The sequence below is a fragment of the Mirounga leonina genome, unplaced genomic scaffold (genome assembly GCF_011800145.1).
Source record: "Mirounga leonina isolate KUSES-001 unplaced genomic scaffold, KU_Mleo_1.0 Mir_125, whole genome shotgun sequence".
Classification (NCBI taxonomy): Eukaryota; Metazoa; Chordata; class Mammalia; order Carnivora; family Phocidae; genus Mirounga; species Mirounga leonina.
This window is the reverse complement of record NW_023270305.1, coordinates 40,171,770-40,241,848: the sequence shown is the minus strand read 5'-3', so window position 1 is coordinate 40,241,848 and position 70,079 is coordinate 40,171,770. Positions and strand designations below refer to the sequence as shown.

The following is a 70,079-nucleotide window of genomic DNA, read 5'->3' as shown; positions in this document are numbered from 1 at the left end:
CTTCCTTCCTTCCTTCCTTCCTTCCTTCCTTCCTTCCTTCCTTCCTTCCTTCCCTCCCTCCCTCCCTCTCTCTGTCCTTCTCTCTTGTTTATGTGTGTGTGTGTGTGTGTTCATTCCCTTCTTTCTAAGTCAGGGTCTCTCAATTAGAATATGTTCATTTAAGTTGCCATAAGCACCAGCCTTACTTTCACTGCCTAAGTAAACCTAGAGAAAGAAAGAACTTCTCTTTCCCAATAATTCCATCAAAAATTCTACAACTGAGGGCGCCTGGGTGGCTCAGTCGGTTAAGCGACTGCCTTCGGCTCGGGTCATGATCCCAGGGTCCTGGGATCGAGTCCCACATCGGGCTCCCCGCTCTGCGGGGAGCCTGCTTCTCAACCTCTCCCACTCCCCCTGCTCGTGTTCCCTCTCTCGCTGTGTCTCTCTCTGTCAAATAAATAAATAAAATCTTAAAAAAAAAAATTCTACAACTGAATTTCATTGGGCTAACTTGGGACACTGATCATCCTGTAACCAATCACATGACTGAAATGTAGAGATATGCTTACTATTGATCTAAGTCCTTGGAAGCAACGGATTGGCTTCAATCACATGAACTGTAGTCTTTTATAGAAAAAGTGAGAAAAGGAGAAAGTATGATGGATAGGCAAAAGCAACAGATATCAACTATAATCTATTCCCCCAAAAAACAAATCTTTCCTTGCTTTCTCCTTTCCATTGCCTGAAGACAAATGGCCAGTCTTATTAGCCAGTTCTCAAAGTCCAACCCTCCAGAAACTAGATCTAACCGATCTTTTAGGACTGAATCCCCACCACTTCCCTAAGTATGTCTCATGCCTCTAGTTAACTACAGCTATTCACTGCCCCTCATTCTGCCTCTAAAGCTCTCTCTGGCTGTTGTCTATAACCAGGATGCTGTCCCTCCTCTCCTTTGTCAGTGTCCTCACCACTTTTCAGGCCCAACTCCAGGACCTCTGTGGATGTTCAGAAAGGAATTGTTATGTAGTCATTTTAAATGATTTTGAATAGATAGAAGCTTGGATTAGATGGGCAGTTTCTGCTAAACTTGGATGATTGATTTCTGGCTTATAAGATTCTCACATATATGAGAACACCTTATGTACCCACAAAAGTCTTTGGTAAACAAGAAATAACCCAGTATGCTGGTACATGAAGCACCAAAAAGATGTGGGGGTAAGCATTACTGGTAACAGGAACGTACTGATAAGGCTGCCCTTCCTTCGGAAGAAGGCGAACACTATGTGTATATGCTGTTCACCAAAAGCTAGGAGGCATTCTGCTTTAAGGAAAGATGGCTAATAGATATGTATCGACTTCGAATGTATATTCACTTCTCCTTCTTGTGTCATTGAGTCTTCATTCTCCCTAAGACTGAATGCTTCAGAGAAATAGAGGCAGCTCTATGACTATTTTTCCCAGCTTTTGGAAAGTTCTAGCAGTCTTACTTTCTTTCATAGTCTTTCAAAGACTAACTAAGGTAGAGGACACAATTCTCTTGGTGTCTTGAACATAATAAGTACTTAGTAAACACTTGCTGAAATGATACCCCTGGAAAGTCCAGAATCTATGCCAAGGAATTTCAGTGGTAAAAAAAAAAAAGTGCTTTATAAACATCCTACTCTTTCATAGATTTTCCTCATATTAATAAAATCTTCAGATATAATCAGAGGTTATTTTATTTATTTGTTCATTTTTACAAAAGAACAAATTTTCCCCTATTGGCAGTTCAAAGAACCTGGCAGAAAATAACAATCAGCACAATTAGTATTTTTTTTTTAAGATTTTATTTATTTATCAGAGAGGGAGAGAGAGAGAGACAGAGTCAGGCAGAGGGAGAAGCAGGCTCCTTGCTGAGCAGGGAGCCCAATGTGGGACTCGATTCCAGGACCCTGGGATCATGACCTGAGCCGAAGGCAGAGGCTTAACCGACTGAGCCACCCAGGCGTCCCAGCACAATTAGTATTGCCACCAGGTATAGCAACAGCAATAACACCAAAATTGCCTGTGAATTTCAGAAGAGCTTTTGGATGCTAAAAACTTAACATTCAGTCATTCATTCAATGCGCATTTACTGAGCACATACTAAGGCATGGCATTGTGCTAGGAATACTGAAAAGACAGATTTATTGACCTCATAAAACCCAGAATCTAGGAGGAGAGAGGCAATTAAACAAGAAATTACCTGACAAATACTCTTTAAGCACTGAGTATGTTAGAGCATTTAAACTCAATGAACAAATTGCCTGCCTCTTTATTTGCAATATGTCAAGGTTAATCCTTGGGGCTCTGTTTCAAATCCAATCAGGGAACATCAGCATTCTTATAATTTTCCACACTTTTAGTTTAGGCAAAAGGGCAGAGTTGGGCATGTCAAGGACACCTTTAGCAGCACCTGCTGCCTTCCTGGTCCCTAGAGAAATCTTGCCAATGGTTCCCTTCACCTATAAGGAATTGGTGAGCTACAGGCATCTTGGGACATTTGGGTCACTGCACTCACATGCAAATTGGTTCAGAAAAGTTTAAAAACTACTTAGGTATTTGGGGAAACCCTCCAAAAGTAGCTTTAGATTTTCATGCTTTTATATTCATATGCTTCATAAAAAATTTTGAATAGTAGAGTCGATTTCAGTATGGACCCAAATTTCTGAGAAAGCTTCAGGAATTCTATGTACTGGTGGTTCTTTGAAGGCCTGGAATACAAGCAGGCGCTCACTCCAAATTTCAGTTTTAATCTGTGCTTTGCATTCAGTTTTATTGATTTAAAGGAGTGCTTCCCAAAGTGTGTTCTATGGACCCCCAGGTCCAAGGAGTGGTAATTGGTGAGCTGCAGAACATAATTTGAGAACAGTTATCTTAACAGATATTGGTGTGTTTCGTGAATAGTTTTTTGTTTAGTGAGTAGTTTTTGAAATAAGGACCCAATTTTGAATTCTAAGGGCTATATCTGCAACAACTGACTGGTTGCCAAGGATACCACTGTGTGCAAATTACAGAAAACATAATGAACAGATGGATTCTTGGAGGGAGGAGAATTGATCTGAACATAAGAGGCAGGTGGAGATAAATATTCTGATTGGAAAAGAAGTCAGAGAGTTTATATGGCTGACATAAAAACACACCCTCATCATTTTAAGGGCCTCCGCCATTTATCTTCTTCTGCCAATGGAGACATCATTAGCTTTCAGATAGATACCTGGGTGGAGGCCATTTGAAACCTGAGGCTAGCTAATACAACTATGTCTCATCTCCCAGGTCTGCCAATCATTTACCTCCCGTTGACTTTCAATCACATTCTTCCCAGTTCTTCCCAGTTCTTCCTTCCCTAACTGATAATAATTGAGCTCTTCCTTGGGTGCCTTTGCCAAATGTTCTATAAAACCATCAATCTGTAATCAGCAACATGTTCTACACACTAAACTTCCTCTTCAACTTCACCTCTCCCTCTTACCCAGCTTGTCTATAGGAATTTCCTATATTTCCTGAGACTATGGTGAGGCCTATGATTCTTCTACAACCCAAGGAGCACAGGGTTAATAAACATATCATTTCCTGTTGTTCCTATTGCTGCTGTAACAAACTATCACCAACGTAGTGGCTTAAAACAACACACATTTATTATCTTATAAGTTATGAAGTTCAGAAGTCCAAAATGGGTCTTAGGGCTAAAATCAAGGTGCTGGCAGGGCTGGTTCCATCTGGAGATTCCCGTGGAGAATCTGTTCTTTTTCCAGCATCTAGAGGCGACTTGTGTTTTTTGGTTCATGGTCGCATTACTGAAAACTCTGCTTCTGTCATCACACATCCTCTCTGACTTAAACCCTGCTACCTCATAAGGACCCTGTGACATGGGGCTTACCCAGATAATACAGAATAATCTCCTATCTCAGTTATCTCCTTAATTTAATCACATTTATAAAGTCCCTTTTGTCATGTAAGGTAACATATTCACAGGTTCCAAGGATTTGGATGTGGATATCTTTCGGGAGTCATTAGTCAGCCTGCCACAGTTGAGGAGGGGATAGAATTCTGCATTTATCCTATTTTTTTTAAAGATTTTATTTATTTATTTGATAGAGAGAGAGAGAGAGAGATAGGGAGAGCAGGAACACAAGCAGGGGGAGTGGGAGAGGGAGAAGCAGGCTTCCCTCGGAGCAGGGAGCCGGATGCGGGACTTGATCCCAGGACCCCGGGATCATGACCTGAGCCGAAGGCAGACGCTTAACGACTGAGCCACCCAGGCACACCTGTCCTATTCTTTATCATTATTTCCAGACCATTCCTCTACAACAGTGTCAGCAAACCTTTTCCATAAAAAGCCAAATGGTAAATATTTTAGACTTTGTGGGTCAAGGCAACATTGAAGATATTATGTAGGTACTTACATAACTAAACATTTAAAATGTAACTATTTTAACATGTAAAAACCTTTCTTAACTTGCAAGTGGTACAAAAAACGTGGTAGGCTGGATTTGGCCCATGAGCTGAAGTTTGCAAAATTCTGCTTTACAAGCTCTTATAAAGTACTTCCTTAGAAGCTCATGCCATTTTGCTAAATCACTTCTGCTTTATTTTGCCTCTGTCACTTACAGATATCCTGGTCACTCTTCAATACCCACTGATGAATTGCCCACCTGGAGAAGTATTCAAAAAGGTAGGAACAGCCACTTGAGTCCTAGATATGCAAAAGTCTAATTCTGCAAAATAACAGTAATATCCTAAAAAGAAAATTATATTTCTGTTTATGTATCTCTCCTTCCTATCAAAAGTTCCTGGTTCAGAAATGCATTCTTCCCATTCAAGGAATCCACTAGGGTATATCCACATATTATCCTGAGTGATAACAGTTTTTCCATTCTGAGGACATATATGAGACTTGGTGTCATAACACAGTCTAAAGAATCAAATATTCTCCATGAAAAGACCAGAGACTATGGATAAAAACACAAATTTGGGGGAGTACAAAGGACAGATTTTGGTTCATCACCTGGTCTTTTTGACTATGTGGAGCTGGTTGCACAATTCTGAATCTGAACAGGCTCCCAAATATGGGGCCTGGCCTCAAGCCCAGAGAAATCTTTCTTCTTTGAGTCTCAGAAGTTCCTTGTGTTCTTCAGATGGGAGCTGGAAGGGAAGGTCATTTTTAATTTCATTGATGCCACTCTTAGACCCTGATCTCTGCCTACTGCTGAAAGAAAGAATACAAAAAGGGAGAGAGAGCTAGGGAAAGAGACTTTCATATGACAGTTCCCTCTCTTAGAGACTGAATGATGGTTTTTCCTACAGAAAGGAGATTTTAAAATGCATCTGAGGGTCAAGTGCCTCAGATCAAGTGAGGCCAAGATGATCTTGTAAGTAGGAATAATAAAAGATAGATGATGTAACGATTTTGGAGACACACTCCCAGTGGTTAAGCCTAATATAAAAGTTTCCCTTTATTTGGTTCAAGCCTGAGGGACTAGAATATTGGTCATCAGTAAAGTTAAGAATAGGCATTGCAATTTCTTTTTTTTTTTTTTAAGATTTTATTTATTTATTTGAGAAAGAGAATGAGATAGAGAGAGCATGAGAAGGGGGAGGGTCAGAGGGAGAAGCAGGCTCCCTGCTGAGCAGGGAGCCCGATGCGGGACTCGATCCCGGGACTCCAGGATCATGACCTGAGCCGAAGGCAGTCGCTTAACCGACTGAGCCACCCAGGCGCCCGCCATTGCAATTTCAAGAAGGAATACCCATTCCTTATAAACCTGTAAAAATTTTGTATGACTCTCAGTGCTGGATGAAACGTGGAAAGTGCCCTGAGAGTCCTACCACCTGGTCACATCTAAGTTAATGTAAAAGAAGATGGGAGAGATTCTAAATTGGAAAGAGACAAGAAAATGGTTAACAGTAGAGGAAAGAACAAATGATAAAGCAGATAAAGCAGACCTCCATAAACTTAAGAAAAATCATCTTCATTGCAAACAGTTAAGGCTCTGAAGCTCTGTAGAACAGCGCACTGCAATTAGCCCTATTTCCCATTCTCTGAGGCTTTGTGTTATTTTATTATTCAAAACTATCTAATGAGAAGCTACTATGATCCAGGTCCTGCATGCACACTGAAAATACAGAGGTGAGTAAGGTACTGTACAGCTGCCAAGGGCTTAAAGGCTAGGGCACAAAGGCAGGTACAGAAAAATCACATAGAGTGTGAGTGCGCAAGCAACAGAGGGGACACACGGGAAGATTTGATTCTATCTGGAAAATGTAAGGAAGATATTCTTATCCCAGGGTGAAAGAGCAATTCATATATTTAAAACTTAAAGAAAAATTCATGAATTTTTAAATCTACAATTAGGATAAAATGAGGTCATGATGCAGATTCTCAAGCAAGACCTGGGGAGACTCTTGACTCTTACCCTGAAGCCTAATACTTACCAGTACTAAATTTGTTAAATATTAAATCCAATATTTAGGGCAAAGAAAGAATATATCCTGATCTATAAAGACTGATTTGGACTGGCAGATAATTAGAAGACTGACACCCCTTTCTGACCACAATTTTTTTTCAACCACAATTTTCAAGAGGAATCCATTTTTCAATATGTGCTATCTCAATATAGGTTGAGAAGATGAGGAAAAACATAATAAATGAGGCTCATTTTGCTCTGCCCAAAGCTGACTAGAAGAGTAAGTATAGCTCTCAGAACAGCCACTCTGATAAGAATGATGCTGAAGCTGTGAAAGCTATGGCAACAGGCAGGAAGTGCTGCCATTTTACTTCAACACGGTGAATACTAGAAATGTATATGTGTAAATAAAATATTAGCATAAAAGGGAAAAAGTACCATGAGAAAAATAAATAAGTATGAAAATATTTAGCATCAAGAGTGGAAAGGCAGGAACAAGTTAACCTTGACTCTAACATGAATTATTGCAAAGGGAGATGGATGGATAGATATCCTCAATGAATATAAAGTAAGCCCAAATAAAGCATAAGAACTTAAATGTATCCTTTCATAATAACAGTTCTCAATAAATACTTAATAAAGGCCACATATGACAAGCCCACAGCTAATAACATACTCAACAGTGAAAGGTCTAAAACTTTTCCTCTAAGGTCAGGAACAAGACAAGGGTGCCAGTTCTCACCGGTCCTATTCAACATAGTACTACAAGTCCTAGCTGGAGAAATTAGGAAAGAAAAAGAAATAAAAGGCATCCAAATAAGAAAGGAAGAAGTATACTTGTTTTGTTTGAAGGTTGCATTATCTTATATATTGAAAACCTAGAAGACTCCACCAAAAAACTCTTAGAACTAATGAACAAATTCAGCAAAGTTACAGGATTCAAGACACAAAAATTTGTTGTATTTCTCTATAATAATAATGAACCATCTGAAAAAGAAATAAAGGAAACAATTCCATTTACAATACCATTAAAAACTTAAGAATAAATTTAACCAAGTAGGTGAAAGATCTGTACCTAGAAAACTGTAAGACTTTAATGAAATATATTGAAGAAGACACAAATAAATGGAAAGATATCCCATGTTCGTGGATTGGAAAAATTAATATTGTTAAAATGTCTATACTACCCAAAGCCATCTGTAGATTTAGTGCAATCCCTATCAAAATTCCAAAGGCACTTTTTACAGAAATAGGAAAAAATAATCCTAAAATTCATATGGAACCACAAAAGACCCCAAATAGCCAAATTAGGCTTGAGCAAGAAGTAGAAAGCTGGAAGTATCACACTTCCTGGTTTCAAATCATAGTACAAATCTATAGTAATCGAGACAGTCTGATATTGGCACAAAAACAGACACATATACCAATGGAACAGAACTGAGAGTCTAGAAATAAGCCCACACATATATAGTTAAGTAATATTTGACAAGGGAGCCAAGAATACTCAATATGAAAAGGATTGTCTCTTCAATAAATAGTGCTGGGAAAGTTGGATATTTACATGCAAAAGAATGAAATTGAGCCCCATCATACACCACTCACAAAAATTAACTCAAAATGGATTAAAGACTTAAATGTAGAGGTGCCTGGGTGGAGCAGTTGGTTGAGCATCCAACTCTTGGTTTCAGCTCTGTTAGTGATCTCGGGGGCATGGGATTGACCCTGCATTAGGCTCTGCGCTTATCAGAGTCAGCTTGGGATTCTCTCTCCCTCTCCCTTTGCTTCTCTCTCTCTCTCTAAAGTAGGTAAATAAACCCTTTAAAAAAAAAAAAAAAAGACCTAAATGTAATATCTGAAATGAAAGAACTCCTAGAAGGAGCACTATACAAGCCAGGCCAAGTAGTCCTTCCCTGTGATTTTAATTTTGAACCTTGAGGCAAGATGTTTCTTTCCTTTCATGTCCTTATATTGGAATGATGTTAAGTCCAAAAGTGCCTAGGGTGCACTCCCCGCCAGTAGTGAAGGTTCAGCTGAGGGGGTTCAGATATGCCATGAGTGGATGGTGACCACCTGTGCCTCACAGTGCAGAAAGAGGCCCTTAAAGGAAGTGGGTGGGGAGCTTCCTAGGGTAAATGTACTCCTAACATCTTCTCAGATGTTTAACTGTCAGCCAGTGCTTCTCTGAGGAACCATGGAAGACCAGGGAAGCTTCATCAGAAGCATCCTTTCCATGCTATCTTCTGAGCTAAGTAAACTGTGAAACTGCCCCCCCACCCCCCACCCCCCCACACACAACCTGTGAGCTATATGGGAGCTTGGTCAGTAGCAATTAATCCAGTACACTGTAGAGGTATACATAGGTCACAGTTTCATCTGAAGTAGAAGAAAATGAGACCAGCAACAGAGAGAAGCAGAGATGAGAGCTGAGAAAGAACAAACTTTTGATAGCATTTCAGCATCTGGACCCCGTCATCCATGAAGCCTGATCCAACACTACTTTTCCCAGTTATATGAACCAATAAATGCTCTTAAGTTGGATATTATTCTGTTGCAAATGAAATGGCCTAATGCAGAAACTGGAACAAGGAATGACAGACCTAAATGTGTAACTGCTTGGGTCAAGATAAGGAATATAACAATTGAGGTCTCCCTATCTTTGGCTGAAAAGCTGAAATCCTTAGTATATGGAAGTGAAGCAGTGGGTTAAACTGTTATCTAGTATTTTGTGCCTTAGGCAAAGTCCCCACCACCCTAAAGATAGGAACTTTATGGACTTGGTAGAAAGGCATCAGGATATTGGGGTGAGAAAGCCTGATGACCCAGAACCTTCCCAAACACCTCCATCACTGCAGCGCCCTTAGCCCCTGGCCTAACAAGGGTCATATCCTTCCCTGTTATCAGCTTTGGGTGAATTCTGGGGATGAAAGCAACACCTTGCTATTTCACTTTTCTAAGAAAGACCAAGGTGATGTTAATCTGAAGTCCAGGCAATTATTGCCTAGGGACTGAAATCACAAGAGTGGGAACCCAGATTCAAAGACACTGATTTACAAGATTTTTGGCAGTTGTTACTAGCCAATGGGGCAACCCAAAATGATATAATCAGATCAGCCACCAAGGTTTCAAGCCAACTGTATCGCCTCCTGGGCAAACAGAGATTTGTGAGTGTTCACTTCTTAAGACAGCCTTCCAAGCCCTTATCACAGACAGTGGGTTGCTAAAGCAATAGAGACCCCAGCAGAGGAAGTCTCCCAACCATCCTTTCAGGCTTGGTGATGACGCCGATGGATGTCAGTAGGAAGGCTTGGGAACGCCCAAACTGGCTGACTAAGGAACCCACTGCATGTCAAGAGAAGGGAGCCGACAGAGATTGAACTCACTATTCCTGTCTATAAGGCTGGAGGATGCTGCTTGCTTCTCTGTAACCCATTTCTAAATGTGTTTCAGCCTTGCTGTCTTTCTTCTCTACTGACTTCCCTTCTCCATATGGCCACCATCTTATTCTTAGCCTTGGACAAGCCTATCCTCTGCTTAACAACAACTCAGCTACATTGTAACTATAATATGCAACACACAGCAATGAAAGGTCCCCAGTTAGTCACACAGGGGCCATTTCTTTATTCTCCAGTTTCTCCATTTCTCCCAATTCTCCAGTTGTTGAAAGGGTCTGGCAAAAGACCATAGCCACCTATGTAAAAGGGCTGCCATTTAAAGTAAGCATTACAGCAGAGATGGACATGAAACAAAAAAAGATTTTATGTAGCATTTATTTTTTTTTTAATCTCATCCTAATTTTGGCTTTATTCCTCATCTCCTATTCCCATTCTTTTCTTGGAAATCCAAACTTTTTTTTTTAAAAAAATGTTTAAAATCATAATTATCTAGAGTCATAACAAAATTTCTTCTCTCCAAAAAGGGGGAAAACACAGCTTTTATTCTTATGCACCATCCTCAAATACGCACATTAATATATATTTTATAAACTATTTAAAATAAAACCCTTCATCCTTTGAGGTTATTAATATTTTCTAGCTCACTGACACATTTCCCATAATACATTAATTCTACCCATTTTCATGAATGAGGTGGGAACTATACTAAAAAATAGGATTTTAATCCCTGAGGTGCCAGTTAAAATGGACAAGGTTGCCATTGCAACACAAGATTTTTAAAAATCAGCCTTAAATAATAATCATAAATCATGCTATCTGGATGAGAGTCACCTCCATAGCATGGGGTCATTTAGAAAATGGAATTTAACTGGGTTGAGTTCACCCTGCTACTCCTAGCCTTCATGCCATGACAATCTTCCTTTTGTAAAGGAGTAACACATAGCAATGAAGTCTGCAGAAACTTCTGAGATCCTCAGAAATCAAGAGAAACCACAGTCCCGTTTCTCTAATCTCCATCCAGATTGCTGGAGAGGGTTTTTCAGCACCATCCTACGACCTGCAAAGATTGATGAACTGACTTGCGTTTTCTACTTCTGCATAAATTTAGTCGAAAAGGAAAGCTCAGTCCTCCTGGCTAGAAAATGGGCGTGCCCTCTTATCTCTGCCCCCAGGACTGCAGCAGAACTACGTTCAGCTCTGTGCCCACCCGCCCTGCAGCCCCCGGCCCTTGCCGACGGCTTCCTGCGGCGCGCGGGCTTGGGCTCCCGCCGCTAGTAGTAGCGGTTCAAGCTCCTGGTCCCGGGAACCTCGGGTTGGCCGTTCATCCAGATCTCCCTGATGATGCGCTCCCGCTCCTCCAGCCGCTGGGCGCGCTCCAGCTCCTCGGCCGAGGTGAACACGTTCTTGTTCAAAGTCCTTTCGAAGCGGCGGTGCCTCCTGACCGAGATGTCAGACGCCGTGTCTGAGCTGCCATCCTCGCTGTCGCTGCTGTCGCTGCTGTTCTCTCGGTCCTGCAGGCACTTCTTCCGGGGACGCTGCCGGCAGTCCGTGTGGCAAGAGATCCTCATCACCAAGGCAGCCAGGGTGAGCACCAGCCCGATGCACACGCCGGAGACAAAGTACAGAGCTGCTCGCTCGGGATTTTCTGCAGGAGGAGGAAGGAGAGGCATTTGAGAGATGACGACTCCATGTGCGGAGAGCACATAGGGCGCCTGCCCGCCTTGCGCACCTCTCACCACACCGCAAAGCTCCGACGGTTACAAATATTGCCTTCCCATGTGACAAACTACATAGTGTATTCAAAACGTAATTATCAACGAATGGTGAATCTGGGTATAGGGCGTATGGGATTCTTTTTTTTTTTTTTTTTTAAGATTTTATTTATTCATTTCACAGAGAGAGAGAGATAGTGAGAGCAGGAACACAAGCAGGGGGAGTGGGAGAGGGAGAAACAGGCTTCCCAATGAGCAGGGAGCCCATTGTGGGGCTCGAACCCAGGACCCTGGGACCATGACCCGAGCGGAAGGCAGACGCTTAACAACTGAGCCGCCCAGGCGCCCGGGTGTACGGGATTCTTTTCCTCTATTCTTGCAACTTTAAGTTTGAAGTAATTTCAGAATGAAAAGATAAAAGAAAGAAAAGTATTATTTAGGATGTATTATAAGCAAGCAACTGTACCTAAATGTCATTTGCTTAGGAGGTGTATATGTGTTTAAAGCCTATTTTCGCCTACAGAGGAAGATTCTTGGCTTTTGAATTTGCTCCTGCAACCCCTGAAGAAACTTTTAATCACAGATGTAAGCAGCTTTTTTTTTTTTTTTGACGACAAATTTATAAATAAAATCAAGGACCAATGCCTCCTTTATTCTAACTATACCATCACAGGCCTAAGTCAATACATGTGGTCAGTTCCTGAGATGCCCCCCACCTCTTAGTATTCTGACTCTTATACAAGCCCCTTCCTTTGAGGGCTGGACCTAGTGGGCCGGACCCAGTGATCTATTTCTAAAAAACAGAATATGGCAAAAGAGATGGATGAGTCTAAGATTAAGTTACAAAAGACTAACTTCCAACTTGCTTATGCGTTTTGTCTGGCTTTTCTCACTCACTTGCTCTGATGAGGCCAGCTACCATGTTGTGAGCTGCTCTACACAGGGGCCCATCAGCAAATTAGTTTTCCATAATCTCTATTCACTGGTTAGTATGAATCAAAACATATATTTTTTTGTGGGTTTTTAAAGAATATAAGTGGGATCATATATAATACATATCTGTTTTTTTTTAATTTAAGAATGTTTCTTAGAGAGATTTCCAGATATGCCAATAGCATTCTTTTTGACTGCTGCCTAGTCTTCTGTAGTATAGACATATCAAAGTTTAACTATTTCCTTATTACTATCACATAAATGGTTTACAATTTTTCACTATTATGAGCAATACTAATGTCAACATGCTTGTATCCTTGTACACATCTCTTTATATACATGTAGAATTATTTCTACAGGTTAGTTATCTAGAAATAGGACAACTGCATCAAAGGGCATAGGCATTTTGAAGTTTTATGCATTCTTAATTGTACCCAAAAAAGGTTCTATCAGTCTAAATACAGCATATTGAATGCATGTGTTTATGATGCCTCCTTCCCTTTGAAACTTCTACCAAAATGACAGTGATGTGAATACAATAGATATAAATTATAGGTACAAAGAGGAGAGGAGAGAAGAAAATAGAAGACACTAGTAGCAGATACAAGGGTAGTCAACAAACAACATAAATGTGCTGAAAGGGGGTGACCAATATCATGGTGGTGTAAGATATCCCAATTTTTGTGTCCCCTTTTTTTTAAACAGCTAATTAAGCATCCATCCACAAACAAAAGTGTCTCTGTGGGGACCCTCTGATCCAACAGCATAGGCCAAGAAAGCCAGGAGGAGTCTCTCCCACCCGCCCATCAGATCATCCAGTAACAGACAGACTGCAGACAGACTTTGGTTTGGACTGTGGAACGAGCAACCCCAACCCTGACCCTTCCCAGCTGTGTTTGGGGAAAATCTTGAAGTGTTGACCTGGGCAAATACCCATGGATGAAACAGAATTCCAGCACATCAATGAAGGAAACAAACAAACAAAACAAGTTTGAAGGAACTTTTCCAGTAGTGCCCCTCCCCGCCCCCCGAGTTGACACAGCACAGAATTGAACTATCCCGTGGCACCACTCTGTGGGGGAAAGGGGAGCAGTGTGTGAGTGCCTGGCTACCCTAGCTTTGCCAGATGCTGCACAGGAAACCCATTTCCCTCCAGCAACATCCAGAGTACTAAAGTGGGACCTCCATGACTGAGAGGAGGGAAGAAATTGGGAAAGAGGCAAGTAAGAATATCAAAGGGCATTATAAAGGGACACAGTTCATGCTGACTGAGCTCAGCATGTCTGGAGAAAGTCCACCCACAAGCCTCTGGGAGAACCTCAGCCAAGGATCTTCCTACCACCTGGCAGACATCCCTAATACCCCAAGTGCTAAACCCATACCTTCCCTCACTCTAAGGTGGTTCTTTACTTGGGCTCCAAGATTGGCAGCAAAAGTTGGGTAAACCGGAATGCTATCAGAAACACAGACCTGGAACTGTGGGCAAGAGAGAAACCACAATCTTGAGCTGTAGCACCACCTTCTGGAAAAACAAAAGAGAGGTTTCCAGGAGCCAACCAGGTGAGCTGTAAGATCCAGAGAAGACATAAAAGCTTAAGAATTCTGCCACAAGAGGGAGCAAGAAGTGTGGAGCAGGTGTATAAATACAAGGTCTGAGAGAACCCCATATACAACAGGACCAACAAACAATATACCCCATCTGAAAGCAACTAGTGAAGAGTTGAGGAGGTGTCTTTTACTTCAGAGGCAAAGCAGCAACACAAAATTACAAGGAACATGAAGAATCAAGAAAACATGTCATCATCAAAAGATAATCCTTCAATAAAGACTTCAAAGACATGAAATCTTGTGATCTAGCAGATAAAGAATTCAAAATAACTGTTTTGAGGAAACAATGAGCTACAAAGAAACACAGAAGATAATTCAGTGAAATCAGGAAAAAATACATGAACAAAATGAGAAATTTAGTAACGAGATAGAAACCATAAGAAAGAACCAGACAGAATTCTGGAGCTGAAGAATTCAATGATTGAAATGAAAAATGCAATAGAGAGAATCTGTGGCAGAGTAGATCAAATGGAAGACAAAATAAGTGACCTAGAAGACAGTGCTTTTCAAACAACCCAGTGCAAGGCAAACAGAGAAAAAAGAATGGCAAAGAAAGCCTATGTGATCTATGGGATTCGGTCAAATGTACAAATACTAGCATAATCCGGGTTCCAGAAGGAGAAGAGAGGAGGAAGGGGCCAGAAAGTTTGTTTTAAAATATAATAGCTGAGAACATCCCAAAACTGAGGTGACACTTTGACATCCAAGTTCACAAAGCTAATAGATCACCCTAATATCTCAATGCAAAAAGACCTCCAAGCCACATTATAATGGAACTGTCAAAAATCAAAGAAAAAGAAACCTAAATGTATCTAGAGGGAAAAAAAAAAAAAGTATAACTTATAAAGGATTAGGCTATCAGTGGATTTCTCAGCAGAAACCCCACTGGCCAGGAGAGAGAGAGTGGACTGACATAGTCAAAATGCTGAAGAAAAAATTACCAGCCAAGAATACTCTATATGACAGTTATTCTTCAGATATGAAGGAGAAATAAAGACTTTCTCAGTGAAACAAAAGCTGAAGGTATCCTGCCTTACAAGAAATGCTGAAAGGAGTCCATCAAGCTGAAGTGAAAAGATGCTAATTAGTGGCACAAAAACATCTGAAAGTGTACAACAAACTGGTAAAGGTAAGTATGCAATCAGATTTAGAAAACTCTAAATCTGTAATAGAATAGTGTGTTAACCACTAAACTATGGTATAATTAAAGGAAAATAGTACTAAAAATAACTGTAACTATTATAATCTGTTAATGAACACAATATATAAAAAGAGGTAAATGGTAACATCAAAACTATAAAGAGGGGAATAAAAGGGTGGAGCTTTTGTATGCAGTTGAGAAGTTTTCAATGTTTTACCAATGAACACGATGTTAGCTGTGGGTTTGTCATATATGGCCTTTATTATAATGAGGTATGCTCCTTTTATACCTAATTTGTTGAGGATTTTATCATGAAAGGATGTTGTATTTTGTCAAATGCTTTTCCTGCATCTATTAAGATGATCAAGGAAACATAGGGAGATGAAATCACTGTCTTTAAGAGATATCTGCACTCCCATATTCGCAGCAGCATTATTCACAATAACCAAGACATGGAAACAACCTAAGTGTCCATCAAGAGATGAATGGATAAAGAAAATGTGTTGTGACCTTAAGTACATTATTCTAATTGAGATTAAGTCAAAAAAAGTAAGACAAATACTGTATGATATCACTAATATATGGAATCTAAAAAAGACCTCATAAAAACAGGGTATAGTAATGGTTAATAAACGCTGGAGAGTAAGAGAATTGGGTATGTGTTGTTTAAGGCTACAAATTTGCAACCAGTAGATAAATTTAAGTCCTGGAGATTTAAAGCACAGCCTAGTGAATATAGAAAACAATATTGTATTATAGACTTCAAAGTTGCTAAGACACTAGATCTTAATTGTTTTCACCATGGAAAGAAAGATAATTAGGTGATGTGAAAGACATGGTAGTTAATATTATGATGGTAATCATACTGCAATATATAAATGTATCAAGTCAACACCTTGTAACCTTAAATCTACATAATGTCATATGTCAGTTATATCTCAATAAAAATTAATTGATTGCTTGATTTAAATAAATAAATAAATATTCAGTGAGGGAGGATGAAACTGAACCCTGTCTAGTTGATATCCAGGAAACACTGAGAGGATTGAGGGAGCTCTTGGCCTTGAGGAGCTTAACAGCCCAGCAGGGAAGCAGACCCACCCATTCCCATACTAAAGGGAAGAGTTTCTATAGAAGCATGAAGAGGGATCTCCAGAAACACAAAGGTGAGTGGAAAAGCTAACGTTCAGATATGGGGATCTGAGAAGGCTTTCTAGGAAAGATACCCAAATCCATGCTTTTACCAGGATGGAAAACCACTGGACAGACCAGCATCAGTTTGAAACCTCATCTCAGTCATCTTTTAAACACTACTTACCTACCCTGCTGAGTTGTGGTAAAGGTTAAAGGTATTACAGATGACCAGCATAAAGGGATTATCCAAGATCTTGGCAAGGAGAGGCATTCAATAAATGATAACTCTATTCATTTATTTTCTTCCTTCCTCCCTCTCTCCCTTTCTTCCTTCTTTCCACGTTCTCTACCTCCCTTCCATCCATCCCTCCATCCATCTAATCTTTTTTCCTCCTCCTCCCTTCCTTCCCTTCTCATCCCACCCTTTCTTCCCTGGAGTGTGTCTCCATGTTTTTCAAACCCTGCCCTCACCATGCCCCCATTTCAGAGGTTAACTTTGAAGATGGTTACTGAACTTTATCTTGGGAACCCCTCTTCTCCCTCTAGCTTAACTAGTGCATCCTATCCTGCTACTCCAACCAGAAAACATACTCTTTTGCCTACAGCTTTCTTAGACATGGATTCCCAGAAAAGCCCAGTAAAAGCAATGAGAGAGGGCAAAGAGTTGACTGGGCCTCACTGGTTCCTGAGGAGGTGACTCAGGGCTGATTTTCACAGCTGATATAATTTGTTTTGTTTTTCTTCATCATGCTTCTGCAAAAATCAAAACTGTAGCTCTATTGTGGTTGTTTTCTCTAGTCTGTGCTCCAGGTCACTTCCTCCTGGCCAATGATCCACCCTGGTCTTGGCCAGATCCAGACAGCTGTTAATTGCCCAGGAAGTAGAGTGGGGAGGGCTATTGTCGGTTGTTTTCCCTCAGTAAATAAAAATAAATGTATTGCTGTATCTTGCTTCCTGTAGGGTCATTGTTTTCATGGGCAGGAAGAGGCTCTATGTGGAGGTCCTGGGCTAATTTCATTTGTAACCTCGGAGGTCAGATCATGCCCAGCAGACTCTATAGGAGAAGAGCAGCATCAGTCTAGGCCAGATCAGCTGGTCTCCGTGCAAGTGTAACTGGTTCCCCTGCCTAGACTTTTGGCCTCAAAGTTTGCAACCCCCCTTTTTTTAAGATTTTATTTTATTTATTTATTTATTTATTTATTTATTTATTTATTTATTTATTTATTATTTTATTTTATCTTATTTTATTTTGAGAGAGAGAGCATGAACAGGGGACGAGGCAGAGGCAGAAGGAGAGGGAGAAGCAGACTCCCCACCGAGCAGGGAGCCCAGCTGGGGACTCAATCCCAGGACCCTGGGATCATGACCTGAGCTGAAGGCAGACGCTTAACCAGCTGAGCCACCCAGGCACCCCAAGCTTGCAATCCCTTGATTGGAAAGAAAAATGTTTACAAATAGGTTTTAAAGAAAAGTAATGGGGCTTTTGTAGAATCAGGGGGTATTCAGCATAATCTCTTCTCTGAACTCTTAAAGCATTGCAAGGATTCCTCTTTATGAGATTCTGCCCCTCCCCATAGAGAAGCAAGAACTCCCACTAACACTTCTGCCCTCTCTGAAATGCTGGAGAAAGCTGCCCTCTTTCTTCCATCCCTGACTTGTTCTTCCTTGGGAAGAGGAGGTGTGGGAGAATCACTGCCCCACTAGGCTGGCTCTGGAGTATATATACTCCCTCGCTTTCGCCTCTTTCATCTTCCCTTACCACCTATCCAGGCCATAAGCATCCCTAAAAGAGGCCTTCCTTTGACCATACCCATCATCCTAATGCACCCTGCTCACCTTCCTTCATCTACAGCTGGAAAGATCTATGGTCCTATGGCCCTAGGACTAAGGGGAGCTAGGTAGAAGGCCCTGAACATTCTCTGCTCTGGCATAACCAATGCTGCAGTTGATACCCTATTCTGATTATTTGCTGACTCCTTGAGTCTGGAAGGGGGGGAGAATGTGATTAATTAGCCCCTCTGATCTAGGCAGCACTTTATGTAGTTGTATTATAGTTAGTTATGTAATGACTATATTTCCCATACAACAGTAGAAATTTGTGGGCAGAATCCACCTGTTTCACTTTGGATTTACAGAACATGCAGCACATTGCCTTGCTCATTGTGTGTATCTCACAAATATTTACTGAATTAAATCATGAATACATAATTTCTAAAAGTCCAGGTAATAAATTTATTATATACGGATAAATATGTATAATAGATGTACATATGTGTATATATGTGTGTATACATATAAATGTGTGTGTGTGTATAATGGTACAACATTAAAAGAGTAAGGGATGAAAAAAATTTATAAAATCACCATAAGCCCACAACCTGAATATAACTACACACTGTGTAGTGTAGTGAAGTGAATTGTCTTCTGTTCTTTCTTCCTATCATATAAATATGTACATATTTATTTATATTTACTTGGTTGTATTTATATAATTTATATTTTTGTCTGCATACTTTTTTTGTTTGCTTGTAAGACTATGTTTAAAAGCAGTTTTAGGTTCACAGCAAAATTAAGAGGGAAGTACAGAGATTCCCCATAACCCTCACCCCCACATACCCATAGCCTCTCCCATTATTAACATCCCCCACCAGAGTGATACATTTGTTATAACTCAGGAACCTACACTGACACATCATAATCACACAAGGTCCATATTTTACATTAGGGTTCACTCTAGGTGTTGTACATTGTATGGGTTTGGACAAATGGATAGTCAGAGTACTTTTGTGTATAATGCTACTTCCTTTTCTCCTTGTTTCATGTGTTGCCTTATAATGCATTCTCAGAAAAGGAATATTTGTGTTAGAGGATACGTATTTTTATACCTCTTGATACATATTGCCAGTGGCTTTTCAAAAGTAACACATTAAATTTTCTTGCCATCAGCTGTGTATGAAAATACTACTTTTACCAAACTCTCTCCAGGAGAGTATAGTCCAACTGTTAAAATTTGTTCTAATATGATAGGTCAATAAATGGTTTCTTTATTCCACAGAAATTTACTGTTAGTCTGTAGTGTCTTTGGGGCTAAAGACACAAAGGTTCTCAACTCTCACAGGATTTCCAGTATAAAAGGGAATAACATGAAACAGAAACTACAGTACTTTCTTCAAACCCCAAATTTGTGACTATCAATTGAGTTATGCTGGATTAGACTCCCTCACTGCTAAGAGACCACCTCTCTCAAGCCAATCTCATGGGAAAAGTGATTCAAATTCTGGCTGGCTACTACATAGTTCACACCGCTGTACTTACAGTTACACATTCAAAGAATATTAGGTGATGGACATTAAGGAGAGCATGTCATGTGATGAGCACTGGGTGTTAAACGCAACTGATGAATTATTGAACACTACATCTGAAACTCATGGTGTACTCTATGTTGGCTAATTGAATTTAAATTAAAAAAAAACAGGGCGCCTGGGTGGCTCAGTTGGTTAAGCGACTGCCTTCGGCTCAGGTCATGATCCTGGAGTCCCTGGATCGAGTCCCGCATCGGGCTCCCTGCTCGGCAGGGAGTCTGCTTCTCCCTCTGACCCTCCCCCCTCTCATGTGCTTTCTCTCTCTCATTCTCTCTCTCTCTCAAATAAATAAATAAATAATCTTTAAAAAAAATAAATTAATTAAAAAAAAACAAGGAATATTGTTTAAATAAGAAAAAAAATGACCCCCCAGTACATCTGCATTGGAAAAAATTACTGTAAATAAAGCTAAAAGACAAATGCCAAAATTATGAAAAATACTTGAAATATGCCACAGAGACAAGGGGCTAGTATATAAAGAACACCTAGAAAGAGCATTAAGAAAAAAGACCAACAACCAATACAGAAAATGGACAAAAGATTATGGACAGTTCTCAGGAAAAGAAAGACAAATGGCCATTCAGTGTATGAAAAGCTGCTCACCCAAAGCAGGACTTGGCACACTATGGCTCCTAAGCCAAACCTGACCACCGTGTGTTTTGTTGTCAGCACAACATTCATCTATGCTCTATGTCTGCTTTAGGCCAACAGCACAGGAGTTCGGTAGTTAGAACAGAGACTGTATGGCCCACAAAACCAAAAATATTTATTATCTGACCCTTTACAAAAAACGTTTGCTGACCTGTGACCTACAGAAACAGAAATTAAATGACATTTAGATATTTTTCATTTATCAGATTCTCAAATCTCAACAGTTTAAAAATAGCATTGCAGGACCTTCTTATGCATCTTAAAAAGAGTAAATGGGTAAAACTCCTTAAGTGGCACTTTGGTGATATTGACCTTAACTAATAATTTATACACCTTTTGATCCAACAGTTCCACTTTTGGGAACTTATTCTACAAATGCACTTGAACATGTATGTGTGCCCACAGTTCTTTTTATTGCAACCCTGTTGCCCTGTTTGAAAAGATTTGAACTACTCCCACTGACCAAGAGAGGACTGGTGAAATTATGGTTCATCTGTACAACGGAACAGTATATAGTCATCTAAAAGGAGGAAGCTCTCTATACGCTGATATAACATATCTTCATGATAACGTTTTTGGTGAAGAAAGCAAAATACACAAGAGTATGTATGATATGCTACCTGTGTTTAAAAGGGGCGAGGATGAGACTGGATGTTCATCTTTTCTTACCTGTGCACAAAGAACTCTGGAAGGATGCAGAAAGGACTGATGATGGCTCAAACGTAGGGACTGGATGGAGGGGGCAGCTCTGAGCTAAGACTTCTCACTATATATCTTTTTACATCATTTGATCATTTAGCCATGTTTATTCACTGATTAGTTGACCACCTAGGGCCAGACACTATTCTAGAGGCTGAGGAAAGAAACAAAAATCTCAGTGTTCCTGGGAGCTTATATCCTACTGGGAGAGATAGTAAATAAACAAGATAAACAAATAAAACAGGTTGTATGTTAGATGGCAATAAGGTGATAAGGAGAGGAAAACAGTAAAAATAGGAAGGAGGATATGAAGTGTCAGATGTGTGCTGGAGGGGAGCAGGCAGGTGGAGTGACCAGAGGGAATCTAACCGAGAAGGTGACTTTTAAGGAAGAAATGAAAGGAAATGGAAGAGTGATCAGAAGAATGTATTATCAAATCAAAACATTCAATTAAAGAGCAATCATTCCATTTAATCTTTCTAACAACCCTATTAGAAGTTACTTATGAGGTTATTACTATTAATGAGATGATTACCCTCATCATAAATTATTATATTATGATCCCAAGGGGTTGCTTGCACAGAGTTGAAACAAGAAATATTAACTGCTCCAATCCCAGTACTGAGATATAGGGAAACAAAACGTGTGTGGAGGAGTACATGGATGGGCAGGCACCTAAGCCAGGGTGGGAGAGTGACGAGAGAGGATGGTAGAACCTGAGAAAAGGTGCAGGAAGTGGTTTAGAATAATTGGAATGAGATCTTGATCAGGGAGCTCTACAACTAAACAAGAGCACCGAGAAGTCAAGTTCAGACACTAAAAGCCCTGAGAAACCACATAAGAAACTGCGGATTGGAGAACTCACACTATCCCCAAATCTCTTCTCCCTTGCTTGCCTCTACAGCATGTTTTCCAAACTCAGCACTATTGACCTCTTGGACCAGTTAATTCTTTGTTGTAGGGGGTTGTCTTGTGCATTGTAGGATGTTTCTCCACTGTTAGATGCCAATAGCAGCACCCCCAACCCCAGTTGTGACAACCAAAAGTGTTTCTAGATATCTCCTGCAGTCCCCCATAGGGCAAAATCATCCCTGGTTATGAACCACTAGTCTAAAGGTTGAAAAAGCTGTGTCATTTTTTTCAGCTAGATGGTCAGGTAACACAGTTCTGGCCAATGAAACATGACATCTACTGGATCGTCCTTCCTTTTTCAACCATCTTGAATGAAGGCAAGAGCAACAGCAACCACTTTGCAGCCATGAGATGACAAGCATAAAAGAAAGGACATGAGAATCACAGAGATGGTGGTCCCTACATCTTTGAGCCAATGCAGCACCTTCCTCCAGACTTCTTGTTATGAAGGTAAGATACCTCCTATGTGTTTAGGCCACCAAGTTGAGGCTTTCTATTATTTGCAGCTGAAAGCAATCCTAACTATAAACCATACAAAAGTGTTTGGATTTCATCCCAGAGATAATGAGGATCCACTAAAGTATTCTAAAAAATAAAAAAGAATTACATCATCAAACCTAGTTTGGAAAGATCATTTTGCTACAAAATACAATCTTTGCTATGAAGCAAGATGGGAGGCAGATAGACCATGGAAAATGCTGTTATGCAAGATAAGCAAAAACAGAATGGGGCTTGGATCAATTAATTCATTGATGGTGGGAATAAAATGGAGGGGACACATCTGAGAAACACTGAGAGGCAAAATGGACTGACCCTAAGCAACTGGATATGTGCAGTGAGTAAGATACATCTTCTGGCGTAGGTGATGCCCTACATGGTACATAAAAGAAAGAACAACTGACAGAGAAGGACAATATTCCATGCAAGCCAGGTTGAATTTGAAATGTTTATGGCACACCAAGTTGTAATGTTCAGGGCACTTAGATACACAGGTCTAGAAGTCAGAAAAGAATAAGGAAGTGGTAATTTTTAAAATATATGGATGATATAATTCTAAATTTTTTTTAAGATTGTATTTATTTATTTGAGAGAGTGAGTGAGCACAAGCAGGGGGGAGGGGCAGAGAGGAGAGGGAGAAGCAGACTCCCTGCTGAGCAGGGATTCCCAATGATCCAGGACCCTGAGATCATGGCGTGAACCGAAGGCAGATGCTTAACCAACTGAGGCATCTAGGTGCCCTAATTCTAAATTTTAAATTCCAATAAAATAACATTACTTATTACAAAAGTGGTATCAATGAAGTATAGAATACTTAAACATACAGCTAAGCAAAAGAAATTTAAAAATACACACACTCATAAAATCCCAGCATCCAGATATAATTTGCAATAAAATGTACTTACATATACATGTGAATATACAAACATAAATGGCCCCATACTGCATAGGCTATATGGTAACAGGCTTTATTCGCTTAAAAACACATCATAAACATTTTTCTATTTCAATTAATATTCACCCATTTTTCTGATTTTTTACTATATAAACAGTTCTGAGATCAATAGTCCTCATAGTAAAATTTTTGCCCATATCCCTAGTTATTTCCTTAGGATACATTCCTAAATGTGGAACTTACGGCTAAATGGTATACATGTTTTTAAGGCTTTTTTTTTTTTTTTAAGATTTTATTTATTTATTTGAGAGAGAGAGTGAGATAGAGAGCATGAGAGGGGGGAGGGTCAGAGAGAGAGGCAGACTCCCCGCTGAGCAGGGAGCCCGACGTGGGACTCGATCCCGGGACTCCAGGATCATGACCTGAGCCGAAGGCAGTCGCTTAACCGACTGAGCCACCCAGGCGCCCTGTTTTTAAGGCTTTTGACAGATATTCCCATATCACTCTCTAGAGAGGTTGTAGCAATTTACAATCCCATAACACTGTGTGTGAGTACTCATTTCTCCACACTTTCTCCAAAACTGAAATTATATACATAATCACTCAAATCTTTGAGAATTTTATAAAATAAAAATGTTAACCTCATTGTTGTTTTTATTTGGCATTTGTTTAATTGCTAGAACTCAGGCCATGTATGTTTTATCAGTGATTTGTAATTTTTCCTTGGCAAACTGCTGATTCTTGTTTTTTGTCTACTATTCTTTGGGAAATCTGATCTTTTATTGATTGGTAAAAGCTCTTTATATGTTATAAATTTTAACCCTTCTTCATTAATGCTGCATTTTTCTCTTAGTTTGCATTTGCCATTTAATTTTAGGGTACATTTAGATAAACAGGCATTTAAAATTATTCAAATTGTCGGGGCACCTGGGTGGCTCAATCGTTAAGCTTCTGCCTTCGGCTTAGGTCATGATCCCAGGGTCCTGGGATTGAGCCCTGCATCGGGCTCCCTGCTCAGTGGGAAGCCTGCTTCTCCCTCTCCCACTCCCCCTGCTTGTGTTCCCTCTCTCGCTGTGTCTCTCTCTGTCAAATAAATAAATAAAATCTTTAAAAAATAAAATTATTCGAATTGTCAAGGTTTGAAATGGCTATTGTGAAGAATGAAAACAAGATGTTTCCAAAAGCAAATAGAGACTGAAGTACTACTTGAAAGGCTCAGCTGAGGTTTGATACCATGAATTTCTAATGGTTTCAATCTGCAAAGCTGTAGCAGCATTTGGTTATTTCAGGCAGAGGGCAAAAGGGGAGAAAGAGGGATTTACTTAGAGTTAGTGTTTTGCCTGTTGTTTTAATCAGGAGCTAGACAAAGAAGAAGGGAGTTGTGTGCATTAGCAAATATGTTGCTGCAATGATGGACCACATGGACGAAATAAGAGGCAACTGATGCTCTGGAAGAAATTAGGAGGGATCAGGGGCCCCTGTGTAGCTGAAGACCACATACAGCTGAGTGAGAACCTAAGTGAGCTACAAGATTAGGACATTGTTTACAATTTTCTTTGAACATACTTTTTATTATTGCCTTCAACCCATTTGTTCTATTTTCTTCTTTTAAAACAATTATTTTGTATCTGTTATATTCACTTTCATATTTTAAATTCTCTTAACTCATTTTCTTTACAGCCAGGGATTGTTGCCCATCACACTCAGAATTCATTTTCAGCCAGCAAGTCTATTTACTGGATCTGACCCATTTTATTTAAGCCACTTTACTTTCCATTTCCTTGCATTCTCTTTATTTCAGCCCATATTTATTCAAAAGGAGCATTATCTTCCTGTGTCCCAACCAATATTTAATTCCAGAATATGGGGTGAGGAGGAGAAAGGTTGGAGGGGGGATGCAATCTATCAGCCCTAGCAAGATCACAAGACACACGGTAAACACCAGACCATTCAATGAATTACCACGTTCAATGGTCACAACTCAGGGTCATGCTGGCTGAAATGGAAAACTGCCAGGTACTTCCTGTGCCAAGCAGAACTCCAAAGCCCAGGAGCCTGTATGCTCTCACCCAAGATATGTTCTTGCAACAGTTGATTTGCAAGTGTCCTTGGAGGCCTTGGAAACTCCAGGCCCTCCCTGCCACCACCCACTTCATTTTGGGGATGTCTTCACTAGAGAGTTGAGAGCATCATCATTCAATTGCTTATGAAACATAATACCAGTATGGCCTTGAAGAAAGAGCAAAGCTGAGATTCCTCTGATGTGTGGTGTCAGGGGGAAGGAGGCCCCAGGCACCAGACTTCCTAGGGTGGTGAGGAGCTGACCGATGACCCAGGCCTTTGCTGACCCAGAAAGGGAGAACCCTGGCCTTGAGGCCTGTGTAGACTACATGCTGCATCTTGCCGCCCCTGAGAAGTCCTCCTTTCTAAAATCGGGTTGCATGTCATCTGAGATCCTCTCTCAAAGAGAAGCCAGGGGCTTCCTTTATCCTCAACCCTGGCTCAGATTTGCCATTGTAAATAGAAATATCGGGTTTATATCTGAACTCTGAGGTCACCACATATCAACCCTGGCTAGAGAACCAGAAAGCAAAATCAGTCCTCTGATTAGAGGAATTCTAATCAGAACCTCAGCCCCTTCCTTTTTATACAACATCCTGAGACAACAGGCAAAACAAAACATAGTGAAAGCAAACTATCAAAAAAAAAAAATGTAAAACTCATTCAAGCAGCAGAAAATTGGTTTGGTCATTGAAACCATTGAGCATTTTCATGTATTTTTTTAATTTCAGCTTGATTGAGGTATATTTTCATGTATTTTTAAATGGCTCCTCTTACAAGAACAGCATCTATTCTCAAGAAAGGATCTTGAGGAACAGTAAGCCATCTTCCTAAGAGTATAACTTTGAATTAAGGTAGGGACAAATATCAGGCTCTCTCAGACTCACATGCTTTGTGTCTTCATGTCTCCCAGGAGGTTATCACACACCTCATACAGCCCCACAAACACAGACCACACACACACACACATACATACACACCTGGGTGGGACTGAGAACCGCTGCATAGAAATGAGCAGGCTGAGGATACTCCAAGAGCTTCTCCCACAGGGAGTCAAATGCATAATGACGGGAAGACAGTAGCCCCAGCCTACTTCATTCACTTGCTGGAGCCCAAAGGAAACCAAACATTTTTAGCAAGATAAAGCTTTTAGAGTCCCCCCCACCACCACCACTGATTACCAAATTAGAGAATGCCAAGCTTAACTTTCAAACCAGAAGATCTTTCATCTCAAAATTCAGTGCAGCAGAATCCCTCTGCTACAACTATGTAGCATTTCTCTCCTGAGAATAAGGCCACTGATGGCCACCCAGGGGATAGCCTCAGCCCTCAGCCCTGGCCCAGCCAAGACTGGACAACTACCTGAGACAAAGGAATAGGCCGCTAGGATGTTGCTGAGCAAAGCCATGTTCACGCACTCGGTAATCACCAGGTCTGTGCTACGGCAGAAGGGCAGCCTCGACGTCGCATCCAGAGGAAGCCTCTTGGAAATGCTTGAGCTGGACCAAGGCGGCACCTCCCTCTCTTCTCTTCTGTCTGTGAACACAAAGTGAGTGATGAGAACACATTCTGCTTTCCTGAGGCCGTGTTCCAGGTAGACTGGACTGAAGAACAAAGAACCAGTCTCCTAAATACCAGCCAGCCTTCCCAGCCAGGGATCTGGGGTCTTGTGCCCTTTGTTCTAGCTAGCTTCTTGACTTTCAAGGAAGCAGCAACTCCTTCCATTTCTGTTTTTCCTGGACTTTCTCCTTTCTCTTCCCCATCTCCTCCCCAGTTCCCTTTTAACACTTTCCCCTCACCTTCCTTGGAACTTTTTATTGCAGTCTGTCTGGCTCACCTTGGAGGCACAGCCCATCAGCACTTCGGTCACTCACTGTAACCTCTCCTCTTTGCCTGGCTCTGCTTTCTCCAGCATTGACAGTATTGCTGTACTTTGATCAGTTTGCCTCATCCTACAGGTCACCAATTGTGTGTCTTTGGTAAAGGGTCAGAGCTGGCTGTCCCAGATATACCGAAGTGGTTCCAGTTCTTAAATGCCCACAAGAACTTGGGAGCTTGAGCCCACTTTCTGCCCCCAGTTTCATGACTTTACCTGTGACCATAATGGGCCAACCACATACACACATATACGTACACACACACACAGACACACACACACACTGCCACAGCCTGTCCACCAGCAGAACCGTCCCACTGGGGTTCAGAATAGGGACTTGGGATCTCAGTGTTAAGCAGCTCAGCCTCTGGCTGATGGAGCACATCCTCTCCCCAGCTGCTGCTGCGGCGGCTCAGACCTGGCATTATCATTACCCAGTTCACTCAGAGATGCTCTCGCTGAGATGAAGGGATGAAAAAGTGGCAAAGACCCTGACAACTCCTATTCAATGCTGCCCTAAGCTGAGGATGGAGAACTGAGTCACAGTGAATGGAGGGATGTCAGGTTGGGGAATGCTAAAGAAGCAGAAGCCTCCAGTCCTTGGAGAAGAAACAGGTCCTCAGGGGGGTCATGGTCTCAATAACATGGACCACACAAAAGGGCCTGGGGAGCTGCAATTCTGCAGGTGGAGAGACTGGGTCACAACAGAGAAGACAGCTCATTTTCTGGTAGATTCCAATGGGCTCAGGGAAAACCACAGCAAGGAAAGAAAGCCCAACCCAGAGGCTGAGCTGCTTAACACTGAGATCCCAAGTCCCTAGGGGCAGGTCCTTTGAATTGACTTCTGATAGGCAACAGTGCCATGTTTCCAATGTGTTTGGTGTCAGGGTCCATGAGAGAAGAGTGGTAAGCCGGCATCTTGGTGGCGCCCGTGTTTCAAGCTAGACGAAGAGGTATCCCCATTACACTTCTTAACACAATACACAGCCACTTCCATAATATCTGACCCCTACCTTAGCTCCTAATTCATCTCCTACTTGAGTCTATACCCATACACGTACACACAGAAATGTAGGCATGCCTAATGCTCCAACATTACCAGCTTACTTTTAGTTACCCAAACACACCAAGTTCTTTTATCTTTTTTTTTTTTAAGATTTATTTATTTATTTATTTGACAGAGAGAGACACAGCGAGAGAGGGAACACGAGCAGGGGGAGTGGGAGAGGGAGAAGCAGGCTTCCTGCGGAGCAGGGAGCCTGATGCGGGGCTCGATCCCAGGACCCTGGGATCATGACCTAAGCTGAAGGCAGACGCTTAACCGGCTGAGCCACCCAGGCGCCCTCTTTTATCTTTTCATATATTCGATCATACTTTTCCTTTTGCCTAAAATGCCCCCTCCTCCCCTTATCAGTCTGGCAAATATTTCCTTTAAAAGAGATTCAAAAGTCCTATAGCAATCTCAAAATCCCAATGACATTTTTTTTCAGAAATAGAAAAATCCATACTAAAGTTCATACCGAATCTCAAGGAATCTCAAATATCCAAAAGAATCTTGAAAAAGAACTAAGTTGGAAGTCTCACACTTTCTGATTTCAAAATTTATTACAATTTATTACAAAGCAATAAATTTGTAAGCAAAACAGTGTGGCACTGGCATAAAGACAGGCATATGGACCAATGGAATAGACCAGAGAGCTTAGAAATAAGCCCTTATCCCTTGTCAAATGATTTTCAACAAGGGTGCCAAGACCATTCAATGAGGAAAGAACAGTCTTTTCAACAAATGGTGTTGAGAAAACTGAGTATCCACATGCAAAAGAATGAAGTTGAACCCTTACCTTATACCATATTAAAATTTAACTAGAAATGGGTCAAAGACCTAAATGCAAGAGCTAAAATTATAAAACTCTTAGAAGAAAACACAGGAGAAAAGCTTTATGACATTGGATTTGACAATGATTTCTTAAATATGACACTAAAAGAACAGGTGGCAAAAGTTAAAATAAACTGGACAAAAGTTAAAATAAACATCAAAACTTAAAACTTCTGTTCATCAAAGGACACAATCAACAAAGTGAAAAGGCAACCCAAAAAATGGAAGAAAATATTTGCAAATCATATTATCTGATTGGGGGTTAATATCCAGATTATATAAAGAGCTCCTAGAAACTCAGCAACAACAAAAACAAACAACCTGATTAAAAAAAATAGGCAATGGACCTGAACAGACCTTTCTCCAAAGATGATATGCAAATGATCAATAAGCTTATGAAAAGATGTTCAACATTATCAATCACTAAGGAACTGCAAATCAAAACCACAACGAGATACCTCCTCACACCCATTCAGATGGCTAGTATAAAAAAACGGAAGGAAGGAAGGAAGGGGAAGGAAGGGAGGGAGGGAGAGAGAGGGAAAGAAGAAAGAAAGAAAGAAAAAGAAAGAAAGAAAGAAAGAAAGAAAGAAAGAAAGAAAAGAAAAGAAAAGAAAGAGAGAGAAAGAAGAAAGAGAAAAAAAGAAAGAAAGAGAAAGAGAAAGAAAATAACAAGTTTCAGAGAGGATTGAGAGAAATTAAAACCCTCATATTGTTGATGGGAGAGTAGTATTGTCGAGGCACTATGGAAAACAGGGTGGCAGTTCCTCAAAAAATAAAAACTTGAATTACTGTAAGATTAAGCAATTCTATATCTGGGTACCTATTCAAAAGAATGGAAAGCAGGGACTCAAACAGATATTTGTACACCAATTATTATGAAGCATTATTCACAGTAGCCTAATGGTAGAAGCAATTGACGTATCCATCCACAGATGAATGGATAAACAAAACGTGATACACACACACACACACACACACACAATGGAGTATTACTCACAGACTTAAAAGGAAGGAATCTGTGACACATGCTACAACATAGACGAACCTTAAGGATATTATGCTAAATGAAATAAGCCAGTCACAAAAGAACTGTAATGAATCGACACACTGTATATTCCACGTATATGAAATACCTAGAGTAGTCATATTCATAGAGACAGAGTAGAATGGCGGTTGTCAGTGGCTGGGGAAGGGAGGAATTGGAAGTTATTGTTTAGTGGGTACAGGGTACAAAGTTTCAGTTTTGCAAGATGAAAAGTATTCTGGAAATAGATGGTTGCACAACAGTGTAAATTCACTTAATGCCACTGAACTGTAAGTTTAAAATGGTTAAGCTGGTAAATTTGTGTTATATGTATTTTAGCACAATTTTAAAATAATAATAAAAATAAGGTGCTAATGAGGTACAACAGTGAATTTTGAAAGTGTTACTCCTTTTAGAGAATCCTGCAAACAAATTTTGGTTTTAAGTTAACAGGAATGGCAGTAGAATTATTTTATACTGATATTAAAATTGAAGTCAATAAAATTCCAATTTATATCACACTATAAATGTAGCTTAATTTTAAGTAAAAAATGTTATTTCACTTTTAAAATTGGATAGTAAATAATTGTAATCTATCACATTTAGAACCTAAGAGGAAAAGCATATCACACCATTAGATACAAAAATGTGTTTGTGTAAAATTTGATAAAAATTCATGATTGAGGGGGAAAAAAAGGAAAGGTCCACTGCAGCAAAGCTCCACATCACTCAGACCCTTTTCTTTGGCTATCAAAGTATCCAGATATTCTTCTAATATTGCACCCACGATATTGTAATTGGAATGGTCAGTTTACAGGTTTTCTTCTAGACTGAAAAGGCATCTGATGTATCCTTGTTCTAAAAATCTAGCATGGTACCTGATGAAAGAAGGTTCTTAGTAAATGCTGGCTGGCTGAGAAACAAATAGAGCATTCAGGCATGAGTTTTTATGCATAAGTCTCTGAGGGTGTTTCTAAACAGGTCTGAAGGTGAGCCACCTAGAAGACCAAAGGATACCAGGGCTGACTGGCTCTGAGTGGGTGCCAGGCAGAACACTTTGTCAGGACAATGAGAGGTTCACATTCAAGATGGAAGCTTTACTGTGGCACAGAAATTCTTCCTACGAGTCTCCCCATGCCCCAGGCACTAATGGAGAGGGTTGCAGGAGCTAGAAGTAAGAAGAGGGATGAAAAAGACAGGCCAAAGGTAAGGAAAGACAACCTCTGGATGGCCCACCCAAAGGAGTGACCAGGAAGATCCTCCATGGTCCGTCCACGTGGCACAAGTCAGCCTCTAGCAGGGGTCAAGGAGTAACTATTTCAGGCTTCAGGGGCCATGGAGTCTCTGTTTCAACTACTCAACTTGGCCACTGTGATACGAAAGCCACCACAGACAATATGTAAATGAACAAGTGTAGCTGTGTTCCAACAGAACTTTATTTGCTACATAGATGGTAGATCCAATTTGGTCCATGAGCCATAGTTTGCAGACCTCTGGTCTAAAGTCTTACTACTTAAATTATGGTTCGAGGACCAGCAGCATTGACATCACTTGGGAGCTTGTTGGATCTACATAATCTTGGACACCATCCAAGACCTTTGGAATCTAATTCCCATTTTATAAAATGCCCGGTAGAGTTAACAAAGTGCTCTACCTGACCTCTGTGATCCCCTTCAGCCTGAGCACTAAGATACTTTAACAGCACAAGCCCAGGAGGCACTTAGTGCCTCCTTTATAAATCTAACCTAGGGTGTGAGGGCGAGTCCTCACCGGCCCTGCCACAGGAAGTTCTCCGGGTGGTTATGGGGCACCTTAGTGAGGACACCAAAACAGAGGGCAGGGCTAGGCAGAGGAGATTCTGCTCAGGACAGCTGCCAATGAGACATGGTCTGCAGAAGTTAGAAAAGTGATGAACCCCAGAGCCAAACTCTAAACCAAACCCTTCTCCCTGACTCTCCCTTAATGGGGATGGAACAGTCCAAGTAGCTCTGGACACCTCCCACTGGTGATTTGCCCTATCATTAAAACCTTTCTGCAACTCCTACTGTGATGATTAATTTTATGAATCAATCTGACAGGCCATGGGGTGCCCAGATTAAACATTATTTCTGGGTGTGTCTGTGAGGGTGTTTCCAGATGAGGTGGAGGGATGAGGATTCTGCCCCCCTTGTTCTTGTCTTACTGCTTGAGTTGAGACATCTCATCTCATCTTCTCTAGCCTCAATTTGGACTGTCACCATTGGCTCCCCTCATTCTCGGGCCTTCAGACTCGAACTGAATGATACCACAGGCTCTCCTGGGTCTTCAGCTTGCAGATGGCAGATCCTGGGACTTCTCAGCCTCCACAATCACATATATATATCCTAGTGATAGGATATATATATCCTACTGCTTCTGTTTCTCTGGAGAACCCTGATCAATACACCTACCAATATAAAGGTAAGGGGCATGAAGCATTCATCCAGCCCCAAGTACAATTTTGTAGTCTGTTCCTCAAGGAAGTCCCTTACCACTGGCTAGCTCCTAGAATCAGTGATTCTCAACTTTGGGCAGTTTGCCTCCCACGGGGGACATTTGGCTATGTGTGGTAACATTTTTGGTTGTCAAAATTGCAGTGGAGGTTAATACTGGCATCTAGTGGGTAGGCGGGAAGGATATGTTAAACGTCCTACAGCACACAGGATAGCCCCTCACAACAAAGAACTATCTGGTCCAAATGTGAATGTATCAAGGTTGAGAAACCCTATTCTAAAACAAACATCATTACTTCATTTACTGGTCTAAGTGATTCTCAGTGTTTGTGAAGCTCGTATGCATCACCAGTACCGTTAGGACGGTGTCAGGAGAGGGTTGGCAGGCGTTGGTCAGGACACGAGTCCAAGCTCTGGGCCAGTAACTCAATATTGCCAGTGTCCAGGAGAAGAGCTCACATTAACCAAGTGCTCAAGAGAACACATCAACCAATAGCAGTTTATTAATTCATAACTGGGAGTCAGCTGGTACATGAGCTAAATCAGGTCCTCTTCTAGACAACTGGATCCTGGGGATTATCCTGGCAAGGACAAAATTACAACTATGGAGCTGCCTACCTGCAAAGCTAGGGCTTTCTCCTGGTGATAACCCATTGGATTAACCCCTCACTACTCTAGGGGAAGTCGTGTTTAGAGGACACTCCAGGGCCAGTCAACCAGCATCACAGCATACTCTCTTTGGACAGAACCCACCAATTCTTATAAATCTTACTCTCTGACAGCTTTCTCTCACCCCTGACTCAAAGCTCCTTCAACTAATTACTGACAAACTGCAACACAATTGAAAAAACACAGCTTCTGTCCATCACTTACTTCCCATAATTCTGTCTCCCTAAACACATGCTGGTCTCCTGATGAAGATGACAGCCTGTCTATGAGCACCATCTCTTAGACGGAATGGCTAATCATATGCATTGGACATTATTTTCACTGGCTTCCATTTTAGATGTAATCTCATTCCCAGTGCTGCAAAATCATATTCTCTGGAACCCTGAGTCCACTCATTTATATTGAGTGTAATCACTGAATTGTATAAAATGAAATGTGCCTGAGGATGACAGATTTCATCTTATACTTCAGTAGCAGCAGTGAGTAGGCCCTGGTACGTAAGCCGCTGTGCAGGTGACTATCTCATTACACAGTGTGCGGGGGTGGGGGTGGGGTGAAAACCTATTATCCCCTTAGCTACCTGGGGAGGGATGTGCTGTCAGGAACAGAGGATTATCTGGCAAAAACAGTTCATCCCTGGTGATGTTGGTGCCAAACAGGAGAGGTTCTGAAACTTGGTTGGCCCCAGTTGGCTTCTCAGGCTCTGAAAGAAGAGAAATGGCACAAAAAAAGCATCAGAAAGCCATCACATGCTCAGGAGATCACGTCATACCTAGCTGAGAAGCCCAGGCAAGGTTTCCCTGGACCTCTGAAAAGATGCAGTGGCATCTCCTGAGAGGATAAAACCCACTGGCAGAGTTTCATATGGAATTTGAACCAGACAGCCAGAGAAACCAAACTCCCAAGTTCATAGCAGAAAAGGAAGCTAGGGGTAAAAGATCAGAGATGCATGCTTCCTCTTCCCTCCTGCAGCCAAAGCCCACAAAACAGCCAGAGTGGGATGTGGCCACGAGGCCCCTCATCAGTGAAATTTTCAGGCCAGTCTCTCTGAACAGGAAGGGAGGGAATTTGGCTCCCAGATAGCAGTGCCCCGATGGGCCATGAAATGGAGTCTCACACAGCTCTGTGTAGGCACAAAAAACCTGGAAGTGCTGATGCGTGGATTCCCACAGCCAGAGTCACAAGGCCTCAAGCTATGTTCAAGCCAGCTAGGGAGGCCAGCAGGGGCCTCTGAAAGACTAGATCCGCACAGCTTCTTTATGTTGCCGGCTTCGTTGAAAAGTGCGTAGAAGGAATGAAATCCGTCCCAGAGCTCCCGGGGTGCCGAGCGGTGCCCCTGCTCCAGGCATACACACGCAGTCATTTGTCCGCACACACTTCCTGCTGACTCCCGCAGCATCTGACTTCTGCTTGTTCCTCTAGTCTTATAGATAATGTATCCCGGCTGCCTCAGCCTCACAAAGGATTTGTGGCACCTTGCTATCTCCATTTTCCTGGTGAAGAAATTAAGGGCAAGAACGAAAAAGAAACTTAAAGGACAGGATCGGTAGTTCTTTAGAGACTCGGGCACCAAAGCGTGGAAGCAGGTCTTTGAGACCCACTCACCCTCCCCTCTACACTAGTGAAAACCACGCAAGAACTGACCCCAGTGTGGCCACATGGCATCTGAGAGGCAAAGGCTTGAATGGAAAAAGAGCTCCCAGACCACAGGATGGGAAGAGGACATACATGGTCCTGGAGAAATCACTGAGTAGAAAGAAACCTGCTTTTCTCCACAGGACTGATACACACCGGTGAGTGACACATCCAACATGCTAGCCTGCCAGCCACTTGGCTTCCTTTGCTCCACCAAACTTTCCCTCCAGCCCACTGTAGCAAACCATTTCCCGGCACACAACCTGGACCTTGTTTTCACCTGGAAAGGTGCCACCTCTGAAATCTGGGCTGCGAGCTCCTTAAGGGCAGGGACCATGTCTTCCTTCTGCTCTCTGTTCCCAGGGCCTCCCACAGTTAAAAGCACAGAGCCAATGTTGAGTGACTGTGGGTGACTGACTCACACTCAGAAATCCCACTTCCAACCAGAACATTCTATCTTCTACTTTTCTCACGCCTGGAATCAAAGGAATTTCCCTGAGACCTCAGACTTCTTATAAAGAAAATCTTTGGGATCAAGAACTAGGCAAAGAATTCTTAGGCTTGACACCAAAATCACATTCCAAAACAGGGAAAATTGATAATTTGGACATCATCGAAATTAAAAACATTTCTTTTGTGTTAAGAGGATGAAAAGACAAACTATAGAGGCGGGGGTAGGGAGAATATCTGCAAATCATTTATCTGCCAAAAGGAGTAGTATCTAGAATATATAAAGAACCTCCAAAAATAGTGACAACACCAAATGTTGACAAGGGTGTGGGAAAATGGGGGAGCCTGGGTGGCTCAGTCTTTAAGCATCTGCCTTCAGCTCAGGTCATGATCTCAGGGTCCTGGGATCGAGCCCCGCATCAGGCTCCCTGCTCTGTGGGAAGCCTGCTTCTCCCTCTCCCATTCCCCCTGCTTGTGTTCCCTCTCTCGCTGTGTCTCTCTCTGTCAGATAAATAAATAAAATCTTTAAAAAAAAAAAAGGGTGTGGAAAAATGAATCACTCATACATTGCTCATGGGAATGTAAAATGAAACAGCCACTATGGGAAAAAAATTGGCAGTTTCTTCAAAAAGTAGACATGCAATTATCATACAACCCAGCAGTTGCATTGCTCCTGGGCATTTATCTCAGAGACATGAAGAGTTAGGTTCACATAAAACCCACATAGATATTTATAAGCTTTATTTGTAATAGCCCCAAATTGGAAACAAACGAAATTTCCTTCAATGGGTGAAAGCTTAAACAAACTGTGGTATATCCATGACATGGAATACTAATCAGAACAACAACAACAAAAAACCCCCAACTTTTAACTCATGCAACAACCTGGATGAATCTTCAAAAAATTATGCCGAGTGAAAAAAATTCAATTTCAGAAGGGTTGCATATTGTATGATTTCATATATATAACATTCTTGAAATGTCAAATTATAGAAATGGGGAGCAAATTGGTGGTTTCAGGGGTTAAGGAGGGGGTGGAGTCAGAAGGAGAGAGACAACTGTAAAAGGGCAACAGAGGGATCCTGGTGATGATGGGAATATTCTGCATCTTGACTCTACCACTGTCAGCATCCTGGTTGTGATATTGTACTACAGTCCTGCAAAATGTTATCATTAGGGAAACTGGTTAAATGGAACATAGGATCTCTGTATTATTTCTAACAATGGCATATAGATTTTATTTATTTTTTATTTTTTTAGAGAGCGAGCGAGAGAGAAACAGCATGAGAGGGTCAGAGGGAGAAGCAGACTCCCCACTGAGCTGGGAGCCCGATGTGGGACTCGATCCCAGGACCCTGGGATCATGACCTGAGCTGAAGGCAGACGCCCAACCATCTGAGCCACCCAGGCGCCCCTCTAACAATGGCATATAAATTTGAAATTGTCTCCAGGGTCATCCTGAATCATAATCTTCACATTAAAGTTTAAGAAGCACTAATCTAAAAGACTCAACCAGGACATCACGGGAAATTCAAAATTCTTTCTCATGAGCAACAGTTAAAGGGAAGGAGAAGAAGATGGTGAGAGTTTTCTTCTTCTAGAATATGAAGGAATTATGCAGGAGAAATTCGATTTGGTTCACATGGCACCAGGAAACAGAACACAGGCTAATGTCAGAGAAAGCACACAAGCTTCAGGACTGATCAGACCTAAATTTAAACCCAAGCTCCATTATCCCCTATCTTTAAGACTGGACAAGTTAGCTGACCTCCCTGACCCTCTGTTTCCTCATCATTAAAATGAGGCTGATTCCTACCTCATTCCATCAATCAGCATCTAAGCAGAGAAATAGAAACTGTTTCAAGTATTTGCAACAGAAGGAATTGAATGCAGGGAATGGATTGCAATGATAAAGATAGAAGAACAGGTGGAAGGTGACAGAGAAGCTGAGGGATGAAGCCTGACATGATAGATGACAAAGTCAAGAGTTTAAAGAACTTCTCAAATTGACATAATTTTAAAAAGAAGAAATTAACTGGAATAAGGATGGGGCCATGAGGCAATCAAGAGATCAGCAACAATGGGCAGCAGATGGTTGAAGGGACAAAAGGGAACCAGGAGCCAGGGTCACAAGGAAGAATCTGGAACCACAGAAATGTGGGCACTATTAGAAGAGATGCTTGAAGAAGAGAGAGAAGGAGGAAATACTCTGGCCTCCTCCTTTCCTCTACCCTCTAACCTCACACTGGTGCCTCCACTGGCCAAACCCAGCAGGAAGCCAGAGCACCTTGAAGTCTGAGAAAGGCAGCCTCCAGGTCAGCCCCTACTATCCAGGGCAGAACAGGGATCAGAGGGCAAATAGGCCCAGGTCTGGTCCACCCTGGGGTGTTTGTGAGAATACAGAGCATGTCAATGCCTGACACATAGTAGGTGCTCAATAAATGGTAATTCTAACTTTTATGCACCGATGTTATATGATAAGCATTTAAAGGCACATTTTCTCATCACTTCTATCTAAATATACAGCAACAAAAGCTGGGATATCTGGCTCATGCCACATGGACTCTGCCAAGAATGCTTTTTTTTTTCCCCTCCAAATGAGCTACATATCTGAGAAATGTGAAAATCAGCCCTGTCCTAAAGTTTCATCGTATAAAGCAAATGTTGAATTTCCACAGCTGTTGGCCTCAGCCTACCCAGAGGAATAGTTTCAGTGAAATATTAATCTCTAAGAAAGCCACACTGGGGTAAGACTGCACAGTAATTCAAGCAGCATGTGCAAAATTTATTTAGTGTTGGCCAGGAATGGTTTTAATTATGTGAGGTCTTCAGAATGAGAAGAAAGTGACTGAAGATGTTTGACTAAATCAGTCACAGAGGCTCTGGAGGCTCCCAGCTCCCTCCCCAGTCTCAGTTTATTTCTGCAGGCCCCAAACCATACACACAGAGGAAGCTCCCATGAAACTGGATGATGGCACTGCCAGAACCCGGATGCAACCAGCGGCAAAAACCACCAAGACAGGAAGCATCAGCACCTGTAGCGCGGAGACCTCCCTGTAGCATGAAAGCCAGGTGTCTGGTTGTGGGAGGATAACCAGGGTAGAACACAGGGAGGGGTGAGAATCCAGAAGGAATTTTCAAACCCTGGGAGGCAGTGTGCAAGATGCTTTCATCAAAGGTCCCAGGTGGATACAAGGTGCAGAGTGTGCTATGCACCTGCTGGACACCTCCCATTTCCTGGAAGTCACTTGGTGAGGTGTGGTGTTGGACTTGAAGTAGCACCTAGGAGTGGAGAGAAGGCCGGGATCCAGCCTGAAGGACTGGGCCTTCCAGAGAGCAGAGTGGAGCCAGTCCTATGGGCCTTAAAAATGGTCACCGACCGGAAGCTGCAAGGTGTCCCGTAGGCTGGTGGGACAAAGAAAACCCAGAAGTTATCTTTGGAGACTGGCTTTCCGCCTCTGGGTTCTGACCATGGATACTAGGGCCCTGGCACCAGCCTGGGGGCAGGGGTTTCTGTCCCAGGAGGGCCGATGTGGATAAGAACATAAGAAAGAGGACAGGCATTTGAGAAGACAAGCAAAGGCTGGTCCTGTGAGGGGCTAGAGATGGACACCAAGGTTCTCATCATTAGCCCTAGGTCAGCCCATCAGGGGGTCAGTATTTAGTGCCTCAGGTCAGATAAGCCTGGGTGCCAAAGCGGGGCTGGTCCACGCCAGGAGGAGTGGGGCCGGGAGCCTGACCTCAAAGAGAGTCCAGAACGCTGAGGTTGGAGGAGGGGAAATGGGAGTCTCCACTTGGATTCGCCAGAGATCTCTCCAGCCCAGCATGTCCTAAATCCATTCCCCCGCCCACCTGTTTCCTCTTTCTCTACAGTGTGCATAATCCTCTGAGCCTCCCAATTACTCAGGGTCAGACTTGGGGGTTATCATGGGCCCTTCCTCTCCCTTGCCCTGAAAATTCTACCCCCTATCCCTTCTGACTCTCCATGCCCTCTGCCACTTGCCTGACTCAGAAAAGCCTCCCTTTTCTCCACCCCCCACCCCAACATCATATATTGGTGCCAGGCTGAGCACTAGGAAACAATGTTCTAATAATGCCACTCCTCTGTCCTAAAATCACCACCTACAGAGTCACATTCTTTCCAACACAGCCCAACATCCAAGCAAATGGAATCACTCCCTACCTCATGTACTTCCCAACCAGTTCTACCTCTGGGTTTCACTCTGCTGAATGTACTTCTCCACTTATTGTATTTCTGAGTCCTACCCATCCTTGCAGATCAATGTCACATCACCTCCTGCGAGAACATTCTTTGATCCGCCCCGGCATATACAATTGCTCCCTCTTTTGGACTCCTGTAAACCTGTGTGCCAATCTTTAGCATATAGCAAAAGTGTGAGCTTTTTATATTTTGCACTAAGCTATAAGCTCTTTGAAAAGAGGGGCCTTACATCATATTCTCCTTCATGGAGGAGGCAGAAGAAGATCCAGGAACATTGAGTTTGGCCAAAATGTAGGAAATGCAAAGAAGTCTGGGGGAATCCTATTGGAAAGGAAGGCTGGAGGCTCACTGTGGCCCTGGAACGCTAACTGCAGGTGTGTGGGAGTCCTCAGCTGATGTGTGCCCTGACTGAGCTTACCAAATGGAGAGGAGAAGGCCCATGACTGAACCCTGGAGGAAACCAGCCTGCCAGTGTCCGCTGGAGAAAGAAGAAATGGTCATGGGGACTGGAAGGAAGTGGTCAGAATCACAACATGCGTACCACACTGGGCATGAAAAGAATTCCAGCCCTGTGGGTCAGCCACACAAGCATGTGCTTGAGTAATTCTGACCAAATCCTGTGTGGCTTTCTCTTCAGAATGGCAAGTGGGGCCAGACAGGCTGGCAGATTGTGGCTCCTTAATGAAGGCCATTAAGAAAGGCGATCTACTTGCCATTGTATTCCTAACCAGTATTCCTCAAGCAGAGACTTCAGTCCACCACCGGTGGGTCCCCCAAGTCTGGTCTCTCTGAGGCATCTGCAAATGTGGGGACTCACAGAAATAATGCCCCACCGAGAAGCACCCAGATGGGCACAAGAAGCATTGCTAGTCATCTGACTCTGGTCTGTGTGGGCCTCCTGGCCCCAAGCTGACTTCTCGGTCCACTGCAATTATTAAAACCAGAGCCTAAGTTAGAAGGGTGAAGCCAACACCCTGACGGCAGGGAGTCTGGAAGTCCAGTGTAGTCCCTCAGGGAGCTGTGGGAAAGAGAAATTCGAGGCAGGGGGAATGCCAGCCTTCCTTGGCAGGAACTGTGTCGATCCCTGGGGACACCGGCAGCTTCCACCCAAGACCTTCCTGATGGCTCTTCGCCAGGGGGAGCTAGTCCCACAGCCACACGTGCCCTGCTGTGTGCCAATTCAATCCATGCAGAAATATGCTGAGCATCTGGAAGGTGAAAATTCCTGAGCTGGGCAGACATCTATCTGACTGCAACAAGGAGGCCTGCCCCAGCCAGCTCCGCAGCCTCCCTGAAACCCCAACGGTCTCCCGCCTCACTCCAATACACTAGAGCTCAACCGATATGTTTCAAAGGGTCCACAAATGTTTGAGTCCAGTTACATTTTTTTAAATGTTTTTTATTTTTTTAATGATTTTATTTATTTATTTGACAGAGAGAGACACAGCGAGAGAGGGAACACAAGCAGGGGGAGTGAGAGAGGGAGAAGCAGGCTTCCCGCAGAGCAGGGAGCCCGACGCGGGGCTCGATCCCAGGACCAAATGGAGATATAAGCAGATATAGTCAAATGTGTGATATGCCAAATGTGAACAATCACAGACCCCATGAGCTGCAGGTTAATATGCCCACTTCAGAATAAAGGTTCTCCTGCCAAAACAGTGCATACGTTTGAACACATGTAATTAATTAGGAAAGCCACAGTTCCAAAAATATCTTTTAACAATTCAGACCCAAGCAAGTCTTCTCATGCTGTAAAATCATGCGTGCAAGGGCTCTACCACCCCCCTGGCTCACGTGGGCCGTACTCAATTAAATGCCAGGCAAGCCTCAGGGATACCCATTGAGTGCATGCTCCTATCAAGATATAATTGTACACCGTGCAGTAATGAGTGATCACACAACATGCTGCACCGGGTGTCGTTGGTAGCTTTAGTGCTTGTTTTATTCTTAGAGTGTTCGGCAGGCTTTTAAAATTCCAACTCAGGGGTGCCTGGATGGCTCAGTCGGTGAAGTGTCTGCCCTCAGTTCAGGTCATGATCCCAGGGTCCTGGGATCGAGCCCCGCATCGGGCTCCCTGCTCAGCGGGGTGTCTGCTTCTCCCTCTCCCTCTGCCCCTCCACCCTGCCTGCTCATGCTCTCTCTCTCTTGCTCTATCTCAAATAAATAAATAAAATCTTAAAAATAAAAAGAAAATAAAATTCCAACTCAGCAATGCAGGGCCACGCTGTTACCATTCCTCCTATAGCTGACAAAGTGAAAGTGATAACTGGCAAATTAATGGCAAATTAATCTTTTGCTTTTTCTTCTTCCTTTCTTTTTTCTTTTTCTTTCTTTCTTTTTTTTTTTTTTTTTGCTGTGTTAAAGGCTTTAAGTGATAGTAGAGAGAAACAGGCACTGAAGCTTCTGAAAAAAATTTTAATAACATAATATTTCATAATGATACAATATGTTTTGGGGAAGTATTTTCTGTCAAACAAAGATATAAATTGGTTGAAGAACCTGTTTATCTATTCCTTTCAATTAGATCCTTTATTATTAAGGAATTCAAACAGTTGTCACATAGTGTTTGTCACTATGTCAACATTAAAACCAGTTTTTCCTACATTCCTCTTTCAAGGTTCTGGGTCATCTGAATCAGAATAACCTGAATCTCTGCAAGGTATCCTGTTTAAAAGTGTTATTACTTCCAATGGCTGGCAGTCACAATTTTCTCAAGGCCGTACAGGTAATACAAAATACAGGGATGCATTAATAGTGAGGATGCTTTGAGGCTTCAACTGTCATTCCAAACCTTCCATTTCAAATTTTCATGTTCATTTATCATAACAGTCTCACTGTTTTCATTAATTAACTGTACATTATAAGCTAGAATTATCACATAAAATAACATATACAACAAAATATTGGTTTTTTTCTGTTTCACTCATTGATATGCCATGTAAGATTTCATTTAAAGAGTTTTAATGCTAAAAAAACTTTTTAAATCACTATGTCAGTCCATACATAGGAGAAACCCAATATATTCAGCGGGAAGGGGTTAAAGAAATAGATCCTCGTCATTAGAAGGGCAGAAACTAGATAAGAGTCAGTGCACTTCTTGGGGCTCAAGAAGATGATTGTTGAATTAATCAGTGTAGCAGAAATGGCATGTCCCTCACTCCTAATATTGGGAGAGGGAGACGTTTTGGAAATGGAGACACAGAAAAGGCCATGGAGACAGTTTTGCTTGTCCCAGAAGAACAATCTTCCCACGGGCAAGGAAACAGACCTTTTTTTTGTGGGAAGCAGGGCAGACCAGAGAGATGACAGTGAATGGGTAGCCCACCTGTGGCCAATGACCATCAGGGCCAGCAGAGCTGAGGTGTCGGCATAACGGAATGAACGTCAGGAGGAGTGAGGTCTCTGGACTTGTGGTAAGAGGTGGTCAGACATATGACTTGGCGGGGGGGCAGCGGGGGAGGAGTCCAAAGGAAAAGTGCAGCTGGAAGTGAGCAGAAGCAAAGCACAGACTAGGAATCATTCATTGATTCATTCACTCACTCATTCATTGATTAAGCACCTAGTAACACAAGCATACTACTAGAGGCTGGGGTTACAGAGATAAACAAGCCTCAATCAGTGTCTCTCTGGTAGAGAGGAATATTGTTCCCAAAGGGGAGCACAGGGAGCAAAGAAAGGATGGGGGGCACGAAGAAGAGGCAGCCCCAGACGTGAGTCTCAAAGAAGAAACAGGAGTTAATCAAGTGGATAATAGCTGTGAGGGACATGCCATTTCTGCTACATTGATTAATTCAAATCATCTTATTGAGCCCCAAGTTTGTACCTGGGGCTCTGAGGAATAATAACTGAGGATGGGAAAGGGGGAGCACATTCCAACAGAGACAGCATTCACATAGAAAGATGAGATTTGAGATGGAAATCTATATAGTTGGCAAACAGCAGGAGGAGCAAAAGGAATGAAGCACAAAGTGAAAGGAAAGGAACAGCAGGAGATGATGCTATTGAAGGGGCCTGGCGTGCTCTGTTAGGGAGCTTGAACTCTTCCTGTCAGCACTAGGGAGCCAAAGAAGATGTTATGCTGGGGACAGCACAGTATTCAGAATCTGCATGCACACTTCCCTTTGCAATTGTTTTACTCCATCTGCTTGTGTGGCCTCCCACGAGAACTCCCTGAGAAAGAAACTGTCTTTGTCACCTTTTTCATCTTTACATCCTTAGAGCCTAGTGTCGTGCCTGGAATGCAACAGGAGCTCAACATGTACGTCATATGAACTAGTAAACGAATGAGCAAAGGGCAATGTAGGGAAAGCAGAGCCTAGGAGGACAAATGCAGTTGAGTATGGCCTAGAGAACACTGCCAAGTGCAGAGGCTGAGAAGTCAGGATGGGAAACCATCTGAAATGTGATAAATGTGGAGTAGAGACAGAATCCATATGTTCCCAGTAGCATGTAGAGGAAGTAGACAGAAAGATGACCACAGGTGAAGATACCTTGGAGTGGGATCGGTCACCTTGGCCTCAGGAAGCAGTCCTGAACTCCTGGGCTGTGTTATGGGTTGAATTGTGTCCATCAAAAAAAAAAAAAAAAGATATGGTGAAGTCTTAACCTCAGTACCTCAGAATTTGACCTTGGAAATAGGGTCTTTGCAGGTTAACCAGGTTAAGATGAAGCCCTTAGGGTGGGCCCTCATCCGATATGACTGGTGTCCTCATAAAAAGGGGAAATTTGGACACAGACACACACAGAGGGAAGACAATGTGAAGACACAGGTAGAAGACAAAAATGCTACCGGAAGTTACCTGGTTACCGGAAGCCAGGGAGAAACCTGGAACAAATGCTTCTCTGGTGGTTTCAGAAGGAGCATGTCCCTGCTGATACCTTTTCTGGTCTCCAGAACTGTGAGACAATACATTTCTGTTGTTCTAAGTAAGCCATTCAGTTTGTGGTACTTGATTATGGCAGCCCTAGCAAAATAATACAGGCTGGTAGTCAAAACAGATCAACACTTGCGGCAGACACGTGTGTTTATCTCCCCACAAGGCATTTGCCTCTCCTCCTTGCTGCAGGAGCCCCACTTTTGTTTGTGTCCATCCGCCGGGGCCCAACGCCCGGGTCATGCGATTGATCCACGTCAATCATGGTGGTCTCTTGCCATTCCACTTACCATGCGACCCAATTCTGGTCACTAGGTCTCACTAAAAGGACTGCTGTATCCACAACATAATTCAATTGTTCTTGGCTACCTCTCTGTCTCCACAGTCTTGTTTAAAAAATGAAAGGCAGAGACTATCTCTAGCTGAATCTGGCAGATACTAAATTAATGATCAGTGGGGTTTCTAGACAACCCGATGGAGCTGGTAACTGAATTGATTTCCTTGACCACACCTTGTCAGGTTTGTCCTTTCAGAGGCTAACGCTGACCTCTCGGGTTTAAACCTACAAGTTTTCCCTTATCTGATACTATTACCTCAATGTGACAAATGTCTCCTGGGTATCTATATCAGCCAGTGAATCAGACAATATTCTAATCTAGGCACTTAAATTCAGGAATTTCTTCATCCATAACTTAATGCCACACCGTCTCCTCCATACAGTAACATGCACAAATCATCAGGCTAGAACCGTACGTCTGGGTTTGAATTTTGCTGCACGTCCTTTGTCAAACACAGAAGAATAGGCTAACAGTTTCTGCAGCTAAAACACACATCCAGTCCTTGCTGCGCCGGAGGCTAATTGAGAACCTTAAAGGGCGGAATGGGTCTTCACAGGGACAGAAAGAAGGGAGAGGAGGGGGCTGGGAGACTTAGGGAGTAGGGCTTCATGCCACACCCCGCAAGGAGGGGAGAAGACTACATTTAGGAAGGGCACACTAGATCTGGGCTCAATATCAGCTCCACCATGTATCAGCTCTGTGACTCTGGGCAAACGACTTCGGATTTCTAAGCTTTGGTTTGGAAAATAGGAAATACAGCTTAGTATTCTTAAGAATTATGCTTAACAATGAGGTCATCTATGTAATGCACCCAGCATGGTGTCTTGTGACCAGCGGGTGACCTCCCAGGACATGTGCATGGTTCTGAGTCACACACACAGAATATCTGAGATTTTTTTTTTCCTTCACTAGAAGAACTAGTCCACTGAACATTAAAGAAACAACGAGACATATTCCCATCAAATGGGTCATGTAGTCCTGTCACTTTTACCTGGAAGCATGTCACAAACCATTTCTCCCCAGGATCTTTCATCTAGTTAAATTAAAGCAATGGTTCCTAACTGGCCTCCCTACCTCCATTCTCTCCCCCATCCTCCAGTCCAACCGCCAGTGAGCCACCAGAATGATCATTCCAGAGCAGGGATTGGTAAACTACAGCTCACAGCAAATCCAGCCCACTGCCTGTTTTTGTGTATAAAGTTTTATTGGAACGGAGCCATGTTCACTTGTTTATGTCCTGTCTATGGCTGTTTTGCACTCACTCTACCGGCAGAGCTGAGTAGTTGCAGCACAGACTGTATGACCTGCAAAGCTTACAATATTTATTCTCTGGTCTTTTACAGAAAAACTTTGCTGGACCCTTAGTAACTTGTTCTAGAACACCCTCCTCGGCAACTCACCACTCCCTCCAGTGAATTGCCTCCAAGAGAAAATCTATGTTGTGTGAGTTGGCCCTTCCCTATTTTCCTCGCTCCCCTCCCCCTACTCCCCCCTGCAACCTAATCTCCATCCTCGCTGAATGAGCATCCTCCAAACACACCAGGTTCCCTTCCCCCAGAACACCTCTATTCCCTTTCCATATAGAAGATTTCGACCTATTCTTTGATATTCCTTCCTTTATGAAACCTTCCAGCACTGCCCCCTCAGCCCTATCCAAAGGCACTCCTTCCTTGGAAATGATATCCCACCAATAAATGGCATGTTGTATACACTATGGGTCTTCATATCTGTCTTCCTCACTAGACACCCCCACGCTAAACTGTCTTCTCTCTCTCTCCCTCTTGGAGTACCCTGTTCTTTCCCAGCACAGCATTTACCAAAGTTTGTAATCATACATTTCTTTGTGTCTTGATCTCTTTAATGTCTGTCCCCTAACAATTGTGAGCTCTAAGAAGGCGGCCACTAAGACTTGTTGGATTCACCACATTACTATCATGTAGCCTGGAGCCAGCTACACAGTAGTTGTTCAGTTTGTTGAATGAGCAAATGATTGGACGAATGAAAAAAAAATTATTTTGCTAATAAATCAAATACAAATGAAAGAACCGAAGGCATCAAAGCTGTTACTTTCTGACCACACCAGACCCTGCCTCTCAGACCCTTCAGGTACTCCCACAGCCAGACAGTAGCACCAGTAGCTCTGTGGATATTTGGAGCATGAATACAAACCCTCATTCTTGGAATCAGTGGCAACATGTACATGGCCCCTTCCCATATCGGTAAATTCGGATTATGTGCAATTGGAAGAAAGCCATATGTAGGATTATATCATTGAGTCCACGTTTGCACTGAACTATGTGCTATCCTGGCCATATCCTCCTGAAGGACATCCTCTACTCCTTGTCTATTGAGGAAAGATGGGCAAGACTCCCGGGAGCTTTTTCCCCTCTGTCTCTAGGGAGAGTGTCCTGTCTGTCCATCACACCCATACCCAGCCAAAGGGTGAGAGACCTGGGTGGGACAGGATGGGGAGGAGGTTAGGCTGGAATGATCCTTCCCTGGATCACTCACACCATGTCCTCTAGTACTAAGGGAACCTTCAAGGTTGAAATGTGACTCTTGAAAGACGTACTGTTCACTTTTCTTGAAATCCAGAGGTCAAGATCAAGCAAATAATTCAGCTAAGTTGCTGCTTCATGTAGAGAAAAAAATATGCCAAGGCCATTTCCTGTGTGGCCTTTCTGATTCTGGACAGTGTCTCTCTGAAAGCCCCATCCATAAAGGCCCTCTGTGGAGGTAAGTGCATTTCTCTGAGATGTATCCAGGAAGAGCAAAGATGCCATTTCAACCAAGGCACATTCATGAAGTTGGCAGCCAAACCCTCATTCTAGCCTTGAGCCTCTGGGATGTCAGCACTGTGAACTAAGGCAGATCTGAATTTCTTGTTTAAGTCAGGCTCTTAACCCTCTGTGGCATCTACCTCTGGTCTGAACAACAAAAGAATCCTATGTATTAAAACACGGAGATTGTCTTTGGCTCTAGATAAATATATCTTCTCAGGGCCTGTTGGACCTGTGTCCTTTAAGCCTGGTAATAAAGCATTTATAAGAAAATGTCCGTCTTGTCCATTATTAAGAAATTCAATGGCAGTAGCCAAATCATCTAGGGTCATTCTAAGTGTAGGGTTGTCACCCCAGCAAACCACCTTATAATAGTCTTCCAATTCCTATAAGATCCAAGCAACTCTGTCTCCTGCAGATTCACCTTCACCCTGATCTCCTTTCCCAGCAGTGTGGGGATGGGGAGGGGCACCGGCTTTGAAATGGACAAGAGACACGTGATGTGGAGCCCTAGCACACTGTGCTCTCTCAGAGAATATTTCAAAGACGAATTCAGTAGATGATGTATTATACATGAATCTGATATGATCTGGATTTAAGCACACATGATGACTCACACTGGGCACTGTGAAAAACATTTTCTCTACTCCCCCTAACAAAAGCTAAAGATCAGAAACACCTATCAGGAGCTTCTTTAGTGATCTCCAAACAACCACATGGAAGCTGTCTGGAACATGGGGAGAAATATTAAAAATCTGTGTGAAAAAGAATAACACAGAGATTCTCCCAGTGTGTATACTGCATTTACGGCCACTCTGTGGGGCCCACTCTGGCTCCGTCCCTCCCCTTGTATATAATAACAGGTCTTTCCATCTCTGAAACACTCCCTCTACCCAAAACCTCTTTCCTGTTACTTCCAAAGCCAAGCTTCTAGAAAGAATTGCCTACACTTGGTATCACCACCTCCTTACCTCACATTTGTTCCTTAAGCCACTTCATCTTTCAAACTCCCCTCACCAAGTCACCAATAGCTCCCCGATTCAAAAATCCATGGATATTCCACTTCTTTTCTTAGTGGATTTCCACATCACTTGATGTAATTGATTCCTCCCTCCTGGACACTCTCCTCTTCCACACAGCAGTCTCCCATCTCCTCCCTGCCTCTCTGCCTGGCCCCTCCCCGCTGCCTACAAATGGAGAGCACAAGCCCGGATCTGACTGCCTGGGCTAATATCCCAGGTCTATTACTTATTGCTGTATGACCTCGGGCAAGTGACCTACTGTCCCTATGCCTCCATTTATTCATTTATAAAGCAGGTACAACAATCGTCTTCCCTGACAATGGTTGTTGAGAGGATTAAGGCACATCAAGTACTTAGAACACACAGTATAGACTCAAAAAGCATTAGCCATCCTAATTCTCTTCCCATGCTCTCTCTCTCCTTGGGCAACTGAGCCATACCATGATTTCATTACCTCTTGTTAAAAGTTTGCCCTTGAACCTTCTTTAAGACTTCTCTCCTGAATGTCAAACCTACAAACCATGTGCCCACTAGACTTGTCTCCCTGGCCATCCCTACGATGCTTCAAGTTCAGTTTGTCTGAAACTGAGCTCATCATCTTTTCCTGCAAATGCTGCTCCCTCCGTCCACCGCCCACCTCCCTCCTCCTCTTCCCTCCTCCTCCTCACCATCAAGTCTCCTAATGCATAGCCCCACTATCTTTCCTCTTGGTTGTCCAGGCCAAAATCCCAGAGCCATCCTAGACTCCTGCCCTTCCCTTACTCCCCCGCGCAGTCACCAAACTCCGTCAACTTTATTGCCGAAGTATTTCTTGAGCCTGTGCCCAAATCCCCACCCTTATGGCCAATGTCTCTAGAGCCTCATTATTTCTCACTGGATAACAATAAATAACCATACTACTAAAAATAATTCTCACCACTATTATCACATACAGATTATGAATCGGTCACAGTAGCAGACACCTCACATACTTCATCTACATAATTCTTTTTTTTTTTTTAAAGATTTTATTTATTTATTTGAGAGAGAGAGAATGAGAGACAGAGAGCATGAGAGGGAGGAGGGTCAGAGGGAGAAGCAGTCTCCCTGCCAAGCAGGGAGCCCGATGCGGGACTCGATCCCAGGACTCCAGGATCATGACCTGAGCCGAAGGCTGTCGCTTAACCAACTGAGCCACCCAGGCGCCCTTCATCTACATAATCCTGAACACCACCCATCCATGACAGAGAAATTGGGAGTCCCTGTCTTCAGATGAGAAGACGGAAGCTCAGAGAGGTTTAATAAATAGCCTGTTACACAAAGACGCGAAGACATTGTGGGGCGGGGACATAGACAGGGGTCTGTCTGACTCCAAACCCCAGGCTTTTCCCACTCTTGAAACTACAATGGCGTCCTAACCCATCTTCCTGCCCCTATCTCATTCCTCTCCTATATCGGCTCTATCGCCAGAGGGGTCTATTTTTACAATGAAACTCTGACCCAGGCTCTCCTCTGTGTGAAATCCTGTAGTACCTCCCCAGTGCATACAGAATAAAATCCAAATTCTTCAGCAAGACTCTTCCTGAAGTGGCCCCTTTGCTCCTTTACAGATCTGCCTCCCTTCTCTCCGTCCACACTCACTCCCTTGCTTTCTTGGAACACAGCCGCCTGCTCATCTGGCCGGGCAGTACCTCTTCCTGGTCTCTCTGCCTATGATGTCCTTCTCCTCCGCCTGGATCCCTCCATCTCAGCCTCTTGGACTCACCTGCTATCCAAGCTGAGTGTCGGTGCCCCTCCCCTGGATGCCTACCACACTCAGTGAGTGTGTCTAGCACAGAATTTTCCAGTGGCACCACAGTCATTGATCGAGCGCCTACTCTATGCCAGAGCTCATGGTAGCCTCCAGGGATTCGGAAATCAAGACATACATATGTCTTGCATTCAGACAACCTACTTTAATGAGAGAGACTGGATAGCAAAATGCTGAATTCCTATCTCTGCGCGTCCCATGTCCACGCTGGACTGCTGAGGCTCTTGAGCAAAAAGAGTATCTGGTTCTTCCCCGTGTCCCCAGGGCCTAGAACTGTGCCTGGCACACAGGGTGTGGCAAACACTGACAGCTTCAGCTGAGCAGACACAGCAAAGCCACAAAGCTGTCTCTGCGAGCGCAAGCCTACATCCCCAGGGACGCCCTCCACTGTCACGGGTGTCTAACTGTCCAGGTCAGTGTTTTCCATATTTCTGCAACATCCGCACAGTGCACCCTGCTTTGACACGCGGCAGGGTCTACTGCTGGAGAATCTCCAGGCCGACCATCCCTGCCCCATGTAGTCGACCCAAAGGGACCAGGTCCACACAGCAGAAAAGTGTCAGTGCCGACTCCCCTTCCAGTGCTCATTCTGCCCACCCACAGTCTCGCCGGCACATCTCACTGGAGCACGGAAGGGAGCTGCTGTCAGGGCGCGCTCACCCAAGTGGCACAAAGGACAGGAGCTTCCGGAAAATAATGCACGTGTCTTCCAGTAAGAGACCCTTCCTGCCCCTTCCCATGGGCTGCCGTGGCCTGTCTTGTCCCGACAAGGTGAGCGAGTAAAAGGACGCGTCAGCTGTGTTTGTGGAGGAAGACAGCTTAGGCAGCCCTTTTGATCGGGGTCTCTGTGCAGAAACAAGATCCCCTGACATCTGTTCCCGGTGGCTACTGAGCGTAGGAATGACACGGCAGGAGGGCACAGGGCAAAGGGGAGAGGCTTACGTTACAGCAGGTGTTTTGTAAAAAGCCTTCCTTCCCCACACAAGTTTACAGTTACTTCTCCGCTGAGCAGCATTTCCGCCTCCTCTCGCCTTAGAGGACAAAGTGCAAGCTGCCCGGATGATCAAAGATGAGGCGAGAGGGGGACAGAGGCGCTGATCCCCAGAGCAGAGAGCTGACAACTGCTTCAAACTCCCAGCAAGGCAAGGCTGCAGACACCAGGCAGGGGAGAGGAAAGGGGGAAAAAGGAGGAGGACGTGGTCATTCCCACTCCCAACTCACCCCCACAACCCACACACCTGGACTTGCCTTCTTGCAAACCAGATTTTCTAAAAGCATCTTCGATGATCACATGACCATCCCGAGACTGACTGCAGCAGTGGTGAAGGGCTTGGAGTCCAGGGGCCTGATCGGATCCCAGGTCTGCCTGTCAGCTGTGGGTGGGATCCTGATTCCTCCTCCAACACCCACCTCAGAAGGTGGTTGTGAGGGGCGCCTGGGCGGCTCAGTCGTTAAGCATCTGCCTTCGGCTCAGGTCATGATCCCAGGGTCCTGGGATCGAGCCCCGCATCGGGCTCCCTGCTCTGCGGGAAGCCTGCTTCTCCCCCTCCCACTCCCCCTGCTTGTGTTCCCTCTCTCGCTGTGTCTCTCTCTGTCAAATAGATAAATAAAATCTTTAAAAAAAAAAAAAAGGTGGTTGTGAGGAGCAATGCCATGAAAGCAAGTCAAGTCCTTAACACGGGTGCTGGCACCCACCCCGGGGGCTACTATTAATTATCGCCTACTAGCCACTTGCCCCGGAGGGATGTTGCTCCTCAGAAGGGACCACCCCTCCCTCAGGCTCTGTTCCCTGACCCCATGAGGGAGCCTGCCTCTGCCCCCACGTCTTCTCTGTAGCGGCACTAGCACTCTGTGCCGTGTTGGTCGGGTTTCTTGTCTGTCTCTCCATTTAGGCATGAGCATCTTGGCGGTCAGGATGGGACTTACATGCTAGGACATTCATCCACTCATTTCTCACTTACTGAGTGCCTCCCACGTGCCAGGGGTCACTGAGTGGTGAGTAAATGAGGGAAGTCTTGGGATGACCTACAGAAACATCTATATCCATGGTCCAATCAGCAAGCATATGTACCCATCACCCGTGGTAAGCCCTTTGCAAACCGCTTTGGGGTCAAAGAGCACTGCAAAGGGGAAGACAGCTCGCACCCAGGGAACGTGGCAGCCCTGGCAGTTGATCTACGAGGCCACGTGCTGGATTTCCTGTAAAGCAGAGCTGATCAACAACCCCACCCCACCCCTCTCTCTCCTTTCCTCCTCCCTCCCTCTCTAAGTCCAGAGAAACCTAGCAATTGTTTCAGACTTTTGGATGCTCTAAAGGTAACATTCAAAAGCCCAGACTCAGGAGGGGCCATCCACATAGTTCATCAGCCAGGGCTTGAAAAGAACAAAACAACCCACAACCACCATTGCAGCTTTGTTTGTGAGACGGGTTTCTTTGCTTACTGGATGTCCCTCCCACAGCCCCTGGGTTCTGGTCCCATTGCCCTGGAGGAAACAGGCCAGTAGAGACAGGAGAGCCATCATTCAAAGAGCTCAGTACACCTGAGCTTAAAATGCCCCCTCCATTGTCTCCCAACAAACAGGAATGGACTCCTGATGGCTGAAAATTTAGTCACACCCCCACCCAAGGCCCCATCACCAGCCCCCATCTTCACACACCTTGGCCTCTGTCAGGCCCTTCCTAGGATTTGTACCACATACATGCAGTTTCCTGTCTGTTGCACCCATGCTCACTAGTCCCCCACCACCCCCAAACCCAGCAAGCTCCTACTTCTCCATTAAGACCCAACTCCAATATCCTCTTCTCTCTGAAACCTCTCCTGACTCCCTCGTGGCTGGTGCCTTTTGGCCCCCAATTCTCTGCTCTTATCTCTTCTCCACTTGACAGTCTGATGACCTGTTCATGTGTCCCTCACACATCATGGACTATGACCATGATGATAAGGACCATGTCCTCTTCATGTTTGTGTCTCTGGCACCCAACACCAGCCACCCACCCCATGCATAGTCCAAACCCACCCTGACACTTAAGATCATGTAGTCTAAACCAAATGCTCCTTACAGCACCAAAAAGATTTTCACCTAGAGGCAAACAGTGGAGGTAGATTTCACAGGGAACACAGCCTAAGACCTGAACAGCAGGAGGTAGCTTTCCCTAGAACCAGACACCCAAGCTTCATGAAGAATCTGCCTGCTGGTAGGTGAAGAGGTGCTACTCAAGATGGCAGCCAAGGTGTAATGTTCTGGGCCTCAGTGAAAATGCAGGTGATGCCCCAAAGATCTTGGGTCTGACCTTACTGCAGTCATTAGCACCCAGGGGAATCTGTTTCTCAGATCAGCCAGCTGGTGACCCAAGAGAGGGGCTGATGCCAGGAAGCAGTAAGAGTGTGGTGTCTGGAAGGGAGAAGGCAGTGCTACAGGGGACCTGAGGGGTCTCTAACATGTTGATGGATAGGGAGCTTCTCACCTTGCTCCATCCTCAAAGGCAACTTATTAGAGTATTTCTGTGACCCCTAACAAAACGCAAGGCCTTGCACATACTGGGTAACCTCATCCCACTGAAGTTTGGGGGACAACCTGCCAAAACGAGGCAAACTCAGGGGGACCATAGCTGTGTGGGTCAGCTGTGGAAGAAGCCAGAATACACAAACGTGCAGGTATTTGTGCAAGGCCATCTGGCCTACAGAGCAAGTGTCCAAGGGAATAGCGAGGAAGGGGCTCAGCTTTCAAAGGCAGTGCTGGATTCAGGGAAATCAAAGATTCCAAGTTGGTGAAGCGATCACCTGTAAACCTGGTATCCAGTATCACACGCAACTCAAATGGGAGGTCAGTGACCAGTTCCAGACCTGGTTCTCCAAAGCCCCCTGTGGGTCATTAAATTCTCTTAGCAGGTTTTCCCTTGACTATATAAATGGTCCGTTTAACACTCGGAGAGTAAATGTATTCTGAATCTGATCAAGGTAAGGTGGGAGACCCACCCATCACACGTTCGTTGACGGATTTCACCGACACTTACGTGCTGGCTGCGCACTGCAAGGGGCACGGGCTTGGAAAGGACAAGCTGGAGTCAGACAGCTCCTCACCCCGTCTGCGCCTCTCTCCCCCGGGCAGGTGTGCTGACCCCACGCCCTCCTCCCCAAAGACTTAGTGCTGTTCTGACCCTAACCCACGGCACACTTAAGGCTCCATTTAGCATCCAGTTCGCTGGTGCTGACCCAGCACTGCGACAGAGGACTGACCCCAATGTGCTGTCTCTCTGAGGCTAGGCTCCAGGCAAGGAGGAGAGGAAAAGAACAGGAGCCGTGAAAATCATGGCCCAGTCATGGATCACAGGTGTGGCAGGGGTGGGAAATCCGGTGGACTTCGGCTCCTATCGACGCACACCACAAACCGCAGCTCGTGTTTACTGAGCGCTTACTCTGTGGGGAGGACCGAGCTAAACCCTCCACCTGCAGAGCGTGAAGCGCGTGAGCCACAGGCCAGACGTCCCTGTGAATCCTGGCCCTACCGCTCCTCCCCTGTGCGACTTGGTGCAAACTGCTTAGCCTCTCTCTGCCTCCGTTTCTTTGTCGGGAAAACAGGGCAACACCAGCTCGAACTTTAAAGGTTCGTTGTGAGGATTAAGTGAGTAAAAACATAAAATGCCAAACTTGAACCCTGTCCTGGCATGGAGTGGCAGTCAGTATTATCCCATCCGTTCGTTATGCCGGGCTGCAGTGAAGACAGATCATTTCTTCCCATTTGACCAATAAGGCTTTGAGAGACTGAGTCAGCTTGCCCAAGGTCACAGAGTGGATAAGTGGCAAAGCTGGGATTTGAACGCACGCAGCCTGACTCCAAAGCCCGCAAGCCTAACCACCACCACGAGTCCAGCACTGTGTTAGCTACGAGGTAGCCAGAGACCAGTGTGGGCATGAGCAAGGGATCCCTATGGGGAAGGGACACTGAAAGAAAAAGGCAGTGGAGGGCCCGAGCTGGGGCAGCAGGGAGTGACCGGGTTGCTTCGGGAAGTGAGGGCTGCTATGCTGGCAGTGGACTGGAGCTCAAGTCTCAGAGAATGATGAGGAATTTGCCAAGGAGGAGGAAGGGCATTCCAACAAGTCGGCACCTAGAATACCAAGACAGTAAGTCGGGTGGTGGTATGGCAGGCACCTCAAGATGGGAACTAAGGCGAGGCTGGGAAGGTGAGGTGAGGCCTTACCATGAACAGCCATGTGAGCCAACGTCGGAGGTAAGATGGGACCCTGCAGGACAGCGATTCGCAAACTTGAGTCTGTACGGGATCTAGCTTGGTTGCTTGTAAACCACCCACAGCTTCCCATCCCTTCTGTTAGCCCTGGGGAGCCAATGACCGTATTAAGACAATGCAGTCGCAAGGTCTGCTGTGGTTTGAACAACAGAATTCTGGTGCTGGACTGAGAGGAGATCTGGGGACAGAAGCTGGTATAATCGGCCAAACTGGAGCAGATAAGAAGATGAGAGCTGGGAATAATAGCACCCTTCATGGACTGATACATTACACCAGGGTTTCTCCACTCAGCACCACTGACATTTGGGGCTGGCTAATTCTTTGCTGTGGGAGGCTGTCCTGAACATTATAGGCTACTCAGCAGCATCCCTGGCCCCTGCCCACCAGACGAACAGCATCCTCCCCCACTTACATGTTGACAGCCAAAAATGTTTCCAGACGTTGCCAGATGTCACTTGGGAGGCTAAAATGGAAACCCCGGTTGAGAACAACTGCTTTAAATCCTCCCATCCCTACTTTACAGATGAGGAAGTCCAGCTGCAGAAAGAAAGGTACAGGAGGGCCTCAGCCAGACTCACACGCTGGTGGTCCGTCTCCAGGGCCTGGGCTCTTAGCCACTGAGCTGAACTGCCTGTCCAGAAAGAGATTCAGGCCAGCCTTCTGGGGCACAATTATGTATTTCTTGAGAGACTGGATGATGAGAAGAGGATGAAAGAGTTAGGTTCAAAGGTGAAACGTCAGTGCTTGCCACTGAACTGTGAAGACAGTAGGTACTAAATAAATCGTTTGGATTTGACTAGAATCAAGATGCATTTGCTCAAAAAAGAAAAAGCCTGATTCTCCATGGTATGAGCCAGCGGTAGATGACAGGTTCCTGCTCACTCTGGATAGAGGAAACTCTCTGTAGGGCTGGACATGGGATGTGTGGTATAAATCAGCTGGTACCCAGATCCTAGCTGGGCCCCTTCCCAGCTGTGTGGCCCTGGGACACATTACTTAACCTCTCTGCGTCTCATTTTGCCCGTCTGTAAAACAGGGGGAGGACTCCCTACTCAGAGGCTTGATGATGTGAGAATTCAGGCAGTTAATAAGAGCAAAACGGCAAGCGGGCACGATGCCGTTGGCCCTCCTCTCCCTCAGAGAGCCATCCTCATTACCTCCCCGCCTCCCTCGCGCCCGGGATTCAGTGCTCCCCCCACTCCTTCCAATCCTGGGGAACCGGGCCAGAGCGGCAAGGAGCGGACTGTGCCCCTCTCCACCAGCAGAGCGTCCCACTGAGGCTTTAGGGGGCGCCAACAGTCTTTCGACTCCCCAGTGCGCTCTGATTTCAGGGTCCTGGGGGGTCGCCAAAAGCGCACGGCGAGCTGGGTGCCTCCAAAGGGAGCGAGATCCGTGAGTTTCAACGCGAGCCCCAGAAATTTCGGGCAGGTTCGCACCCGGCAGGCCCGGGGTCAAAGGCAGTCACTGCCGCGGGCCGGCCCGCTCAGCCCAGGCTCCCGAGGCGGAGGAGGAGCGAAGCGCCGAGATTTGGGCAGGACCCGCTCTCCGAAGCCAGGCTGCAGAGGCAGAGAGCAGAGTTTGCGGATCGAGAAAAAGAAGCTGGGGGCGGGGGAAGCAAAGGGAGAAGAAGAGGAAGAGGAGGCAAAAAAAAGAAAGGGCTGGGAAGCCGAGTTCTCTGGGGGACCCAGCCTGCAACACCTGGGCTGGGGGTCAGGAACAAAGCAGCGGCTTCAGGTCAGAAGTGCTCTGGGTGTTTCCGAAGAGAGGCGCTCCGGGGAGGCCCAGGCTGGCTGGGGATGCCTGGCGCCCCTGCGCCCTGGGCGCGCTCTCGGGCGCCGCTTACCTTCGCCGGGGCCGCCGGCGCGCACTTCCGGGGGCTGCGCTCGGGGCGCGCCGGGCCGAGCCGGGGGACCCGGAGCCGATCGCCGCGGGGAGGAAGCGGCAAAGCGGCGCCCGGGACTTGGGCGGGCGCTGACGCCTTGGAGAGAAATCCCAGTGGAGGAGCCGCCGGGGCCGGCGCGGGGCGCGGGGTCCTGGCCTCGGCGCTCACGGGCTGTCGCACCGAGCCCCGCAGACGCTGGAGGAGCCCGAGTCAGTGGGAGGAAAAGGTTGTCTCATTTCCTTCGGTCTCCCCCCTCCTCCACCCCCTCGGCTCCGGACCTGCCCTCCCTCTCCCCCGCCCCCTTCCCCAAGCCCGCGGCCCATGTGGGCGAAGGAAAGACGCGAAACCTGAACGGCTGCGGCGTGCGGCGCCTCCTTCCACGCCAAGTTAGTTCCCGCTCCCCAACTCCTGCCTGCCTGCGCGCGCTTCCGACCCTTTCCAGGGCCCCGCAAGGTTCCCCATCGGCAGTCTCCACCCTGTCCCGGAGCTCTAGCCTTTTCCCCCTGCTGGGACGAGTCCAGATCTGAAAGCAGATCTCCAAGCTCTTGCCAGCATCCATCCTCTCATTCCTGTCCCGTCGCCTGCTTTGAGCCCCGATTAAACCACCCAACCCAGACAGGATATTAGTACTTACTTTGTTAAATTTGATCGACTTTTTTTTTTTTTTTCCAGTGGGGTGTTTAAAGCCTGATGCATAATCTCGAAGGAATGTTCATTTTGATCAGAAGGAGAGTAGCCGAGGTCTTTGTTTTTTGGCCTTGCTCGTTCAGAGTTGAGGTTTTGTTTGTTAAATTCAGCAACTATTTATTGAGAGCCCGATCTGCGTTGAGCTGGGCGCTGGAAACGCAGAGATGAACCAGAAGGGCATGTTGTTCCTTGACAGTCGTCGTCGGCGACAGGTACAAGCACAGAGGAGGTCCAGGGATGCGGTGGTCTCTTAAGAGAGAGGTCAGGGACTGGAAGAGCCTTCTGTGGAGTAAAGACAGCATGGGCAGAGGCAAGAAGGAATGAGAAAGCCCCATGAGGAGGCCGTCTGGCAGAGAACGTGGCCAGAGCGGGGACCGGTGGTGGGGAAACAGGGAAGAGAATGTCGAATCAGTCCATCAAGAAAGGATAGGAGCCGCAGGGAGCAGTGGGGTGGAATTGACAGGACCTGGTGACAAGAGCTGCTGGGGGCAGATAAGGAGAGGATGAGGGGAAGAGGTAACTTCCACACCTCAGGCTGGAGTAACCAGTGACCAGTGGATGAACAGAATCCACATGCCTTTTGGCTCTGCCACCCAAGGGTGGGTGTTCCTGAGATCGGCAGTATTGACATCAACTGGTAGCTTATTAGAAATCGGGACTTGCCAGTCCCACTTGACCTACCGAATCAGAATCTACATTTTCACAAGATCTCCAGAGATTCAGATATGCACGAGAATTTTGGGAGCACTGCTCTCTAGACCACTGACCGTGTACTGGAATGACTGTATATTAGACTGTGAAGCCCCTCCTGTATATTAGACACACCTGGGGAGCTTTAAAAACTAGTATGAGGCCCCTGCCGCACCCCCACAAATACTTATTTACCTGGTTTGAGGTGATCTCCTTTGAAATGCTTTCCAGATGATCTAATACAGTCAGAGTTGAGAACCACTGTTCTAGACTTGTTCGAGAACTACTTCATTTAACCTTGAAATGTACCTCTTCAGAAAGGGAAAGAACACCCATGTGTAAATGAAAACTTAAAGACTAGTTATCTCGCTCTCACACAGAGTCGACTGGTCTGCTGGAAAGGGCCCTTGTTTCCTAAACTTAATCAGGAAAGCAGATTCTAGCCTCAGATGGCCCCTAAATTACTCTCCGGACTTGGGCACGTACTCCCCTCTCAGGCCTTAGGCTCCTTATCTGTAAAATACACACCTGACTAACTTGCAACGTGCCACGATCAGAGCTTCTAACTCTCCAGCTTTATCAGCAGGCATGGAAGGCGGTGTTGACAAGTGGGTTTTCCTGGTTTTAGTCTTATGTGCACCGGCCCCATGCACAGCCATGCATGAACAAGAGGAAGCCAAGGATTGTGTGCTGAGCACAGGGCCACACACATAATTGGTGTTCAATAAACGTATGCCAAATGTACGAATAAATAATTAAATACACTGATGCCAAGAGATGGCATAGACTTACCATAGTCTGGCCCTAATCCGGGGCCTCTTCATTTGTCCCCCTAAACTGGAGGAAGGACATCTGGAAATACTCTGACCCATGAACCTAGCTTTGGATTTAAAACAACTGCTGTTAAGAACTGCTAACATTTGTTGAATACTTAGTGCACACAGGCCTTGGGCTAAATACCCTGCTTAGGATCAGCTCATTTCATTATAATGAAGAAGGTACTGTGGGGCCCCTGCACCCCAGCTGGTTGTAGGAACCACAGATATAGAGGCACCCCCTGCCTCTGGTTGTGCAGCTCAACATAGACTCCTGAGCCCTCTTGGGGGTCTTCTGTGGGTCATTCTCCAGAACATACGTCCTTGCGTAGAGACCAGCTTTGAAGGGGTGGCTCTGGAGTGACTGCCCCAGGGTCCTACAGAAACAGATGTGTCCAGAAGCTACCCCAGGCAGCCCATGGGCAGCTACGGCTGAGACTCCTGCAAGCTACTGGCTTCGTGGCCGCGCACGCGCGTGCATGTGCGTGCCTTTTACGTGGACTAGCCTCTCAGTGGCCAGACCCTGCGCCCGGCCTTTTCACCTGTATTTCTTTCCATCCTCGCGGCGTCTTGACAGATGAAGCGCTCCTGTTTTCTTATTTTATAAACGAGACTACTGAGGCATCATGAAGGGAAGCTCTTTTTTGTGCCTGCGGCTCTTCTAGTACCCCATCCCCCGCCACCCCTGTCCCCCGACCCTGCCCCTTCCAGGGAAAAGAGAGTCCTTCCTTCAAGTCCCATTCATTTGTATGGTTACACATCATCAAAACTCTCTATGCCTCATTTTCCCACCTGAAAAATAGTTGTCCGTGATTGCCTTTTTATTAAGGTCCTGTGTGTGTGGCTTGACACCCCATAGCTTGAGAGGAAGTAAGGGGATGTAACCTGCAGACTGAGAGAAATTGAAAGTAAGTGGGGCTACTTATCCCAAGATGAGATCTATTTTCCATCTCTAGGAGGACATAATGAAAGAATAGCGTGACACCGGGGCGGTGTAATGGGCGGCTCAGCCAGTTAAGCGTCTGCCTTCAGCTCGGGTCATGATCCAGGGTCCCGGGGTCGAGCCCGGCGTCGGACTCCCTGCGTCCCCGAGGGTCCGCTGGACTGACCTGAAGGGCGGAGGTGGGTGAGAACACAAGGCAGGGGTGAGATCCAGAGGACTAGCTGGGCAGGAGGGAGTCTGTCTGCACAGGTTCGGCTTGCAGCTCTAGTTCCAGCCCGGGGTGGGGAGTTAGAAAAAGGTTCATCCCAGGAAACCGGGGCCTGAAGTAACCACGGCATGGTCCAGGCCCGGGGCTGTGGGTTGGGCTCTAGTGTGAGCAGCCTCGCTGGTGTGGCCGCCAGCAGGCCTGATCCTCCCTGTAGAGGATGCAGGAACCTCAAGGCGCTGGTGCTCAGAGCGGGGCTCCACCACCCCACACGCTGGTGTCGTGGGCTACAGCACAGCCAACTCAGGACAAGGTCCCTTCAGTTAGCCCAGAGGACATGTGGTCATTTTAACCATCAGTGTGGCGGGTCGGGGGCGGGGGTGCTGTGGCATTCCTTTGGCAACATCCTGATGCCAGGATTGTGTAGGAGCATCCCTATGTGATCCCTCGCTGAGCCCATGGATTTGCTTCTGTTTGCCCAGGCCCCCAGACGCGTTCCTGCTGGTGCCAGTTCCCAAACTCCCATCCGTGTTGCTATGACAGCAATATGACCATTTTACCCAAAGTTCACTGTGGCAGATTTTTACTACTGCTGTTGCCTCAAACAAAAATATGACCTCAGACTTTGATTATCCCCATTTTATTGTTAAGGAAATTAAGGCCCAACACCCAAAGGCAGACACCAAAAAAAAAGCCAAGCTACCAGCTGACCTAAGGTGAGACCTTCATGCCCCTATGGTTCCACCCGAAAATAAGCTGCAATGAGGTATGTCTAGATATGTCCTCACCCCAAACCCGTGTGTCCCCGTGTGACCCATTTATCTATCAATGCAGTTCAGTTAACTGTCATTTCCTGGAGACCACCTGCCCTTCACAGGAAATTGTCCAAACACTGTAGACAACCTACACTTGACACTCAGTCCTCACTCGGGGAGCGTTTTAAAGTAACAGGCTGAGCTTCAGACCAGACCAACTGAATCAGAATCTCTAGAGGTGGGACTTTTTTTTTTTTTTTTCTTTTTAACTTCTACAGGTAATTAAAATATGCAGTCAGTTTTAAGAACCACTTCTGTAGGAAATGCGGAGACAAAATCTAGGTCCTAACAGATGAGAAATTTACAAAACAGTAAGAAGCTCAGTCAAGTAGAGGATGGTTTCCAAAAGTCATCAGGAAAAGGAAAATATTGAAATCACTCCCTTGTCCGAAGCACGTTAAGACAATGCCAAACTGACAAAAATCCCTAGATTGATCTCAGCCTTGAGTGAGTGAGGTCATCCCCACATGGTCAAGGGTAGGAAATCTGGTTCCATCCCAAGAAAGTACAAATGATTGAAACCAGAATCCTTGCCCCTTCTCCTATGGCACTGCTATTTACAAGAAGCCTTCAAAAGTCCAGTGCTTATGAATTCCAGAAGTAGTAAATGATCTCCAGGAGCGTCAGAGCAAGGCAGTCATGTAAACCGAACAATGAAAGACAAAGGAAATTGCCTCATGGCCCAGTGAGAGGCTAATGGATGTGCAGACGGAGACACCAATGTGTCACCATTAATGATGTCACTTCGGGAAAATCGGGAGGATGAGTTTTTTTTTTTTTTTTTTAATGCTTTGCCCTATGGTCATTTCACATTTACTCATCTTACAAAAGTGAGCTTGAAAAGAAAATGGGTACTTGTATAAAATGTGAGTTTGGAGAAGCAGGACGATTTCTTTTTCTTTCTTTTTCTGAACGCACTGTCTCACTTTTGCCATCACATTCCCTGGCAAAGCAATGGGATTTCTGTGAAGGCCCACGGATAGTCATTTAACCAGATGGCATTTCAGCTCATTCATTCCATGACAGCCTGCCGAGATGAAACCACTCCTTCGATAGTATCAGCTACTAATGCCTCCCAGACACCTCCCAGACACGGAAGCACGGAACACATCCAGGACAAACTTTCACCAGCTTTGTACAAGGTCTAATGGATGCGTTTAATCACCAAATCAATCAATATTGAGGGTTATGTCCTCTCTGAAGTTCTAGTTCCCAGATGTGTACAACCAAATTATAATATCCACGTTCCCAGGCTTTCTCTGCCTTTTCCCCAAGTGAAGTTTTACCTGTACACAGGAATATGAGGGGATGCTGGGCACACCAGTCAGGGTTTTCAAAGAAATTTTAATAGAATATAAAAACCCAAGAAATATAAACCAAACAGATGGGTCCCCCCGTGCCGCCTGCTAATAAGAGTGCTAATCACCTCCCCCGCTTTCTTAAAATGCTTTGTGCTCAAAAGGGATGAGAGAATGAGAAGAAAGCATCAGTGAAGCATGGTCTCTCCTCTGTTTCAAAGTGGAGGCTTATCTCTCATTGAATTATTTCCTCCCGGGCCCCAGTCAGAAGAGCTGAAGTCTAAATACTCTTGGCTCAACCACTGTGTCTTACTTGGAGTACTGGAGTAGAAATCAAAATATTTCTCTAGCCAGTGGCTGTTGCCCAATACAACCTTACCTCTGATTAATGATGGGTCTTGAATCAACACATATCCACCAGTTAAACCATAAACATAGCTTAGTATAAATTTTGTGTCTTCCCCCCCCTCCATTTTCCATAGGGAGATTCTCACGTGCGGGCTGACACCGCCTTTCCTTCCTTCATTTCGGCCAACAGGGTTAAATAAACATGAACGGAACTTCAATAAATCATCCATATAAACACTCTCTCTAACCAATAGGAAGCCACTGTAAAAGTGAGAGTTTTCAATTATAAAAACATGAAAAGATGGAACTGTGAAGCATGCCTAATGAAATAGCTAATAGTTAATCTCTAAGACAAGGCAAGTTAGACCTTCTGGCCACAATATATATGACCCTAAAAAGTATCTAGAAGATAAATATCTTTCTACTTTTCTATTGAAAATATCATAGACTCATTATAAAATGGAGACATTGTACTATAATTTTAGTCTCATGATCTGTTAAAAAATTACACTTCAGATGTGGCAAATAAAAAGTCACATTTTTAGAGAAATAAGAAACACTAGAGTTCCAAACAAAGTATAAAATTTAAATTAAAGGGGCACCTGGGTGGCTCAGTCGGTTAAGCGACCAACTGTTGGTTTCGGCTCAGGTCACGGTCTCAGGGTCGTGAGATGGAGCCTGGCATCAGGCTCCACACTCAGCCCGGAGTCAGCTTCAATTTCTCTCTCCCTCTCCCTCTGTCTCTCCTGCTCATGTGTGCTCTCGCTCTCTCTCTCAAATAAATAAGCAAATTTTTTAAAAATTTAAATTAAAGTAGCTCAACCTACCGGCATAATTGAACTGGACATTGAGTCCTCTTTCAGCACTCCCTTACAAGACTACCTGCAGTGGTTCTAAATTCCTCCAAGACTTGTTTCCTGTGACCGAAAGGTGTGAGCTTGAGAAAGTCATAAGCAAATTAGAGTGAGTTGGTCTGAAAGATAAGTGGGCAAACGTAGGACAGACGACAAAACGTACCCAACTCTTCATTTCCCTGAAGAGAGTGCACCCGCCAGATGGTTGAGGGGGCCCCGAACTTGTGCCCACCCCGCAGCACATCATTTACCCTGTTCTCTGGTTCATAAATTTCATGGTAGCAAGTTCTGGAACATGGTGTCCTTATGCACAGGTGTGCTAGATGTAATCGAACCAAATGGATGGCAGTCTGTTCATTAACCCGGTGCTTAAATCGGAGTGATTTCCATCATTAAACTGATACTTGCCACCGGCGACCCGTCAGCCCTCTGTGTCTGGGCACAGTGGATGGAGTTTGGGATCTACTTTGGATGTGAACAAGGAGTCTAAGATTAGGATCCTAACAGAAGAAGAGATAATAAATGAAAATGAAAGGCTTGGTTCGTTTGCTTCCCTTAAATGTCCACACCTGGCATTCTTCAAATTAGCGGGTTTGATTAATGTATTTACCATACAATCCATTGGCTTTATTTTTAACGGTTTACTGCAGAAAACAGGCTTTCCAATAGAAGAAGACATCCTTATTCCTGTTTTTGTTTTAGCTGCCTACATTCACTGAGGGGAATCGCAGTGTTGTTCTGTGCTGGGGGTGGGGGTGAGAGTGGGGGGCGGGAGGATGGGGGGTGTGGTTGGGGGAGGGGTGGCTGTGAGTTTCGGAGGGTGTGCATCCTGACTGGAAGCTAGGGAGTTCTGCAGAAAACTGCAGAAAACCCATCAGAAGCATAGGGTTTGCTTGTGATGAGATGTGCAGAACGACAGAGCTTCCACGCAGATGTGTGACCTGAACCCCCCCCCCCGGGCACATGAGAAGTTTGGTCCGGTCAGGGGTCTTGGCTGTGCCTCAAGCCCCTGCTTGCCAGAACTTTCTTCCTCACGCTACTACCTCGTCCCTTGTCTTTGATCCTCCCAATTGCCTCCTTCCCCTCAAGCCTGACCGTGCCTGAACCTGCTCCATCATTTAAAGCACATTAATAAATTATTATTAGATAAGTTTTCTACATTATGTACCCATGTATTGATACTTTTCCATATATTTCTTTTCATAACCAAATGTCTCAGACAAATGGGTGTGTTTACTACCATTACTTTCTTAACCTCCACTCAATCCTCAACTCACTGTCGTCTGGTCTGTCCCCAGCCCTCCACTGAAACTGCACTCGCCCACATCACCAATAGCCCGCAAATGTCAAACTCCAGGGGCCGTCCCTAAGCTGGTGTTGCTGATCTCCCTGCAGGACTGCCCACTCTTGGCCCCTTCTGTCTCCACACCCTTCCCCCCTCACTTCCGAGCTTGTCCATCTCCTACGACCCCTCCTACCTTTGTGATCCTTCCTTCCTCGTGACCTTCCTTAGCTGGCTTTGCTTCGTAACGAACACATCTATCCTCGTCACTAAAATCCTTCTGGGGTCTCCCACCTCTTCCCGGATGAAGTCTAGATTCCTTAGCCTGGGATGCAAAGCCCTTTGGGGCGGCCCCTACCTGCCTCTCCCACTCATCCAGTAACAACCTGTCATGCTTTCACCAGATCAGCCTCTTCACAGTCTCCCAAACATGTCATTGCTGTTTCACGCTTCTCTACCTTTGTACAAAATGTTCTCGACTCCACCCCCATCCTCCCCTAAGGAATTCCAGTTCATCTTTTAAGACTCAGAACAAAGGTGAGCCATTCTGAGTAGGCTTCCCTGCCCCCGAAGAGAGGCAGCGCTCCCTCCCGAGAATCTACAGCCTTGGGGACACGTCTCCCTCATGAGCTCTGCACCGTTGTCTCACCGGGATCCCAGTCTCACCAGCACAGTAGGTGCTTGTCCATCTGGCTCCAGAATTTGGCACAGTGCCTAGCACCTAGTAGGGGCTGCTACATGATGAGGGTGCAAGAGACATCCCACACTTCTTTTATTTCTTTACATTGCATTTGATTTGCCCTGAGCTTCCTACTCTCTCCATGGGGAAATGTAATCTCAATCATTATTGGGGGCATGCCAGCTTCTCAGGGTCAGGAGAAGGTCCCTGGTGACTTAGACCATTAAGAAGATGCAAAGAGGTCCTCCAGACTCGGTCTATACTAGTCACCACATCTAGGTTTATTGTCCAAGCCTGCATGGAACCAGGAGGCAGGTTCTGTCTGCTGAGGCCTGGGCCTTGGAGTTTTTTCCCCACAGATGTTCTCAAGGCCACAGCCCTGAATGTCTAGTTATTTCTACACCCCCATCACCCCTCCTGCCCCAAGCAGCACCCATCGTGGGTGCTGTGGGAAAGCAGGGTCCAGGTGTTCAGAAGTCATGAACACCCCAGTGATCCCGTCCTTAGTTTCCTGTTCAGGGACTCCCTAGCTTCCAGTCAGGATGCACACCCTCCGAAACTCACAGCCACCCCTCCCCCAACCACACCCCCCATCCTCCCGCCCCCCACTCTCACCCCCACCCCCAGCACAGAACAACACTGCGATTCCCCTCAGTGAATGTAGGCAGCTAAAACAAAAACAGGAATAAGGATGTCTTCTTCTATTGGAAAGCCTGTTTTCAAAGACAAGGGCCCCCCAAAACAAGGGCTCACCAGGGTCTTCCCACCTTCCTGAGGCAGAGGAGAGAAGAGTACAGCAAAGAGAATGAGACATAAAAGAACATCTCAATAAATTATTCTGCCACGTAACCTTCAATGAATTTGTTTCCTCACTTAATTAAAAGCAGAAATGTCCGTGAAAAACAACAAGAATGAACTTGCTCTTCCAAAGAAAGACACCTCCACCGGGCAGCCCTCCTCGTTCCGAAGAAGCCTCCTTACCCCTCCCCCCAGGGAGGGAGGCCTGGAGTCTCTGGGATCCGCCCCTCTGTGGCCCAGGACACCACTCACATGGCCAAGCTTACTGGAGCTGCCGACTTGGATTGCTGACGCGGGCATTTACAGCGGCAGCTGCACTAACCCACTTTCTCTCCTGGATGATTTTAATCTCTTTAATTTTTGCCCAGCCTGTGAGAAAACTGAAAGCGCGGCTGGGAAGGGGCGGGAGATAGAAGTTGCCAGTCAGGAGCCGAGTGGTGGTTAAATCCCATGGGAGGAAATCCTTTCAGGAAAACAAGCATTACTAGTGAGGACAAAGCTGCCAATGTAACTTTGTTCCAAGAATAAATAGCACATTTTCCCTCAGTGTTTGCTTTTCTCTCTTTGATCCCCTGAAGCCCTCTGGAAATGCGCGGCCCGCATTTTTCCTCCCCTCCGAGGCAGAGAAGGAGCCACAAGCAGCCTCTTGAGACTCTTCAACAGAGGCCTAAGTAGGGGCTCCCAGGTACTTCTGGAGCCAGGAGGCCTGCGGAAGCTGAGGACCCAGGCGTTTCGGCCAGGTGGAATCACCACAAATAGGCCACCGTGTTTCCAAACATGTCATCGTGCTGCCCAGAAGCTGTTTAAAAGGGACTAATAACGGAGACGGTCTAGGACCAAAGCCACTGGGAGCCACGAGGGTTTGCAAACGGGGAGACAATGCAGAGCTGGTGTGGGTTAATGTTTAGCTTTGGTAAATGCCTGCACGCAGAGAGGCTGATGAGAACATGCCCTCGCCGTGGGGAGTTTATGGTTCAAATGCTCTAAAAACCACAGTCCGTAGTTACATAGTTCTTTTCCCAGATAGCTTCATTTCAAGGGAGTTGTAGGCAGGCCAATAGCAATGAAAGATAAAGACAGGCCTTGGTGTCAAACAGACCTGCATTCAGTTGTGGTTCTCCCACCTGCTGGGTGTGAAGTGAGGCCAGTACTCGGTTTCCTCGTCTGTCTGTCGGATGGGAGTGATAATGCTCATCTTATGGGACAGTCAGGGAACACGGATAAAGTGAGGATGCATGTACACTTAGTATGCTTGACTCTAAGGGGTCAATAAATGTCAGTTCCCTCCCACCACTGTCTCCACACAGTATATCATTCAAATAAGACAATACTTACGAAGCACCGATTAATGGTAAGACCCATACCAGGTTGATGCAAAAAGCCACGAAGTAGAAAAACCCACTCACTGGGAAGCTACAAACAACATTAGTATTCAAGTCTGGAAGTGTCAAGTAACAGGTACATGCATTGTCACATGTGCAGGAGGCCCTAATCACTGGCTGATCTTGCCAGTCAGTTCTAAGGGTCCCCTAGAGGGCAGAGGTATCCGAGGGAAAGCTTTATGGAGAGGAACGGGCTTGCTCTGAACAGAGAGGCAAAGAACAACCAGATATATTTGGAAACGCTTATATAGACTTATGCTCCTTAGGATCCCCTAAGGGGAATTTTGGGAGATATTTGGAAAGGAAATTGAGGAATATGATGATGGCAAATTCATTGTCACTATTCCTATGGAGAGGTAGACTTTACTTCTCCTTTTCTTGAATCTGGGCTGGTCCCATGACTGATTAACAAATAGAATGTAGCAGAAACCTGGGGTGCAGTTGGGGACTTAGCCTTTGAGAGAATCAGTAGCTTTCGCTTCCTGCTTCTTGGAACTTTTGCTCTTGAGACACTGTCTCTCAGAACTCAGACACCATGCTGTGAGAAGCCCAAGCCATGTGTAGGCTCTTTGATCAAAGCCCCAACAGAGCTCCCAGCCAACAGACAGTATGAAGACTAGCCATGTGAGCAAGCCATCTTGCATATTCCAACCCAGTCGAGCCCCCAGATGACTGCAGTTGATACCACATGGAGCAGAAGTTCCCCCCAAGTGATCCCAGTCAACCCACAGAATAGTGAGAGACAATAAAATGGTCCATGCCTTTAGATAAAAATTTGGGACTGGTATGTTATATAACGATAGATCATTGAAAGAGGAAAGTACTTATGAGAGGCCTTGACTGCCAAACACCAAAGTGTATACTTCATCATCATCATCATCATCATCACCAAACTACTAGTAAATGATCACTATGTGCCAGATGCTATGTTATAAATTCTTCATATATTCTTAAAATGTAACCTGTTTTTAAATTTGTGTGGTAGGTACTATTATTCATATTTAATAGCCAAGCAAATGAAAATTTAAAAAGCTTTAGAAATTTGCTCAAGATTATACAGCCATGAAATAGTAAAGATGGGATTCAGCCGGTCACATCTGACCACCCTCAAACCTGCCGTCTTCTTGCTGCAGGAAGAACAGGCAATGGGCACACTGATAATCTGGGGAGATACAAACAACACTTCCAGCTGGAAATTGGCAACCGGTTTGAAAAACACAAGCTGAGGTGCCTCACTGGCTCAGTCAGTAGAGTATGCAGCTCTTGACCTCAGGGTCTTGAGTCCAAGCCCCACGTTGGGCATGGAGCCTACTTACAAAACACGCACACGCATACACACAAGCTGCCTGGGCTTGTCAAAATCCAGGCCAAAAAATGGCCATGAGTCTACCTCCATATTCAGTGACTGCATAAGACGATTTAGGAGGCATAAGCATGAAAAATTTTTAAATAAGGGGTTGGTCAGGAAAACAGAAGCTACTTGTATTGGTTATCTCTTTCTGCATAATCACCCCCCCCCCCAAAAAAACCTTAGTGGCTTATAATAACAATAACCATTTATTATTTGTCACTAAGGGCCAGGAATTTGGAAGTGGCTCAAACTGGGAAAGCCGAGCTTGGGATCTCTGGGGAGGCTGACTGGGGTTTAAGTCATCTGAGGACACGCCCGAAACTAGAGGACCCACTCCACGGCAGCTCGCTCCCACGGCTGGCAGATTGCTG

The 70,079-nt window shown here is 44.9% G+C and overlaps 1 protein-coding gene across 1 annotated transcript; it reads right to left on the bottom strand.

Annotated features, from left to right (window-relative positions):
• Positions 1 to 10,153: 10,153 nt before the first annotated feature.
• EVA1A (eva-1 homolog A, regulator of programmed cell death) lies at positions 10,154 to 57,772 on the bottom strand (the record flags this gene model as incomplete). Its single annotated transcript, XM_035001207.1, has 4 exons — positions 10,154 to 11,441; positions 26,765 to 26,938; positions 33,902 to 34,024; positions 57,523 to 57,772. Coding segments are annotated over 4 exons (921 nt in total), but the record flags the coding sequence as incomplete, so codon positions are not given.
• Between the last annotated feature and the right edge of the window lie 12,307 nt (positions 57,773 to 70,079).